This window comes from Dioscorea cayenensis, chromosome 10 (assembly GCF_009730915.1).
Source record: "Dioscorea cayenensis subsp. rotundata cultivar TDr96_F1 chromosome 10, TDr96_F1_v2_PseudoChromosome.rev07_lg8_w22 25.fasta, whole genome shotgun sequence".
Classification (NCBI taxonomy): domain Eukaryota; kingdom Viridiplantae; phylum Streptophyta; class Magnoliopsida; order Dioscoreales; family Dioscoreaceae; genus Dioscorea; species Dioscorea cayenensis.
The window spans coordinates 12,794,084-12,866,172 of NC_052480.1; the positions used below are offsets into that span (position 1 = coordinate 12,794,084).

General features: G+C 42.1%; 2 protein-coding genes and 3 non-coding genes across 5 annotated transcripts; 2 read left to right on the forward strand and 3 right to left on the reverse strand.

The window, feature by feature from the left end:
• Nucleotides 1-9,795: 9,795 nt before the first annotated feature.
• LOC120271214 lies at nucleotides 9,796-9,902 on the reverse strand. Its single transcript, XR_005539834.1, has one exon. It is a non-coding gene; the product is annotated as a small nucleolar RNA R71 (small nucleolar RNA).
• Nucleotides 9,903-29,130: 19,228 nt separating this feature from the next.
• Nucleotides 29,131-29,697, reverse strand: LOC120270302. Its single transcript, XM_039277317.1, has one exon. It carries the CDS (start codon nucleotides 29,695-29,697, stop codon nucleotides 29,131-29,133), a length of 567 nt encoding a protein of 188 aa, XP_039133251.1.
• A 45-nt stretch (nucleotides 29,698-29,742) lies between these two features.
• LOC120270303 (uncharacterized mitochondrial protein AtMg00860-like) lies at nucleotides 29,743-30,357 on the reverse strand. Its single transcript, XM_039277318.1, has one exon. The coding sequence runs from the start codon at nucleotides 30,355-30,357 to the stop codon at nucleotides 29,743-29,745; it is 615 nt and encodes a 204-aa protein (XP_039133252.1).
• A 28,871-nt stretch (nucleotides 30,358-59,228) lies between these two features.
• On the forward strand, nucleotides 59,229-59,335 carry LOC120271241. The gene has a single exon (XR_005539860.1). It is a non-coding gene; the product is annotated as a small nucleolar RNA R71 (small nucleolar RNA).
• Nucleotides 59,336-65,631: 6,296 nt separating this feature from the next.
• LOC120271275 lies at nucleotides 65,632-65,737 on the forward strand. Its single transcript, XR_005539893.1, has one exon. It is a non-coding gene; the product is annotated as a small nucleolar RNA R71 (small nucleolar RNA).
• Nucleotides 65,738-72,089: the final 6,352 nt, after the last annotated feature.

The following is a 72,089-nucleotide window of genomic DNA, read 5'->3' on the forward strand; positions in this document are numbered from 1 at the left end:
AATTTTTAACATTGAATGTTCTCATGCTCTAGTTCTTGCTTGAATTTCTAGGAATTTTTACCTGATTGACACTTGTTGCACTACTCGCTCATTAAACTATTATGGAAACTCAAGTTTGATGTTAAATGGACTAGTTATAGTTGTTTCTTTTGTTAATTGTGCAAAAAATTGGAAAAAGGAAAAGAAAGAACAAAATAGTTTTATTGTTTAGTTGTACTTGTTGGGTGGAAAAAGCTACCACCTATGAAGTATGAAGCTACTCTCATAAGTCGGATACTAGTTTTACCCTAATGAGAGAAAGAGCTATCTCATTGGATGAGTGAAAGCTACCACTACGGTATAAAGAGCTAACACCTCGAAAGTGCGGAAGCCACCTTAGTGGACGCTTTGGAAAGGGCTACCTTAGAGGATGTGTGAAGCAACTACCATGTTTTCAATTTTTGTTACTTTGTGTAGATAAATAAGTCCCTTTTAGTTAGAACTTTGGGGAGTATAGCTTGGGTTGACTTGAGTGAGTTTATACACACTTCCACAATTTCGAGATTGTTGTCCTTTTTTATTCAAGTTTTTAGCTACATCATTGATTTTTCATATTTAGAGTTGAAACTTCCCTTACTTATAGAATGCTCTCTTTCATGCTTTGGTGAACCTAAGGCCAAGCACTTCCAATATTTCTTTCGTCTATACTTCAATGTTTTAATTTTTGCTTGAGGACAAGCAAAAGCTTAAGTGTGGGGGAGTTTGATAAGTGCTTGTGTGATAAGAATGCGAAGTGTTCTTTCCTTATAATGAGCATTACTTTTACCAGGTTTTAGCTCTAATACTTGTGCATTTATGTTACTTTCATGCATATAGGCTTGTGAAGTCGAATGTTAAAGAAAGGAACCAATGTAGATCGTGAGCGCACTATTTGCAGGAAATCTTGAGAAGGATTAAATGCGAATACATAAGTCGGGTTCAAGATGCGAGAATGTGTGCCAACCTCCTTGTATTCAAGCTAGCACAATGATTTGGAGGGGCACAAAGGCAATCAAAAAAGTGAATTCAAGAGAATCCACACGGGCATGTGGAAATTATCCACGCTCGTGCAGAAAATCCACAGGGGCACCCATAGGGGCGTCTGGATACCCGATTCCAGCCCTTTTAAAGGCCGATTCAGCCCCGATTTTAGCATTCTTTTCTCCATCTTTTCCCCAACTTGAGAGAGGTCTACAACTAGGGTTTTGAGAGGTATTGGCAAAGGTTTTAGAGAGGTTCTATGGCTTCGACATCGCGCTCCACTTGAAAGAAGGTTATTGGGAGAGCTTTCATCGGTACCGATTCGGCGAGGTGTATCCTAGGCCGGACAAAGAGTCCTTTGGAAGAGTGGAGGCTTCTTCACAAGAGCATCATCATGACTGTTGAGGATGTTTTATATGGATTACTTGTTTTACATTAGATTTCATTGTTGATTGTAACTACATCCATGTAGAGCTAAACCCCCTAGTGGGTACTTGGATTTGTGAACCCTAGGATGTATTTGTTTCATTAAACCTTTTATTATGCTTTCATTAATTGATGTTTTAATTGAGTTCCAATCTTGAATGCTTAATTGAATGAAAACTCCCTTAGAGTGACATTGGGGTTGAGAGTTCTTATTGGTAACCCTTGTGAGTGAGTGACACACCATGAGGGTTAGACAAAGCCAGATTGGAAAGGGTTGAGAGGGTGAGTCGAGAGGTAGCCGAGCGTCCCCTTTCCCCTCCCGTGTGATTTATCCTACCGCCATTTTCTCGAGTTCTTTGCGGTCATAGTAGAGTGAACGGGCTAAGGGATGACCTTCCATTGGGGCTTAGTTGCAGAGGCAACAGAGTGAAGCATTGAAGTGATTTTAGCACCTAGGGCTTAATTGTGACTAGGGACCTTCCACTTGGACCAAAGGGTTAGGTCTACTTCTAGGAAAAGGATTTATCACTTGGAATCCCTAGAACTCATTGCAATTCTATACAAGTCCGAAATATTAAGATTGTTTGATTTCTCCTCCGGGATATCGTATAGAGTTAGGCATAGTTGACTTTAGATTTGGGACCATATATTGAAGGATCTCCATGACTCATTCATGCATTAGTTAGGAAGCATAATAGAGGGTTTTGCACTTGAAACGATTGTCCTAGGCAGAACAATATCAGAGTACCCCATTTATATCGATTGCCTTATCTGTCCTTTACTTATGCTTCTCTTTCTTGTCTCTTTTATTCTTGTTTACATTACATCTTGTCAACAAAATCACTATTTATCTTCAATCAGTTAAGAAACAATTTAAGTATTTTTATTCCCTACTCCCTGTGGATACGATACCCACTCACCTTTGGATTTTATTACTCAAAAAACCCGTGCACTTGCGGGACATACGCAAGGGGCGTTGTCACCTACTCACCAGGGTATTATTACTTCGACAAACCCGTGCACTTGCGGTCAACACAGAAAGTGGTGTTGTCATGTTTTTAGTGCCATTGGCAGGGAGTAAGTGTTTAGAGATACATTGCACTTTGCTATTTTAACTATTCATCATTCATTCTTTTTCACATTTTCTTATTCTTCCATCGTTTTGATTTGTTTTTCTTTCTTTGGTTGTAGCTCTAGGTTATGACCCGAGAAAACCCTTCGACATTGGTTGAAGAAGGTCTAGAACTTGAATCAACACTTCGTAGAAGGGGTAAAGAACCTGTGCAAGAGTAGAATCATCCAGCTGAAATAGAGGTTGAAGATTCTGAAAACATGGTTGAACAAGAGGGGCAATGAAGAACACTTTCAGATTTTGTTAGACCTACTATTTATGAGGCCACTGGTAGTAGCCCAGAATTTTGTGTTGAAGCCGGCCTTTATTCAAATGGTTCAACAATCTGCACAATTCAATAGGTTAGCCGATGAAGACCCAAACAATCATATTGGAACTTCCTTGAAGTGTGTGATATGTTGAAGATCAATGGGATTTCTGATGATGTAATTCACTTGAGGGCTTTCCTATTCTCTTTGAAAGGAAGAGCCAAACAGTGGCTCCATTCATTGCCAAGAGCTTCCATCATAACATGGAATGAAATGAGTTTGAATAGCTACCAATGGAATGTAAGGGAAAGGAAGAAAGTGGCTGGACTCCATGAAATTAATGCAGTTACATCCTTAGCAGCCCAAATAGAGGCATTGAGCAAGAAATTGGATACATTGACTTCACCAAGGGTAGCCACAATCATAAGTTGTGATGGTTGTGGGGGTTCGCATATGCCATCCCATTGTCCTATTTTGATTACTACTTCAGCCCCAACTGAACAAGTAGACTTTGTGGGCAATTCGAGAATAGGACAAAGCATAGCAACACCTACAACCAAGGGAGGAGAAACCACCCAAATCTTTCATGGGGAAATCAAGGGCAGCAAAAAGGCGCTGCCCCACCAGGATTTCAGCAAACACCTTCGATTCCAGAGAGAGTTTCAGAATTGGAAACGGTTTTGTTAAAGTGAATTCAATCAAATGACACAAGGTTCTATAACATAGAGGTTGCAGTCCGAAATCACACCACTTCGCTACATAATGTGGAAAATCAAGTGGGTCAAATAGCGAAGTCATTGGCGGAACGGCCTCTAGGAAGCTTGCCAAGTAACACCGAGACTAACACAAGAGAGCAAATCATGGAGATCACTTTGAGGAGTGGTTGAGAGCTCCAATAGAATCTCATTGCCAAGAAAAAATTTTGAAATTGTCCAAGAGAAAAACCCCACTGGGAAGACTACTTAAATTCCTCAAGAAAAGCCTAAAGATAAGGTGCAAAGCAAGGAAAAGGGGCCAGCTGTATCACCGCTTCATATGCTCTAAGAATTCCTTATCTGGTACGTTTGAAGAAGGATCAAATTGATAAGCAAAACAGGAAATTTCTGGATCTCTTTAAACAGTTACACATCAACATTCTGTTTGTAGATTCGTTGTCTCAAATGCCTCGTTATGTAAAGTTCTTGAAGTATCTCTTGACCAACATGAGGAAGATGGAGGAAAGTGTGGCTGTGGTATTGGAAGAAAACTGTTCGGTAATGCTATAGAAAAAGTTGGCAAACAAAATGAAAGATCCGGGAAGCTTCATCATACCTAGTGTAATTGAAGGTTTGGGAGCTAGTATAAATGTCATGTCATACCCATTGTTTCAGAAATTTGACTTGGGAGAACCAAGGCCAACCCGCATGACTTTACTGTTGGCTCATTATTCCGTTCATCATACTAGAGATATAATTGAAGATGTTTTAGTGAAGGTTGACAAGTATATTTTTCCTACAGATTTTGTTGTGCTAGATGTTGATGAGGATGCGGAGGTTCCATTGATCCCAGGAAGACTTTTCTTACGAACCACCAAGGCACTTATTGACATGGATGGAGGAGAGATGACATTGCGCATTGGAGAAGAAAAGATCACATATCATCTCACCGAAGCAATGAAGCACTCTCTTAACTTTGATGATACTTGTTATTCTTTAGATGTTACTGATGAGATTTTGGATGAGCATTTGCAGGAAATGATGTGTCCAGACGTGTCACGCCCCGACCTTTGGGCCCACGAAATACGACAATTTCCACATCAATCCCGAGGAGGGATACCCCGCCACTCAACCCTCAGGACGCCTCAAGGCTGATCAATACACCTAGAATTCAAAAATATCTATCGTAGATATAGAGTAGATAGGAACAATGTTACACAACAATAGTAACAACAACAACAACAACAACAATAACAGTAAAATACAAAAAATATAGAGGTGCACAAATACACAGGGAAACAACATTAATAACACTAATAAAAGTTTAAGAGTTATTTAGGTATTAAACCATGCAACAAGGTTTTCTACACACTAGTGGATCCATAGCTCATATAACATGTTCCATGACAACAGTAATATACATGAACAGAAGGAAATACAACAGAAAATAGAACAGTAGCAAATGGCCAGTACGCTGCCACACAGCCATACCTACTACTTGCAATAGACTGGGAGGAAGAAAGAGGGATGAGTAACTAAAGTTACTCAGTGAGGAGAGATTAGCATAACTTTAGCAGAAATACACCAACAGTAATAATAATAATAATAAAACATCAAAATAAATGCTTTACCAAAATAGTACTAGTTTAGAAACATTATCACATATAATAGAAGTCTTCAAAAGAATTAAAATAACATAATAATACCAAGAAAACCTTTTTTAGGGTTTACAACACAAAAATCACAATACATGATTTTAAATACAAGTAAAAACAACCAAATGTCATGGTTTTGAAATAAATAAGCACAATACCCAACACTCACCTAGCATAACGTGGTCTAGAAAACTCTCTAAACCTTCGCCATGGCCATGGTTAGGTTCAGAGCCGTCAAAGTACTCATGTCCTTAATGTTGACCCATCAGTTCACCGGTTGGTAACTCCGGCTACCCGATGAATATCCAGACAGGGCTCTACACTCCCAACAGAACTGGTCCTTGTAGTAATCAGCCGGTCAACATGACACCTCAACAAGCTGGCCGTGGAGACCTCCTACTGCAGTAGGATATCACCATACAATCACCACAATAAACACAACTCCACTCGGAGTATAAAAGTCATCCATATTCATCAATCAACAACACCTCGACCATTTGTATGAGGACAAGATAAAACACAAGTAAAGCTTAAGCTTTTAACACAAAACAAGGATTTTACAACTCATGGACATATATATCAATCACAAATCCAATGATAACAATTCAAATGCCAAATGAGACATCCAAGATCTTTCTCAATAATAATTATCATTCACCAAAATGCCAAACAAGTATAAATTAATAAAACTCACTTAAAACATGATATGCATATATATATATATAGCTATTGGCATTCTTCTAATAAAGCTATGCTCAACAATTCCACTCACCGAATTGGCGATTTGTCTTCCTCGCAAGCTACCCCTCAACTAAATCTTTGCCTTTAGCTAAGACTTCTTCTCCTTGCCAAAGCATAACAAAACACAACAATACTTAGCAAAAACAAATCAAACAAGAAAACCTTAAGTTTTCAAACAAACAACCCTAATTCGATCCTAGGGTTGGCTCAAAGCTAGGTCTAAAGGTTACCAATGAATTCCTGGGGGTTTTAGCTTCACTCTACTCCAAAGAAATCAAAGAAACATTTAAAGATTGTCAGTGCTGCAGAAACCTCGGAAATGCTACAGTAAAACCGGCCCTTATACTATGATTTTCTCCCACTTTACAACAATAAATCAAGAAATTTCTTCACAAACATTCTCATACTTGAACAACAAGTCATTGGCTTCAATTTGAGCCTATAAACAACTAAATCCATGGAGAAATCTAGGTTTTTAACAAATTCTAAAAACAAGGAAATACAAGAAAAAATAAGGTATAAAACATTTGATCCAAGCTTACCAAGCTCAAGAGTGAGGGAGGAAGGGAAGGATGCTTGGTTCGTAGGAAAAATATTTAAGAAGAGAGAAGGGTTCGGCTAAAACTAGGGAAGAAGAAGAAGAAAAGGTTTAAAGAGAAAAAAAAAATTTGTGCAATTACAGTAACAAGTTGCTAAAGTAGCATGCCGCTACAGGACCGGGCTACTATAGGACAAGGCTGCTACAAGTGGTTACTAGACCAAGAAGTGGAGCATAAAGACGTCTTGATGCTTGGTCTAGAGGAAAAGGTACAATCTACCCCGGGGATCGTTAAGAAGGTGCTTCAAAAGATGAAGCGAGCAAGGAGATGACACAAGAAACGCCCCAAGGCTAATGGGGATGTACAAGAACGGAATAAGGGTAATGAACCCTTGTGTGGTAACATGCTCGACAACTCTCTCTCTCGAACTCTAAAAGACTATGTTCATCATGCTTTCAAGTTATGGGTAAGAAGGAAACCTTCATCTATGAACCCCCGTGAGGTAAGAAGATGTATGCCAAGCTAAGTGACGTAAAACAAGCGTTTCTTGGGAGGCAACCCAAGTCTTTACTATTTTATAGGCTTTAGTTTAGTACTTGCATGAATAAGAGTATGAGTGCTGGTTTCTTGGTTTTTAGATGCTATTTCTTTTATTTTTCTCGTGGATTATTTGGTATTATCGTGTGCTTAAATGTGTGTGGCAAAGTTCTTGGTCATTTGAGCGTGTTTTTCATGTTTTCTCTGCTTAATATTGCATTGTAGAGGCAGGCTTTAGTGTGTTTACATGTTCATAAATTTTCTACAGAGCGGCAGACTTTTCTAAGTCATCCAGAGAAGACTCACGGCCGTGTGAAATTTCCACACAAGCGTGTATCTCTACTACGAGCCCTGATAAGTGCTTGTGCGATAAGAAGCGAAGCTTTCTTTCCTTGTGTTGAGCATTACTTTTCTCGGGTTTTAACGCTAATATGGCTATATTTATGTTACTTTCATGCATGTAGGGTTGTGAGGCCGAATATGAGAGAAAGAAGCCAATGTGGATCGTAATGCACTAATTTGAAGGAAATCATACTAAGGTCCAAACGCGACGATATAGGTCAGGTTCGAGATGCGGGAATGTGTGCCAACCTCGTCGTATTCGAGTTAGCACAACTATTTGGAGGGGCACAAGGGCAGTCACATTCAAGTATTCCGACTTGTGCATATAGAACAAGATCTCGACTAACATGTCCGTTATTTAAGAAGCAAAGTGATCCATGACATAAACGTGTGCCCGTTTGCGTTACCTCGATGAAAGCATGGATTTGGGAGTATTTTGGGCCGATATTGTAGTAGGGTACTATAGTAAGAATAATGTACCAACACTGTTTACAGCCGACAGAGAAAACAGGAAAACAGAGAATTCACACGACCGTGTGGAAATTCCACATGCCCGTGTGAAAAATCCACAGGGGCACTCACACGAGCATGTGAAATCCCGATTCCAGCCCTTTAAAAGACGATTTCAGCCTCGATTTCAGCATTCTTTTCTCCATCTTTTCCCCAACTTGAGAGAGGGCTGCGGCTAGGATTTTGAGAGGTATTGGCTAGGGCTTTGGAGAGGTTCTATGGCTCTGACATCACGCGTCGTTTGGAATAAGGTTAGTGGGAGAGCTTTCGTCGGCACCGATCCGGCGAAGTGTATCCTAGGCCGGACAAAGGGACCCTTGCGACGAGTAGAGGACTATCCACAAGACCATCGCCATGACTAACGAGGGGGTTTTCTATGGATGCTTTGTTTATACATTCGATTTCATTGATTGTATGTAGCTCCATGGAGAGCAAACCCCTAGTGGGTACTTGGGTATTTGTGAACACTAGGATGTATTGCTTTCAATGAATCTCTTTATTATGCTTTCAATTAATTGATGTTTATTGTGAGTTCCAATCTTGTATGCTTGAATGCTTGATTGTATGAATACTCCCCTAAAGTGACACTAGGGGTGAGAGTTCTTCTTGGTAACTCTTGTGAGTGAGTGACACATCATGAGAGTTACACAAAGATAGATTGTAGAGGGTTGAGAGGGTGAGTCGAGAGGTAGCGGAGCTTCCCTTTTCCCCTCCAGTGTGATCTATCCTACCTCCACATTCCAAGAGTTCTTTCCAAGCATAGTAGAGTGAATGGGCTAAGGGATGACCTTCCGCTGGGGCTTAGTTGCGAATGCAATGGAGTGAAGCGTTGATGTGATTTTAACATCTAGGGCTTAATTGTGGTTAGGGATCTTTCACCTAGACCAAAGGGTTAGGTCTATACATAGGAATAGGGTTTATCATTTGGAATCCCTAGAGCTCATTGCAATTCTATACGAGTGCGAGGTGTTGAGATTGTTAGATTTCTCCTCCGGGACATGTATAAAGTTAGCCATGGTTGACCTTAGATTTGAGACTATGCAATTAAGGATTTCCATGACTCACTATTGCATTAATTAGGAAGCATAATAGAGGTTTCTTGCACTTGAAACGATTGTCCTAGGTGGAACAATATCCGGGTACCCCATCTTTATCGATTGTCTTACCTTCTCCTTTACTTGTGTTCTCTTTCTTGTTGTTTTTACTTTTGAGAATTGAATCTTGTCACACATATCAATATTTATCTTCCACATTAGTTAAGAAACAACTTAAGTGTCTTTATTCCCTACTCTCTATGGATAGATACCCACTCATCTGGGATTATTACTTTGACACCCGTGCACTTGCGGTTTACACGCACATACGGACATGTCAAGTTTTTGGTGCCATTACCTGGGAGTAGGCATTTAGAGAAACTTTGCACTTTATCTTTCTTAGCTATTCATTTATTCATTCTATTTCATATTTTCTTATTCTATCATCGTTCTGATTTCTTTTTCTTCCTTTTTGGGTGCAGCTCCAGGTTATGACCCGAGGGAACCTCTCCATACTAATTGAAGAACAGTCTAATCTAGGTGATTTGGAAGTAGAAGAATCTGAAAGCAGTGGACATTACCCGATTATGCCAGACCTTTAGTATTAGGGACACAATCGAGCATTGTGCGTCCCCCGATTACAGCTCAGAACTTCGAGCTGAAGCCGACATTCATCCATATGTTGCAATAATCCGCACAGTTTAATGGTTTGGCCGATGAGGATCCAAACAGTCGTATAGAGAACTTTCTCGAGGTGTGTGATATGCTGAAGATAAACGGGGTGACGGATGATGCCATCAAGTTGAGAGCCTTCCCATTTTCCTTGAAAGGGGGAGCAAAGTAGTGGCTACACTCATTACCTAGAGCATCAATTACCACATGGGAGGAGATGGTAGAAGCTTTTCTTGGCCGTTATTTCCCTCCCAGAAAAACTGGAAAGCTTAGGAATGAGATCTCATCCTTTGTACAGTTGGAATTTGAGTCTCTATTTGAGATGTGGGAAAGGTTCAAGGAGCTTCTGTGATAGTGCCCGCAACACGGATTCCCAAAGTGGATGATTGTTCAGACCTTTTACAATGGTCTGAATCTGAGTACAAAGCATCTCTTGGATGCAGCAACAGGAGGTACCTTAGGTAGTAAGACACCTAGTGAGGCTCGTCAATTAATTGAATAAATGGGGTTAAACAGCTACCAATGGAACGCCAGTGAGAAGAAAAATGTGGCCGGTCTCCATGAGATAGATGCACTGACTTCGTTGGCGGCTCAAGTGGATTACTTGCAATAGATCTTCTATCTTCAAACATAATAGCGGCCGTGATTACTTGCATCGGGTGTGGTGGAGGACATGCTCCCTCCGATTGCCCGATATCTATTGGTGATGCATCTTCGGTTGAGAACATCGATTTTGTTGGTAATAGCATGAGGACTCAAGGTAACCCATACAGCAACACCTACAATCCGGGTTGGAAGAATCATCCCAATTTTTCGTGGAGCAACCAAGGTCCACAAAAGGCCATGGGGACACTGGGTTTCCAACAACAAGGCCCAAATGTGGAAAACAGAGTTTCAGGTTTGGAGACTCGAATGACCGATTTGGACAAGGCCTTGACTAGGTTTGTGCAATTGTTAAATACAAGATTTGAATCAATTAAGGCTACACTTCGCAACCATACCGCCTCCTTACATAATCTTGAAAATCAAGTGGGGTAGATTACGAAGTCCTTATCGGAAAGGCCACATGGAAGTTTGCCGAGCAATACCGAGACCAACCCTAGAGAGCATGTCATGATGATCACTTTGAGAAGTGGTCGTGAGGTTCACGGTAGGCTTCCGAGTGAGAAGCCAAATGAACACGCACCCAAGGTTATAGAGGTTGAAGAGGGAACAAGAAAAGAGAAGGAGGTGGAACCCCCACCTTTCAAGCCAAGGATCCCTTATCCCTCTAGATTGAAGAATGACCAAGGGGATAAACAATACAAGAAGTTCCTAAGTTTGTTCAAGCAACTCCACATCAATATTCCTTTTGTTGAGGCATTGGCCCAAATGCCTACGTTTGCAAAATTCTTAAAAGACTTGTTAACCAACAAGAGGAAGTTGGAGGAGAGTGCTTCAGTGATCTTAGATGCATCTTGCTTGGCGGTCTTGCAAAAGAACATGCCGAACAAGAAGAAAGACCCGGGAAGCTTCATCATTCTGTGTAATATTGGCAATCTAGGTGAAGAAATCGTATTGGCGAACTCAGGGGCTAGCATCAACGTCATTCCATACACCTTCTTTCAAAATCTAGGCTTAGCGAGACTAGACCTACTTGGATGACTTTGCAACCAGCAGATCGAACGGTGAGACATCCGAGAGGCATCAAGGAGGACGTGCTTGTCAAGGTGGACACTTACATTTTTTCGGTTGACTTTGTAGTGCTAGACGTCGATAAGGATGCTGATGTACCCTTGATACTTGGGACGCCATTTTTTGCGGACTTCCAAGGCATTGATTGATATGGACGGCGGAGAACTAACTTTGAGAGTTGGAGATGACAAGCTCACATACCGCCTTGCTGAAGCCATGCGGCATTCTCTTGATTTCAATGATACTTTGTATTTTCTAGATGTTACTGATGAGATTATTGATGAATACATACAGGAAATGTTCAATCCAGACCCATACGAAAGCTTGTTTGACCAAGAGAAGGATAATGAAGAAGTAATGATGCTTGGTTTGACAGAAGAAGTACCATCTACCCCGGGGATCTTGAAGAAGGTGCTCCGAAAATTGAAGAGGGCTAGGAGACGCCACCGGAAATGCTTCAAGGATGTTGGAGACGTGCATGAACTGAACAAACTGGGTGAATCATTGCTAGACAGTCCCAAGCCCGATAATTCACCCTCTACCCTCAAGAGATTTTTCTCATCATGTTTCCAAGCCATGGGTAAGAGGAAAACTTTCATCTATGAGCCCCGTGAGGTGAGACAAGGTACATCAAGCTAAGTGACATTAAACAAGTGCTTCTTGGGAGACAACCCAAGTGTTTACTGTTTTCTTAATTTCGTAGTTTAGTGTTGCTTGAATAAATTATTGAGTGTTCGTATCTTGATGTTTATATTTCTACTGTGATTTAATCGTGGGTTTTCGAGTTCATCGTGTGTTTTCATGTGAGTTTGGCAAAGTTTTGGTTGTTTGAGCTATTTATCATGTTTTTCACTGGTAAAACTTGCATAATAGGGCAGGCTCTGAGTGTGTAAACATGTTCAGAAATTTTCTACAGAGCCTGCAGAATTTTCTAAGGCATCCAGAGAAAACGCATGGGCATGTGTAATTAACACATGCCCATCGTTTTGTATTACGAGCTCATCCAGAGAAGGCACAGGGTCATGGACTCACCCCTGTGAATGACCATGCAATCCTCGCACACCCGTGGGTAATTTCCCCATGGGCATGTGAATTCCTGTAGAGATTGGCAGATTTTCCCAAAAGCATACAAGATCGTGGACTCACCCCTATGCGAGACCTTGTGAAAATCGCACGGCCGTGGGTAATTTCCACACGCCCGTGCGAATCTATATAGAGAAGCTCTCTTCATCCCAAGAAGTCATAGGGGCGTCCGCTTGCCCCTGTGAGTTGGGCTTGTGAATGCCCATGCCTGTGTGAAATTTCCACACGGGCGTGCGGAACACTTAACAATTTTTCTCGGATATCCATAGTAGCCAAAGGGGCGTGTGGCTGCCCCTGTCGGTCGCGCGGACGGTCGTGGGTATTTTTTACAAGCTCGTGTATTTGTGTTCAGAGACAGTGAGTGTTTTCCCGATAGCACACAGGGGCGTGTACCTGCCCCTGTGAAGCTTTCCTGTGGAGGTACATGGGCGTGTGTAATTTCCACACTCCCATGCGGATGTACAGAACTCCAAGAGGCGCGAGTCCTTTTAAAAGGATTATCGTTCCTCTTCACCCTAATATCCTCCAGTTGTTTGAGAGCATTTCTACATTGTTTCCCGACCTCATATCGCCAATTTGGAAGGATTTTTCTTGGTTTTCCGGCCATTTTCAAAGCTTTCTCATCTCAACTCGACGGTTGCCCTATCTTTGATTTCCTTCGCAAATTCATGATTTTCATCGATGAAACTAGTCAATAATGCTTCGTTTATTTAATTAGAATAATTATTTATATTTAGAATGAAGTAAAAGAATTGTGATGGTGCATTTGTGGAGTTTGAAGTGTGGCCTTGCGTTTGTTCACGGCCGGTGGATCCACACGGTCGTGCGGAAATTCCTCACGACAGTGTGGATTTCTGCAGCTATGTTTAATTAACTAGTCTGATCAATTCTCTTTCAATTTTTGAAGACTATGGCACCCAGGTCAAAGAAGTAAGCTGATAAGCGTCTGTGAGAGTCGTCTCCTGAGTCCGACAGAATAAGATTCACTATCCCCGAGCATCAGGCTCGTTTTGAGCGTCTCTCGAGACTTCAGTTCGGACAGACTCAGTTTTTGGACACTAGTATATTGAGAGATTTACAGCAGGGGGATAAGTTCGCTGATGAGGTCAAGGATTTCATTTCAGTGGGTGGTTGGAGGCAGTAATTGTTTATTAGAGAGCCAGCCATCCGGGAGCTTACACTGGAGGTTCGGTCGATATTCGAGTTCGACAGATCCTATGCGAGATTCGACGACCTCGACGTAGTTCAGTTCAGAGCACTTGGACATCACTATAGTCTGAGTATCACTCAATTTTTAGTTCGGCTTGGCTTCTATAAGGAGGCATTTACAAACACTTAGGAGTACTCTCAGTTACCGATAAATTATCCTGGAGCTCTGATCCCACAAAGAGCTTACATTCCTTTCCTAACCTGCGTACCGATATCTACATACCATCATGAGCAGGTCGGTGAATGGCCGTGGTGCTAGCACTTGCGTTCTGAGTCGGCAGGAGCTTCTGTACTTGAATTCGATGATGCAGTGCACACCGATCCGTCTAGGGCACATCATCACTGAGTACATTCGACATCAGGGCCAGTATGCCAGATTAGGAGTGATTTTCTCAGGTCTATACATTACTAGATTAGCTCTGGGTGTGGGTCACTTGGGCGTGATTCGTCGGGCCGAGAAGACGAGTATACTTGCACCCCTAAGCCTGGAGATGATGAGATTGATGGGCATGGTCTGTAGGGTTTAGACAGGGGTTTATGCTCATGTTCTACCGGTCCCAGAGATAGCCGAGGGGGAGGGTGATGATGCCGAGGCTTCCCAACCTGCTCCGAGCCTCAGTCAGCACCTATGGAGATCGAGGTACCTCCAGTGACAGAGGACCCACCCCTCGTGCATATGTTTTCACCATCTCAAGCCCAGGATCACGTTGAGAGGCTCAAGAGCGTTGTGGGGTGATACGGATAGAGGTAGCAGAGGCCCGATGATAAGTTCTTGTGTGATATTAATGCGAAGCATTCTTTCCTTATGTTGAGCATTACTCTTCTCGGGTTTTTACACTAATATGTGTGTTTTTATGTTACTTTTGTGCAGGTAGGGTTGTGAGGCCGAGTATGAAGGAAAGAAGCCAATGTGGATCATAATGCACCGATTTTGGAGGAAATCTTGCTAAGGTTCAAACGCGAAGACATAGATCGGGTGTGAGATGCTAGAGTGTGTGCCAACCTCCTCGTATTTGAGTTAGCACAACCATTTGGAGGGGCACAAGGGCAGTCACACTCAAGAATTCTGACTTATGCACATAGAACAAGATCTCCACCAATTTGTCCGTCATTATAGAAGCAAGTGATCCACGATGTGAACGTGTGCCCGTTTGCGTTACCCCGATGAAAGCATGGATTCGGGAAGCTATTCAGGGTGGATATTGTAGCAAAATACTGTAGCAGCACTGTTCACAGCCGGCCGAGAAAATAGGAATTCAGAGAATCCACACGGGCGTGTGGAAATTATACACGGCCGTGTGAAACTTCCACATGGGCGTGTGAAAAATCCACAGGCCCATGTGGTCGCCCGATTCCAGCCCTATTGAAAGCCGATTCAGCCCTGATTTCAGCATTCTTTTCTCCATCTTTTCTCCAACTTGAGAGAGGGCTTCGGCTAGGGTTTTGAGAGGTATTGGCTAAGGTTTTGGAGAGGTTCTACGGCTCCAATATCGTCATTCCTTAGGAAGAAGGTTGGTAGGGGAGCTTCCGTTGAGGCGTATCCTATACCGGACGAGGGAATCCTTGGACGACGAGTAGAGGACTTTCCACAAGACCATCGACACTACCATCGAGGGGTTTCTCTATGGATTCATTGCTTTTACATTCTATTTCTTTGATTGTACTTAGCTCCATGGAGAGCTAAACCCCTAGTGGGTACTTGGATATTTGTGAACCCTAGGATGTATTCATTTCATTGAATCTCTTTATTATGCTTTCAATTAATTGATGTTTATTGTGAGTTCCAACCTTGAATGCTTGATTGTATAAACATTTCCCCTAGAGTGACACTAGGGTTGAGAGTTCTTGTTGGTAACCTTGTGAGTGAGTGACACACCATGAGTGTTAGACAAAGCTAGGTTGGAGAGGGTTGAGAGGGTGAGTCGAGAGGTACAGGAACGTCCCCTTTCCCCTCTGACGTGATAGATTCTACCTCCATTCCTCGAGTTCTTTGCGGCCATAATAGAGTGAATGGTCTAAGGGATGACCCTCCGCAGGGGCTTAGTTGTGCGTGCAACGGAGTGAAGCGTTGAGGTGATCTTAGTATCTATGGCTAAATCGTGGTTAGGGATCTTCCACCTAGACCAAAGGGTTAGGTCTATATTTAGGAAGAGATTTATCACTTGGAATCAGTAGAGCTCTTTGCAACTCTATTCGAGTGCGAGGTTGAGAGGTTATCTAATCTCTCTTCCGGGACATGTATAGAGTTAGGCATAGTTGACCTTAGATTTGGGACTATGTAATAAAGGATTTCCACGACTCACCATTGCATCGATTAGGAAGCATAGTAGAGGGTTCTTGTACTTGAAACAATTATCCTACGAGGAGCATTATCAGAGTACCCCATCTTTATCGATTGCCTTACCTCCTCCTTTACTCGTGCTCTCTCACTTCTTGCTTTTACTTTTGAGAATTGAATCATTGTCACATTTATCACTATTGATCTTTCACATAGCTAAGAAGCGGATTAAGTGTATTTATTCCCTACTCCCTGTGGATTCGATACCCACTCATCCAGGATTATTACTTCGACAAACCCGTGCACTTGCGGGATATACGCAAGGGGACCTTGTCACCCGAGCAGAGATTGCCGATATTAGGTCTGCACAGGCCACATAGTATACGGAGTTCATGGCACATTTCGACACATTACAACAGATCTTAGAGCGAGACATCGGCTGGTCATTTGTCCTGTGGCCGAGGACTCCTCAGGCGCCCTTAGTTTCTCCGGTACCTCAATCCCCTATTCCGGTACCAAATGACCCACCATGTACTTCATCACCAGCAGCATCAGCAGCAGATCCAGAGTGCGGCATCAACACTTGATTTTATTTTCCTCGTCTTTTATTTCCGCATTTTATTTTGGACTTGTATACTCAGAAAAGACATTCCTTCTGAGTTTATTTTGTATCTTGAGTTGTATTCATTGTCTTATCTTTTATATAGTCGAGATATTTTTGTTTTTATTAAGCTTCACTAAACCCCCTTGTGTATGCGTGCAGATGGTCTTGTCATCATTGGAATTGAGACTTTGTCATAGGCATGGCCAAGGTATTTCGGCACTTGGCCGTGTGAGCTTCACAACCCATGGAACAACCCTCCCAAGGACTTAGCTCCATCAAATGTAACACTAGGAGTCAGGGGAGTATTGTTTTGATTGCTTCTCCCACATCTGAATCCAATTGATTTACATTATGAATGAGCTTGCATGTGTACATTAGGTACAATATACAACTTAAGTGTGGGGGGGAGTTTCATAGTGCACGCATCTCTTTTATACTAGTTTTGATTGATATACATGCTCACAGAGTTAATGGCGGTTCACCTTAGTTGCATTGATTGTATTTTTGAGTTTAGGAGAATTTTTAACATTGAATGTTTTTATGCTCTAGTTTTTGCTTTAATTTCTAGGATTTTTTGCCCGATTGACACTTGTTGCACTACTCACTCTTTGAACTCTTTTGGAAACTCATGTTTGATGTATAAGGGACTAGTTTTAGTTGTTTTTTGTGTTAATTCTGAAAAAATTTGAAAAATGAAAAGAAAGAAGAAAATAGTTTTGTTGTTTAGTTGTTCTTGCTGGGTGGAAAGAGCTACCAACTATGATTTATGAAGCTACTCTCTTAAGTCGGATACTAGTTATGCCCTAATGAGAGAAAGAGCTATCTCATGGGATGTGTGAAAGCTACCACCCCGGTAAAAAGAGCTACCACCTCGAAATTGTGAAAGCTACCTTAGCGGCCGCTTTGGAAAGGGCTACCTTCGAGGATGTGTGAAGCTTCTACCCTTTTTGAATTTTTATTACCTTTTGTAGTTAAATAAGTCCCTTATACGTAGAACTTTGAGGAGTATACTTTGGCTTGACTTGAGTTAGTTCACACACTTATACGATTTCGGATTTGGTGTCCTTTTTTATTCATGTTTTTAGCTAGAACATTGATTTTTTGTATTTAGTGTTGAAATTTTCCGTACTTTTAGAATGCACTCTTTGTATGCTTTAGTGAGCCTAAGGCCAAGAACTTGCAATATTTCCTTCGTCTATGCTTTAATGTTTTAATTTTTGCTTGAGGACAATCAAAAGCACTTTTCACAGCCGGCCGAGAAAAAAAGAAAACAGAGAATCCATACGGGCGTATGGAAATTCCATATGCCCATGTGAAAAATCTACAGGGGCACTCACACGGGCGTGTGAAATCCCGATTGCAGCCCTTTAAAAGACGATTTCAGCCCCGATTTCAGCATTTTTTTCTCCATCTTATCCCCAACTTGAGAGAGGACTGCGGCTAGGGTTTTGAGAGGTATTGCCTAGGGCTTTGGAGAGGTTCTATGGCTCTGACATCGCGCGCCATTAGGAAGAAGGTTAGTGGGAGAGCTTTCGTCGGCACCGATCCGGCGAAGTGTATCCTAGGCCGGACAAAGGGACCCTTGCGACGAGTAGAGGACTATCCACAAGACCATCACCATGAGTAACGAGGGGGTTTTCTATGGATGCTTTGTTTTTACATTCGATTTCATTGATTGTATCTAGCTCCATGTAGAGCAAAACCCCTAGTGGGTACTTGGGTATTTGTGAACCCTAGGATGTATTGGTTTCATTGAATCTCTTTATTATGCTTTCAATTAATTGATGTTTATTGTGAGTTCCAATCTTGTATACTTGATTATATGAATACTCCCCTAGAGTGACACTAGGGTTGAGAGTTCTTCTTGGTAACTCTTGTGAGTGAGTGACACACCATGAGAGTTAGACAAAGCTAGATTGGAGAGGGTTGAGAGGGTGAGTTGAGAGGTAGCGGAGCGTCCCTGATAAGTGCTTGAGTAGACATATTTTTATATGTGTTTTACGTGCATTGAGCATCATTTTTACCATGGTTTATGTCTCATATTGTGTATTTGGTGTTCTTTTCTGCATATAGGTTGTGAATGCCTTAAAGAGTAAAAAGGAAGCAAATATAGGCTATAAAGACACAATGTTGGGTGTTCTTGTTCAATTCAAGGACCAAGATACGAGAGGAGTTCATAAACGTGGAGATTTGTGCCAAGTTCCAAGAAGATTCATGTCAATTCACTAGTTGGAAGGGCACAAAGGCAGCCACATCTTCGTGTTCCTTCTCTTTGTGAAGATTGCAAGACCTTTCAATTAAATGTAGCAGTACTATAGTAAAATTACTGTTCATGCACCCGCGTGGAAATTCTTGCAGCCCACATGGGCGCGTAGAAAATCCACATGGGCGCATGGGGGCACGTGACAGGCGCGATTTTGGGCTTTAAATAGGCCGTTTGCCCTATTCTTTGGGGACTTTTGGCGAGGGTTTTCGCAAGCACTTTGAAGGCAAGGTGGCTAGGGTTTTGGAGGAGGTCTTTAGCAATATTGGGGGGCGTCCGTCACCACCTTTCGTCGATCTTCTCTTCGTCATAGCATAGAGGGAGCCTTCGGCGACCTAGCTTCGGAGAAGGATTCTTGAAGACGTTAGGCGACCCATCAAGGCCATCATCACGAATTTAAGGGGGTTTTACTTCATGGTTTTCATTGCTTTTCATTGTATTCATCATTGTTTTGTAACTTGCTCCATGGAGGGATAAACCCTAGTGGGTATTTGGGCATGTGAACCCTAGGATCTATGTTTTTGTAATAATTTGCTTTATGTTTCTCTTAAATCTGAGTTGATTTGAGTTTTAATCTTGTATTATCATTCCTTGCTTGTTTAATTAATCCTTGTGGTTGATTGGATTTGCATGATTTGTTACTTTGATGAGATAGAGGTCTCCATTAGAGTTAGAACATCAAGGTTAAAAAGGGTTGAGAGGGTGAGTCATGAGATAGTGGAGTATCCCATTTCCCTTCCGATTGAGTGTTTCCTATCTCCGTATTCCCTAAACTCTATGCAACCATATTTGGTGTGAGGCGTGAGATTGAGAGATTTCTCTGCCATGACCTTGTAGGGGGGTTAGGGATCCTTCGCCGGGAAATAGGGTTGGATCTATCTTTAGGAATCGGTTTCACTCTTAGGTGTCCCTAGAGCGTATTGCGGTCATATGGGGTGTGGGTGTTGAGATTGAGTGATTTCTCCGTCGGGACCTTGTAGGGGACTAGTACCGGTGGCTTGGAGGCAAGGGCCGGTTGTTCTTGGATTACCTCGACTAATTAGACTCAGTTTAGAAGCATTTAGTGAATCATGAGCTTCATGTTAGATCCTAGGGGGAGCATTGTCCGGATACCTCATCTTTATTGATTGAGATCTCCTTTACTTGTTTTCTTGCTCGTTTGCTTGCTTATTAATTCTCTTGCAATTAGTTCAGTTCATCACATCTATTGATTTTGACTAGATAACTAAGAAGTGGTTAATACTAATACTTCCATTCCCTGTGGATTCGACTACCCACTCACCGGGGTAATTATTACTTCGACACCCGTGCACTTGCGGTTTACACGCATATTGGGACGTGTCAATCCCCTTTCCCCTCCGGTGTAATCTATCCGCTGGGGCTTAGTCGCGAGTGCAACGGAGTGAAGCGTTGAAGTGATTTTAGCATCTAGGGCTTAATTGTGGCTAGGGATCTTTCACCTGGATCAAAGGGTTAGGTCTATACATAGGAATAGGGTTTATCATTTGGAATCCCTAGAGCTCATTGCAATTCTATACGAGTGCGAGGTGTTGAGATTGTTCGATTTCTCCTCCGGGACATGTATAGAGTTAGGCATGGTTGACCTTAGATTTGGGACTATGCAATTAAGGATTTCCACAACTTACTATTGCATTAATTAGGAAGCATAATATAGGTTTCGTGCACTTGAAACGATTGTCCTAGGCAGAACAATATCCGGGTACCCCATCTTTATCGATTGCCTTACTTTCTGCTTTACTTGTGCTCTCTTTCTTGTTGTTTTTACTTTTGAGAATTGAATCTTGTCACACATATCACTATTCATCTTCCACATTAGTTAAGAAACAACTTAAGTGTCTTTATTCCCTACTCTCTATAGATACGATACCCACTCATCTGGTATTATTACTTCGACACCCATGCAGTTGCGGTTTACAAGCATATACAGACATGTCAAGCTCATCCCGAGAAGACACAGAGGCATGTGTCTGCCCCTGTGAATAACCTGGTGACGGTCACACGCCCGTGTGTTAATTCCATACAGCCGTGTGTTTCTTTGCAGAGACTTAGAGATTTATCCAGAGGAGACACAGGGGCGTGCATCTACCATTATGGATAACCCTGTGATAAACAGACGGGCGTGGGTAATTTCCACACGCCCTTGTGGATCTCTACAGAGAGTTCTCCTCTATCCCAAGAAAACACAAGGGCGTGTGGGTGCCCCTGTGAGTGGCCTTGTGAAGATTCACGCTAGTGTGGAATTTCCACACGGGCGTATGAAACACTTAGAAATTTTTCTCGGTTGGACAAAGAAGCCACAGGGGCGTACGTCTGCCCATGTGGGTCGGGCACATGGGTGTGGGGGATTTTCACACGCCCGTGTGGATGCATTCAAAGCAAAGAGTGTGCTATCCCGAGAGGACACAGGGGCGTGCGTCTATCCCTGTGAAGCTCCCCTGTGGAGTCACACGGGCGTGGGTAATTTCCACACGTGTGTGGGGATGTACATAACTCAAAAGGATGTGATTTCCTTTATAAATCTATCAAGCCTTTCTCATTTTTACACTCCCAAACACTCAGAGAACACTCTCTCGTACTCTCCCGACTTTCCACCGCCATTTTAGGGAGATTTTACTCGAGTTTCCTGGCCGCTTTCAAAGTCTTCATCTTCATCTTGTCGGTAAACAATGTTTCTCTCTTTTCTTCGCCAACTGATAGCTGCTAGCTGCTAGCTGTCACCCCAATTGCTAGCTGCAGCCATGATTATAGTGGATAATGAATAACCTGGAAATGTTAAACAAAGAGAAATATTTAAAGCATGAAAATAATTTCAAATGAATGGAAATGTATATACAAAAAAGAAATAAAAAGAAACAAATGTGCAAAATAAAAGAAACAATGGCTAAATCAATAAGCTCTAAGTTTTCCTAGTATTCCTTGTCGGTCCCCGGCAACGGCGCCAAAAACTTGATGCATGATCCGCAAGCGCACGGAGTCGTCAAGTAATACCTCTCGTGCAAGCACGAGAGGGTCGTATTCCTTGGGCCCAAGGATCGAAGGGGTAATCTATTAATTAAAATGAAAGAACTACAAGTGGAGTCTAAAATGAGGCAAGGGTAAAGGATGCTAAAATGAAATGGTCACGGATGCGGATTCCCTAGGGGCTACTGAAGTGTATAGGATGCTAAGAATGTCATGCAATTGAAGGTTTGGACCTAGAGATTTCCTAAATTAGATCAACCCGATGGTCATGATAATTGACCCCTAATACGGTATAAGTGTTGATACAGAATTTCTTCTGATTAAATCCTCATACGATTGTATTAATGATAAGTGCTTGTGCGATAAGATTGCGAAGCGTTCTTTTCTTATGATGAGCATTACTTCTGTCAGGTTTTAGCACTAATACGTGTGTATTTATGTACTTTTATGCAGGTTGGGTTGTGAGGCCGATTATTTGTGAAAGAAGCCATTGTAGATCGTTTTACGCATTATTTGGAGGAGATCATGAGAAGGCTCAAACGCGGAGACATGAGTCGGGTTTAGAATGATAGAATGTATGCCAACCTCCTTGTATTCAAGCTAACGCAATAATTAAGAGGGACACGAAGGCAGTTACATCCTAGTATTCTGACTTGTGCATATTTAGCAAGATCTCCACCAATGTGACCGTTTATTGAAGAACCAAGACGATCTACGATGTGAACGTGTGCCCGTTTATGTTACCTCAATGAAAGCATGGATTCGGGAGTATTTCTGGACGCACTGCAGCAGGGTACTGTAGAAATCACTGTAGCAAATCAATGTAGCAGATACTGTTCATAGCCGGCCGAAGAAGGAGCAAAACAGAGGAGCCACACGGGCGTGTGGAAATTCCACACGCCCATGCGTTAATTCCACAGGCCCGTGTGGAATATCCATAGGGGCGTGTGGAATCCTGATTTCAGCCATATTTAAGGCCGATTTCAGCCCCGATTTCATTATTATTTTCTCTATCTTTTCCCTCACTTGAGAGAGGCCTGCGGCTAGGGTTTTGAGAGGTATTGGCTAGGGATTTGGAGAGGTTCTAATGCTCCAACATCGTCATCTCTTTGGAAGAAGGCTGGTAAGGGAGCCTCCGTCTGATTGATTCGGTGAGGCGTATCTTATTCCGGACAAGGGGATCTTGCGACAAGTAGAGGACTCTCCACAAAACCATCGCCACGACTATCAATGGGGTTTTCCTATGGATTGCTTTCTTTTACATTTGATTTCATTATCGTTTATATTGTGCTCCATGGAGAGCTAAACCCCTAGTGAGTACTTGGGTATTTGCGAACCCTAGGATGTATTAGTTTCATTGAATCTTTTTATTATGCTTTCAATTAATTGATGTTATTGTGAGTTCCAATCTTGAATGTTTGATTGTTTGAACACTCCCTTAGAGTGACACTAGGGTTGAGAGTTCATGTGGTAACCCTTGTGAGTGAGTGACACGTCACGAGAGTTAGACAAGGCTTTATTGGAGAGGGTTGAGAGTGTGACTCGAGAGGTATAGGAGCGTCCCCTTTCCCCTCTAGTGTGATAGATTCTACCTCTGTTGCTCGAGTTCTTTGCGGCTATAATAGAGTGAATGAGCTAAGGGATGACCCTCCATTGGGGCTTAGTTGCGAGTGCAACGGAGTGAAGCATTGAGGTGATTTTAAAATCTAGGGCTTAATTGTGGTTAGGGACCTTTCTTCTGGACCAAGGGTAAGGTCTACAATTAGGAAGAGATTTATCACATGGAATCCCTAGAGCTTAATGCAATCCTTCTTACGAGTGCGAGGTTGAGAGGTTATTCAACCTCTCCTCCGGGACATGTAGAGGATTAGGCTTGGTTAACCCTAGATTCGGGGCCATGCATTAAAGGATGTCCCTGACTCACCATTGCATTAGTTAGGAAGCATAATAGAGAGTTCTTGCACTTGAAACGATTTCCTAGGCGGATCAATACCCGGGTAGCCCATCTTTATCGATTGCCTTACCTTCTACTTTACTTTTGCTCTCTTTCCGGTTGTTTTACTTTAGAGAATTGAATCTTATCACACATATCACTATTCATCTTTCATATAGTTAAGAAGCAAATTAAGTATTTTTATTCCCTTTTCCCTGTGGATACGATACCCCACTCACTTGGGATTTATTACTTCGACAACTCTGTGCACTTGCGGGGAGTCTTGTCAATTAACAAGGGAGAAATCTTTAATTTGAGCCGGAACACAACTTGCTCTAGCCCTAATGTTGGAGAGGTACAAAATACCCGATGGTCATGGTGTATTCGTACATGAATCCCTTCCAAACTTGGTGTGTCTAGTACAAGGGCGATGATCACAGTACTAAGAACAACCTAGGAGTTGGTTTAGAGAGTTCTCATGTAAGCAACACATCAAATGCACCAAGAATGAATCACAAACACACAATAATTGCAATAGACAAAATTAGAACATCCAAATACACAAGTTCACCCCAAGATTCACCAGCATCCGGTGACCTTGGGGCCTTCTCGTCCATGCAAACAAATAAAAACAATAGGTCCATGAAAACAACTACAAATGGCATAAGAAAACTCCCTCAACAATAGAAGTGAGATGACAAGCCAAGTTAGGTGGAAAGCTTCAACGGACGCCGTGATCGGGGAGGCTTCCCTTGTAGTCTACATGCTCCTAAAGAAGAGATCGATGAAGATCTAGCCAAACCAAGCTTCTCCCTTTGATTCCCCTTCTCCAAAACGTGTGATTTTTCTTCCCCTGAACTGGTGGAAGTCGGCTCCAAGAACTCCCCAAAAAACTTTCTCCAAAAACATCCTCCCTTCTGCCCTAGAAATTCAGTCCAATATATACCCCGTCAGGTCCATATGGGCTCCATGCGGGCACATGGAGCCCGTGAAGCTCACTACCATTTTACCCAGAAAAGGTATCGAGTAGCTACAATGATTTTTGCTCCATCGCTTTCACATGATTTTTCCCGATGAGAGTTGCGAATTTCCAACAAACCTCACGAGCACTCATGCGGGCGCATGAACCCCGTGAAGCTCACAGCTGAATGCCCCGCAGCATTAATAGTGACTCCGCTATAGTGTCTGCTACAGTGCCGAAACCCCCAAAAAATGTTATTTTTGGTGTTGAATTTGTCCAATTTACATTTTTGAGCTTCGTTCGGCTCTTTTAGGATCTACAACACTGAAATAACTAATTTAGACTTAAATGGGCATCAATTCATTAAAATATACACAAATTATACAAGATTAATACATATAAAATATGTACGTTTAGGTGTTTATCAAACATCCCCACACCTAGGCGTTTGTTTTTCTCCAAGCAAACACACATGAAAGAATAGGGGCAAGAAGATAAATGGCTAAATGTACGACCTCAAGCTCAAACAGTGAAGAACCCCACAGGCATAGATGAGATGAAATCAAGAAAATGAGTTGCACAATAACAAACTCAGTAGAGATAGTCATTATTCCTCTAGAGTGCTTTCCTCGTGAGTGTGTGTATACTTCATCCCTCGGTCTCCCTATTCACGCCACATTTAATGACTACCGGTGTTAGAAATGTTGAAGATAACCTCAATGGCAAGTCAAGAGTCCTTTGGTTCATAGTCAATACTTTAGATTCTAAGTGGATGCATGACAGAGTCCAGAGCACTTTTTTTTCTTTCGAGTCCGCCTAACGTAGATTGCACAAAATATCTTATAATCTTTCAGAGGGATGCACATGCTGATTAGACACAAGAGCCACCCCACTTACTCGATTACAATCTACATAGACACATTCATGCTAAATTAGTAGAGGAATACTGACATAGCCTCATTTTTTTTAATTTTCCATTTTTTTTAAGATAACAAATATATACATGTCTCCTGAGCACCTTCATTCAAAACTTCACTTAGGGATAAAGCAAAATGAACAAAAGAACCAAAAGCTCTTAAAATACCATTGAGGGATAAATTTACCACTCTAGCACTTTAAATCAAAGCAGTGAGTTAGCTGGGGCAAACAAGGTAGAAGTTCTGTGTCAAAGTTGTGAAGAAAGAAATAGAGAGAAAACATGACTTCCTTAAAGCACAAATAACACTACAACTCATTACTATCATTCATTCATGCCAGGAGGTTCTTAACAATAAATCATAGCTATCACAGGTGAAATAAGCAGGCAAATAACCCATCCCCACCCCTAGAATCGTACATTGTGTCACGCCCCGAACCTAACCGGCCATGTGGCAACCGCCACGACGACAAGAAGTGGGTCCCATAATGGCCCATCTTTAGGTCACCGTAAGGCTCAATATAAACCTATTATCACAATTATATAGCTAGATGAAAAAATAATAATATGATCACAATAGGGTTCCCTGATACTAGGGACCCTAAACACAAGTAGCATCAACAACAGTACAACCCAAGGTTTCAGATACAACCAGAAAAGACAAATACATGAACAACATATAAAGGTCAAGTCTAGTGGATCCATAAATTTTACATGCATACTATAACAAACCTAAACAAGAAGTACAGATAAATCACTCTACTGATGCACAACACAACTCTGTCCAACGTCGCAGTCTGAAAAGATAAAAGAATGGGAGTGGTGAGTAATAGATGTTACCCAGTGAGTGGTGTCAGCATTGATATAATAGAGTGATAAAGTATTTCAAATAGTAATTCCACATGAATAGTAACATATAAAATCAATTCCAAGTATTCAACATATTAACAAATAACACAAGGTTCATCAAACGCAAATAACATTTTAAAACACAATGAACATAGCTCCAAAATACAGGCTGGCCTAAAACAATTCCCACGCTAACCGTGGCCGCAACTAGCTATGAGAACACCAAGGAGTTTTTAAAACTTTTTAAAAATTTAAAAAGTTTGCCTTTTCTTGGTGTTGGCCACTGAGATCCCCGTGTGGTGACCCTGGATTTCTCACATAAAAGAACCCCCTGTCAATGGCTCTACGCACCTCTTGACCAGGGTAAACCAGGGTTAACCACGCCGCCTCCCATCAAGCCGGACCGTGGAACCCCACACTGCAGTGTCGGACTAAAGTCCACCGTCACCATCAAAACTGAATGCCACAATATAATTCTTTCCAATTTCAAATTCAGAGAATCTATCATACAATGTTTAAACTAGGAAATGTACATCAAACCATGTTCCATTTGCATATAAATACGGAAATATACATCAAACCATATTCCATTTGCATATAAATATGGGAATGCAAGTAAACATGTTTCTTTCAAAATAAATAGGTATAAGCATTCTAGGTTTGACCATTTCAAGTAAATTTGCACTCAAAATATATATCAAGGAAACCAATTTATCATCAAATATATGTGATAAAACACATGAAGAAATACTTTAGTACTCTTATTAAATCTATACAATTATAAATTTAACCACTCACAGAACCAGTCGTCTCATCCTAAGACGCGCTCACTATTCGGAGAGTTCCTTCCCCTTAGAGGATGCTTCACCACCTAAATACAAGCAAGGAATCCAAATTCTAATGAACATAAGAATGATGGCCAAAAGAAAATGCATGAAAATACAATTATACATGTCTAATAAGAAACCTTTGGGTTTTAGGGCAAGACAACGTCATTTTGGATCCAAACGACATCTGAATGGAGTAAACCTAGTTCCAATGAGTTCAGGGCAAGGAGAGCTTCAATGTGGACCAAAGAAATACTGTAAAAGACTCAAAATTTTCGGTGCTACAATAAGTTCGAGGTTGCTACAGTAAAACCGACCCTTATACTATGGTTTTCTTCCAATTTACAACACTAAATCAAAATATTTCTTCAACAACATTCCCATACATGAATCATATATCATTGGCTTCAATTTGAGCCTATAAATCACTAATTCCATGGAGAATTCAAAGTTTTTATACATTTCTAAAAACAAGAAAATACGGGAAAAATACAAAATAAAAACATTGGATCTAAGGCTTACAAGATTTAGGAGTGAGGGAGGAAGGAGTTTGGTATTTGAGTTCGCCGGAAATTCTCACCGGAAAAAAAAATTCTTCTAAGGTTGTGGTCGGCCAAAGAAGAAGTGAAGAAGGAAAACAAAGGAAGAAGAAGGAGACAGGTTTCTCTCTTTCTTTTCCTTTTTTTTTAAAAAAAATATATATAGGAAATGACCTAATTTCCCTCTTAATAGAAAAATCATAGAAAATGGATCCAAATGACGGAATTGCCCCCGATTTTTCACACAAAAGCTACTATGCAAACATGCATAATGCCACTACTACTAAATGACCATTTTACCCCTAATACAAACATAAAAATCTAAATAGGCCCGAGGTCTAAATCAGGACAGGGTACAACACTCTACCCTCAAAAAAATTTTGTCCTCAAAATTTCAGCTTACCAAACTCACTGAATAAATGTGGATGCTTCTTTCTCATGAACCGTTCAGGTTCCCAAGTCAACTCCTCAAACTGATCATTTTTCCAAAAAACTTTTACAACTAGCACCACCTTTCCTCGAAGCACTTTTTCTAGACGATCAAGGATACAAACAGGCCTTACTTCAAAAGTCAAAACTTCTCGAAGTTCTACTGGAGGTGTTTCAAGTGCATACGACGGATCTGGTACATACTTCTTCAACAACGAAACATGGAAAACATTATGGATCTTCTCTAACTCTGGTGGTAACTGTAATCTATAAGCTACTGGCCCAATTCTTTCAAGTATCAATAATGGCCCAATATAGCGAGGATTTAACTTTTCCCTGCTATAGAACCGAATTACTCCCTTCCAAGATGATATCTTCAAGAAAACTTTGTCACCAACTTGGAACTCTAAATCTCTTCTCCTGTTATCAGCATAGCTCTTTTGCCGGTCTTCGGCTGCCTTTAACCTATCTGGAATTACCTTCACTTTTTCTATTGTTACCTCAATTAGTTCCACACTTTGCAACTTTCTTTCACCAACTTCATTCCAACAGAGGGGTGTTCGACACTTACACCCATATAAAGCTCCATAAGGAGCCATACCAATACTTGCGTGGAAGCTATTATTATAAGTAAACTCCACTAGAGGTAAGTGCTTGTCCCAACTTCCTAGGAAATCAAGAACACAAGCCCTCAGCATATCCTCAAGTGTCTGGATCGTATGCTCTGATTGGCCATCTGTCTGAGGATGGTATGCAGTACTGAATCTCAAAGTTGTCCCGAGAGCCTGATAAAACTTAGGCCAAAACTGAGATGTAAATCTCAGGGCACGATCAGACACAATTGAAATAGGTACTCCGTGGAGTTTAACAATTTTGTTTATAAATAGCTTCGCTAACCTCCCTAAAGAGTATTTGGTATGAATGGGCAGAAAATGGGCTGATTTTGTCAAACGGTCCACAATAACCCACACAGCATCATGCCCCTGAAGAGTACGCGGTAGCCCAACCACAAAATCCATATTAATACTTCCACTCTAGAACAGACAAAGGTTGTCATAGTCCCGCTGGCTGTTGATGTTCTGCTTTTACTTGCTGACAAACTAAGCATCTTCCTACAAATTCTGCAATTTCACGCATCATTCCAGACCACCAATAATTTTCCCTGATCGTACGATACATCTTAGTGTTGTCTGGGTGTATAGCATAGGCTGAGGAGTGAGGTTCTTCTAGAATAGCACTTATGAGTCCTACATCTCTTGGAATACATACTCTTCCCTGAAATACCAAAATACCATCACTGCAAAGCCCAAAACCTCTAGGTTCACCTTTTTCTAGTCTCTGTATTTCCTTCATTAACTCCTTATCTGTTCTCTGAGATTTCTGAATATGCTCCAGTAATGATGGTCTCACCACAAAAGTTGCCAACAAAACTCCCTTTGGCTCGATCTTAAATTTCACATCCATATCTCGAAGAGCTACAAGTTGAAACCGATAAGATGATGTAGCAGAAACTAAAAAAGTGGAAGTTTTCCTACTTAGAGCATCTGCTACCACATTGGCCTTCCCTGGATGGTACTCTATCGCCAAATCATAGTCCTTGATCAACTTTAGCATCTTCATTGCCTCAAGTTCAGCTCCTTCTGAGTAAATAAATTCTTTAAACCCTTATGATCGGTGTAAATCAAGCATTTCAATCCATAAAGATAATATCGCCAAATCTTTAGGGCAAAAACCACTACTGCTAAGACCCTGTCGTGAAGCAACACTGAACACTACAAACTCTTTACCACTAGTAGGTAGAGTAAGTAATGGCGCTGAAGTCAGGCGGCTCTTCAATTCTTGGAAGCTGCTCTCACACTTCTCATCCCAAACAAACTTTACCTCCTTTCTAGTCAACCATGATAAAGGTGCAGCAATATGAGAAAACCCCTCCACAAAAAGCCGATAATAACCCGCCAAACCAAGGAAACTTTGAACTTCAGACACACTCTTTGGTTGTTCCCAATCAATGATTGCTTCAACTTTCTTTCTATCCACTCTGATTCCTTCTCCAGATACCACATGTCCAAGGAAGACCACTTCATGTAACCAAAACTCACACTTTGAGAATTTAGCATAAACCTTCTCTTCTGGAAGGATTTGCAATACTGTACGTAAATATTGTGCATGCTCTTCTTTAGTTGCTGAGTAGATCAAAATGTCATCAATAAAGATAATTACAAACTTGTCTAGATAAGGTCTGAAGACTGTGTTCATTAGATCCATAAAAGCACTGGGCATTAGTCAGACCGAAAGGCTTGACCAAAAATTCATAATGCCCATATCACATGCGAAATGTTGTCTTCGGCACATCACTTTCCTTAATCTTCAACTGATGATAGCCAGACCGAAGATCAATCTTCGAAAACACTCTTGCCCCACACAACTAATCAAATAAATCATCAATTCTAGGTAAAGGGTACTTATTCTTTATAGTCACCTTGTTCAACTGCCGATAGTCTATAAACAATCTGAAGGAACCATCCTTCTTCTTCACGAAGAGAACTGGCGCACTGACAAGGATCCTCTTGCGTATATCCCGCAAGTGCACGACTTTGTCAAAGTAATAATCCCGGATGAGCGGGTATCGTATCCACAGGGAGTAGGAAATAAAAACACTTAATTCGCTTCTTAGCTATGTGAAAGATAAATAGTGATATGTGTGACAATGATTCAATTCTCAAAGTAAAAACAACAAGTAAGAGAGCACAAGTAAAGGTGAAGGTAAGGCAATCGATAAAGATGGGGTACCCGGATATTGCTCCGCCTAGGACAATCATTTCAAGTGCAAGAACCCTGTATGATGCTTCCTAATCAATGCAAGTGAGTCATGGAAATCCTTAATTACATAATCCCAAATCTAAGGTCAACTATGTGTAACTCTATACATCTCCCGGAGGAGTGATTGAATAACCTCTCAACTTCACACTCGCATAGAATTGCAATAAGATCTAGGGATTCCAAGTGATAAATCTCTTCCTAAATATAGACCTAACCATTTGGTCCAGGCAGGAGGTCCCTAACCATGATTAAGCCCTAGATACTAAGATCACCTCAACGCTTCACTCCATTGCACGCGTAACTAAGCCCCAGCGGAGGGTCATCCCTTAGACCATTCACTCTATTATGGCCATAAAGAACTCGAGGAACGGAGGTAGAATCTATCACGTCAGAGGGGAAAGGGGACGCTCATGTACCTCTCGACTCACCCTCTCAACCCTCTCCAACCTAGCTTTATCTAACACTCGTGGTGTGTCACTCATTCACAAGGTTACCAACAAGAACTCTCAACTCTAGTGTCACTCTAGGGGAGTATTCACACAATCAAGCATTCAAGGTTGGAACTCACAATAAACATCAATTAATTGAAAGCATAATAAAGAGATTCAATGAAATGAATACATCCTAGGGTTCACAAATACTCAAGTACCGACTAGGGGTTTAGCTCTCCATGGAGCTAAGTACAATCAAATAAATAGAATGTAAAAGCAATGAATCCATAGAAAACCCCCTCGATAGTCGTGTCGATGGTCTTGTGGAATGTCCTCCACTCATCGTCCAAAGATCTCCTTGTCCGGTATAGGATACGCCTCGACAGAAGCTCCCCTACCAACCTTCTTCCAAAGAGATGACGATGTCAGAGTTGTAGAACCTCTCCAAAACCCTAGCCAATACCTCTCAAAACCCTAGCCGAAACCCTCTCTCAAGTTGGGGAAAAGATGGAGAAAAGAATCCTGAAATCGGCGCTCAATCGGCTTTAAATAGGGCTGGAATCGGGGATCCACATGCCCCTGTGGATTTTCACACGGACGTGTGGAATTTCCAAACGCCCGTGTGGATTCTCTGTTCTGCAGTTTTCTAGGCCGGCTATGAACAGTGCTACTATAGTACTTTGCTGAAGTGTTCTGCTACATTATCCGGCCTGAAATACTTCCCGAATCCATACTTTCATCGAGGTAACGCAAACGGGCACACGTTCACGTCGTAGATCGCTTTGCTTCTTCAATGATGGAAAAGTTGGTGGAGATCTTGTTCTATATGCATAAGTCGGAATGCTTGAGTATAGTGCCCTTGTGCCCCTCCAAATGGTTATGCTAACTCAAATACGAGGAGGTTAGCACACACTCTAGCATCTCACACCCGACCTATGTCTTCGCGTTTGAACCTTAGCAAGATTTCCTCCAAAATCAGTGCATTATGATCCACATTGGCTTCATTCCTTCATAATTGGCCTCACAACCCTACCTGCATAAAAGTAACATAAAAACACACATATTAGTGTAAAAACCCGAGAAAGGTAATGCTTAACATAAAGAACGAATGCTTCACATTCATATCGCACAAGCACTTATCACGCACCCCAGGGTGACACACTCGGGCATATAAACCCCTTATCAACCAAATCCTGCAACTGTACTTTCAGCTCCTTAAGTTCTATTGGTACCATACGATACGGAGGAATAGATATTGGAGCAATACCCGGTAGCAAATCAATAACAAACTCAAACTCTCGATCTAGAGGCAATCTAGGCAATTCCTCAGGAAATACATCCTTGAACACCTGAATAATAGGAACATCATTGAGGTTTGGTGCAACAATTCTTGTATCTACTATGTGAGCCAAGTATCCCTCACATCCCTTGTACACAAGTTTCCATGCTTCAATAGAAGATATCACACAATTCGAAAGAACCTTCCTTTCACTCTCAAACACAATACTCGGTCCATGAGAGGTTTGTAAAGTTACTTCCTTCCTGAAGCAGTTAATGGAAGCCTTATGCCTGTTTAACCAGTCCATACCAAGTATGGCATCAAAATCTCGCATCTCCAAAGGAATCAGATCTGCCTCAAAATCTACACCCTTCACTTTGATAGGACATCCCTGAAAAACTACCTCCCAGATAATCTCTTCACCCAGAGGTGTTTGGATCAAAAGTTCACAGTCTAATGGGGAGGCTATCCTATCGGCATGACATGAGAATGCAGTGCTAAGAAAAGATCTCTCTGATCTTGAGTCTATCTTGAGGCTATCCTATCGGCATGACATGAGAATGCAGTGCTAAGAAAAGATCTCTCTGATCTCTCTAATAGAGGGTTCTTGCACTTGAAACAATTATCCTAGGTGGAGCATTATCCGGGTACCACATCTTTATCGATTATCTTACCCCCTTCTTTACTTTTGCTCTCTTACTTGTTGTTTTTACTATTGAGAATTGAATCATTATCACACTCATCATCATTGATCTTTTACATAGCTAAGAATCGAATTAAGTATTATTATTCCCTACTCCCTGTGGATTCGATACCCGCTCACTCGGGATTATTACTTCGACAAACCCGTGCACTTGCGGGATATACGCAAGGGGACCTTGTCAACGGCTACCTGAAGATGGGGCCATTGTAGGACCCACTTCTTGTCATCATGGCGGTTGCCATGTGCCTGGTTAGGTTCGGGCACACGTTCACATCGTGGATCACTTGCTTCTTCAATGATAGGCATGTTGGTGGAGCTCTTGTTCTATGTGCATAAGTCGGAATGCTCGAGTGTGACTTCCTTTATGCCCCTCCAATTGGATGTGCCAAACTCAAATACGAGGAGGTTGGCACACACTCTAGCATCTCACACCCGACCTATGTCTTCGCGTTTGAACCGTAGTAAGATTTCCTCCAAAATCAGTGCATTGTGCTCCACATTGGCTTTTTTTCTTCATACTCGCCCTCACAACCCTTACTGCACGAAAGTAACCTAAAAACACACGTATTAGTGTAAAAACCCGAGAAAATTAATGCTCAGCATAAGGAATGAACGGTTCGCATTCATATTGCACAAGCACTTATCAAACTCCCCCACACTTAAGCTTTTGCTTGTTCTTAAGCAAAAATTAAAACGTTATGTGCATCAATGAAGAAAATATTGAAAGTGCTTCACCATAGGTTCACCAAAGTATACAAAGAGAGCATTCTACAAGTGAGGGAAATTTCAACACTAAATATGAAAGATCAAAGCTCTAGCTAAAAACTTGAATCAAAAAGGACAACAAACCCGAAATCATGTACGTGTGTGAACTCACTCAAAACTACCCAAGGTATACTCCTCAAAGTTCTAAGTACAAGGGACTTATTTATCTACAAAAGTGACAACAATTTCAAAGATTGTAGTAGCTTCACACATCCTCTAAGGTAGCCCTCTCCAAAGCGGCCGCTAAGGTGGCTTTCACACTTTCGAGGTGGTAGCTCTTTCTACCAGAGTGGTAGCTTTCACTCATCCTATGAGATAGCTCTTTCTCTCATTAGGGCATAGCTAGTATCCGACTTATGAGAGTAGCTTCATACTTCATAGGTGGTAGCTCTTTCCACCCAACAAGCACAAATAAACAATAAAACTATTTTGTTTTTTCTTTTCATTTTCCATATTTTTTTTTAGAATTTAACACAAGAAACAACTACAAGTAGTCCCTTTAACATCGAACATGAGTTTCCACTAGAGTTTAAAGAGTGAGTAGTGCACTAAGTGTAAATCGGGCAAAAATTCCTAGAAATTCAAGCAAGAACTAGAGCATGAAAACATTCAATGTTAAAAATTTTCCAAAACTCAAGAATATAATCATTGCATGTGTGCACTATGAAACTCCCCCCCACACTTAAGTTGTACATTCTCCCCAATGTACACATGAAAGCTCACTCAAAATGTATATTATTCAAAAGCAAATGTGGGAGAAGCAATCAAAATAATACTCCCCTGACTCCTAGTGTTGCGTTTGATGAAGCAAATTCCATGGGAGTAGTGTTCCGACTGGTTGTGAAGCTAACAAGGCCAAGTGCTTCAGCACCTTGGTCGTGCCCATGACTAAGTTTTAATTCCCAAGATGACAAGACCATCTGCACGCATACACGAGGGGGTTGAGTGAAGCTCAATAAAACAAAATATCTCAAGTATATATAAAAGATAGACAATGAATACAACTCAAGATGAAAAATGAAAATAAATTCAGAAGGAGTATCCTTCTGAATGAACAAGTCTAAAATAAAATGCATAAAAGAAAAAGAACTAAAAGTCAAATGCCGGTGTCACCCTCGAGCTCTGGTGCTGCTGCTGCTTCTGGTGAAGACGCACATGGTGGGTCCACCGGTGCCGGGGTAAGGGATGAGGATGCCGGAGGAACTGATGGTCTGGATCTCAATAGATCTCGTAGAAAGTTGAACCGGGCCATAAGATCTGTATACTGAGCTGACTGTATAGCGCAGAGCTCCGCCATCTCGGTCTGAATCTCTCTCACAACGCTCTCAAGCCTCTTAATACGGTCATAAGCTCGAGGACCCTGTGCTGGGGGAGGTCTGGGAATCTGCGGGGAACCCTCCGCAGTAAGTACTTCGCTCCTGGCGGTCTCTAAGGTAGCTGTAGTAAGAATATAGACCCCTGGCCCACATCTCCGTACCAACCCCATCATCCTGATCGTATCAAACGCAAGAGGGGTATTCTCTCAGCACCACGTAATGTAGGGGCCAGCAAATAATAAACCCACTCTCACAGACTGACCCTGGTACCTCAGAATATCTGCTAATATGCACCATAAGTGAATCGGCACATTGCGGGCCATGGAGTATAAAAAGAGAAGATCCTGCTTGGTCAGAGCAGATGTGTTATGGACTCGACCTGACACAGACCTCCTGATAAATGCGTGTAAATACCTGTAGCTCGACCGGGATAGGCTAGTGGACTTCGACAACCCCGGTTCATACTCCCCATGTCCACACAGAATCCTATACGCATGATGTGGAGTCACTGATACCGGAAAATCCGCCGGTAATCGTCCATACTCCCCTGTACCTGTATAAGCGATATCGTACAGGCCCGTCCGAATCAAAAACTCAGTGACACTCATGGAAAATGGATGTCCGAATGCCCGAAACTGTATAGCATCCATAGTGTCAAAACTCCCATGCATCAACTGAAACTCATAAGACGCTAAAACCTCAAGCATCAATGCGCGGTAAGCTGGCTCACTAATCGTCAGTAGCCTCCTCCAGCTTCCTACTGCTAGCATCTCATCAATTTCATTAGTCAGCTCGTCACCCCACTGAATATCTCTCAGCACTTGCAAATCCGCGAAACAAGTCTGACCAAAACCAAGTGCTGAAAGTCTCTCAAATCGAGCCTGATGCTCGGGATTTGAGAAATCCAAGTGTAGTGGCTCGAGTGGGGTGACTCTGAGATGCTTTACTTCATTCTTCTTCATGCGAGGTGCCATATCTGTCGTACAAAAGAAGAAAACGATCAAAGAAGCTCAAAAGCAGTATACTATAGAATTCCACACAGGCTTGTGGAAATTACCCACGCCCGTGTGGATCTGCAGGACGTGAAAGTCCCGCATGGGTGAACAACAACTCTCAAAAATTCAACTTAGAACCGCATCCAGATGCTTTCTAAATATACACCATGCATTGTAAAAATGAAAATTCACAATTAAAGATATTTAATCTGTGAAAAACAAGAGTTTGCAAAGAAAAGAGGATAAGAAGGTTACCGAAGAAATAAATGTGAAAACTTTGAAAATCAGTACGATATGTGAAGCAAAATCCTCCAAAACGACGATGATCGGTCGAAAAGATGATCAGAAGTAGTTTTCAGGCGACTAGAGATGAAGAATGAGATGGATCACAAGGTTTTAAGGAAAAAATCGCGTCTCTTGGAATTTTGTGCATCCACACGGGCATGTGGAAATTCCCCACGCCCGTGCGCTTCATTACAAGAGAGCCACATGAGTGCACGCACACCCCTGTGCGCTCTTGGGAAAACACTCCTTCGACTCTGACTACTCTCGCATGGGCGTGTGGAAAATATCCACGCCCGTGCGTCCGACCCACAAGGGCAGCCACACGCCCCTGTGTCTTCTCTGGACATCCGAGAAAAATACCAAGTGTTCCACACGCCCGTGCGGAAATTCCGCACGGGCGTGGACATTCACATGGCCATCTCGTAGGGGCAGCCACATGCCCCTATGTTTTCTCGGGATGGAGAGAACTCCTCTGCAGAGTTTCGCACGGGTGTGTGGAAATTATCCACGCATAGGCTGTGTGCTATCGGGATAATCTGCCCAACTCTGCAGGAATTCACATGCCCGTGAGGAAATTACCCACGGGCGTGTGACAATCGCATGGTCGTTCACAGGGGCAGCCGCACGCCCCTGTGCCTTTTCTAGATGAGCTCGCAGTGCAACTCCACGGGCGTGTGGAAATTCCACACGCCCGTGTGTTTTCTCTGGATGACTTAGAAAAATCTGCAGGCTCTGCAGAAGATTTCTGAACATGTTTACACACTCAGAGCCTGCTCTATTATGCAATTTTTACCAGTGAAAAACATGAAATAGAGCTCAAACGGCCAAACTTCGCCAATTCCACATGAAAATACACGATGAATACTCAAAGCCCACAAGAAAATCGCAGCACAAGCATCTAAAAATCAAGACACAAACACTTAACAAATTATTCATGCAAACAACCTAACTAAAAGATAAGAAAACAGTAAACACTTGGGTTTCCTCCCAAGAAGGGCTTGTTTAACGTCACTTAGCTTGACGTACCTTGTCTTACCTCACGGAGGCTTGAAAAGAGTATGCTTCTCCCGACTAGACATTGCATAGCTACTTAAACCAAAAATTTGCTTGCCGGGGTGGAATATTTGTTGGAGAGTCCAACCATCTTACCTTTGGCCTCCAAGGAAACAATTTGGGTTGGGAATTGTCCAAGCTTAGTATAGGTGTGTCATTAGATGGTTTCAATTTCCTACCCACATCTTCTCCCAAACCCAAAATCTTTTTCTTGCAATTTATGAATTGATTAATCCCAAAGAGTGGTGCTTGTTCCATTACCTTAGGATTTACTTCTTCTTGTGTATTTTCAGCTTGAAAGGAACATGACACTAGCAAATCCCCTTGAAAATTTTCTCGCTCACAAGCACAATCTTCATTCACACTGTCCAAAATCTCAAAATGGTATTAAGCTTCTCCCTTTTCATTTTCTACACCAATGTACTCAATTTGCCCAACGTCTTCATTGTCGTTCACTACCACATCATCACTACAAGGAACTTGAATTGCTTGCTCAAATGCTTGTTGTTCCTTGGAGAGTGTGTCCAGTATCCCTCCTAATTGAGGCTCAAGGTTTTTATAGGAGGCTTCATGACATCTTAGTGTGGTCTCCATATTTTGGACGCGGGCATCGGATGCTTCAATGAAGTTAGCTAATACTCTTTGCAACTGAAGTGCATCCTCTCCGAGTATCTCACCCTTTTGACTTTCCTCTTGAGGTGCCTCCCAATGTTATTCACCATTATCCCATAATACGTTTGGGTAGCCCACTTCAATTGGATGATATGCGTTATAATAAGGAATGTTTTGCTGTCGTGAAGTAACAATTCTATCAAATTTTTTACTGAGAGCTTCGACCTGTAAATATAGAGCAACGACTGGGTCAATCATCATTTAAAATCCTTGCAAGAAAAAGTAAGACATGACAAAAGAAAACAAATGAGAATGATGGAAGAATAAGAAAGTGTGAAATAATTTATTTTTTTTTTAGAACAAATCAGAACGGTGATAGAGAAGAAATGTGAAATAGAATGTATGGTAAAATAGCTAAGAAAACAAAGTGCAAAGTATCTCTAAGCGCCTATTACCCGGCAACGGTGCCAAACACTTGACAAGGTCCCCTTGCGTATATCCCGCAAGTACACGGGTTTGTCGAAGTAATAATCCTGGATGAGCGGGTATCGAATCCAGAGGGAATAGGGAATAAACATACTTAATTCGATTCTCAGCTATGTGAAAGATCAATGATGATAAGTGTGACAATGATTCAATTCTCAACAATAAAAACAACAAGTAAGAGAGCAAAAGTAAAGAAGGGGGTAAGGCAATAGATAAAGATGGGGTACCCGGATAATGCTCCGCCTAGGATAATTGTTTCAAGTGCAAGAACCCTCTATTATGCTTCCTAATCAATGCAATGGTGAGTCATGGAAAACCTTAATTACATAGTCCCAAATCTAAGGTCAACTATGCCTAACTCTATACATGTCCCGGAGGAGAGATTAGATAACCTCTCAACCTCGCACTCGCATAGAGTTACAATGAGCTCTAGGGATTCCAAGTGATAAATCTCTTCTTAAATATAGACCTAACCCTTTGGTCCAGGCGGAAGGTCCCTAACCACGATTAAGCCCTAGATACTAAGATCACCTCAACGCTTCACTCCATTGCACGCGCAACTAAGCCCCAGCGGAGGGTCATCCCTTAGACAATTCACTCAATTATGGCCGCAAAGAACTCAAGGAACGGAGGTAGAATCTATCATGTCGGAGGGGAAAGGGGGCACTCCTGTACCTCTCGACTCACCCTCTCAACCCTCTTCAGCCTAGCTTTGTCTAACGCTCGTGGTGTGTCACTCACTCACAAGGTTACCAACAAGAACTCTCAACCCTAGTGTCACTCTAGGGGAAATGTTCATACAATCAAGCATTCAAGGTTGGAACTCACAATAAACATCAATTTATTGAAAGCATAATAAACAGATTCAAAGAAACGAATACATCCTAGGGTTCACAAATACCCAAATACCCAATAGGGGTTTAGCTCTCCATGGAGCTAAGTACAATCAAAGAAATAGAATATAAAAGCAATGAATCCATAAAGAAACCCCCTCGACGGTCGTGTCGATGGTCTTGTGGAGAGTCCTCTACTCGTCGTCCAAGGATTCCCTCATCCGGTATAGGATATGCCTCAATGGAAGCTCCCCTACCAACCTTCTTCCTAAGGAATGACGATGTCGGAGCCGTAGAACCTTTCCAAAACCCTAGCCAATACCCCTCAAAATCCTATCCGAAGCCCTCTCTCAAGTTGGGGAAAAAGATGGAGAAAAGAATACTAAAATCGGGGTTGAATCGGTTTTTTATAGGGCTGGAATCGGGTGACTACACGGGCGTCGATGCTTCACCAGCCCGTGCGGAATTTCCACACGGGCGTGGATAATTTCTACACGCCCGTGTGGATTCTCTGAACTCTTGTTTTCTCAGCCGGCTATGAACAGTGCTGGTACAGTACTTGCTACCTTGTTGTTGCGGTGCTCTGCTACAGTGTCTTGCCTGAATAGCTTCCCGAATCCATACTTTCATCGGAGTAACGCAAACGGGCACACGTTCACGTCGTGAATCACTTGCTTCTTCAATGATAGGCAAGTTGGTGGAGCTCTTGTTCTATGTGCATAAGTCGGAATGCTCGAGTGTGACTGCCTTTGTGCCCCTCCAATTGGATGTGCCAAACTCGAATACGAGGAAGTTGGCACACACTCTAGCATCTCACACCCGACCTATGTCTTCGCGTTTGAACCTTAGCAAGATTTCCTCCAAAATCAGTGCATTGTGCTCCACATTTGCTTCTTTCCTTCATACTCCGCCTCACAACCCTGCTTGTACGAAAGTAACATAAAAACACACGTATTAGTGTAAAAACCCGAGAAAAGTAATGCTCAACATAAGGAATGAACGCTTCGCATTCATATCGAACAAGCACTTATCAGCCGTAAGGCTCAATATAAACCTGTTATCACAATTACATAAGTAGATGACAAAATAATAATAAGATCACAATAGGGTTCCCTGATACTAGGGACCCTAAACACATGTAGCATCACCAACAGTACAACCCAAGGTTTCATATACAACCAGAAAATACAAATACATGAACAACATATAAAGGTCAAGTCTAATGGATCCATAAATTTTACATGCATACTATAACAAACCTAAAGAAGAAGTACAGATAAATCACTCTACTACTGAACAACACAACTCTGTCCAACATCACAGTCTAAAAAGATAAAAGAAAGGGAGTGTTGAGTAACAGATTTTACACTGTGAGTGGTGTCAGCATAGATGTAATAGAGTGATAAAGTATTTCAAATAGTAATTCCACACAAATAGTAACATATAAAATCAATTCCAAGTATTCAACATATTAACAAATAACACAAGGTTCAACAAAAGCAAATAACATTTTAAAACACAATGAACATAGCTCCAAAATACAAGATGGCCTAAAACAATTCCCACGCTAATCGTGGCTGCGACTAGCTATGAGACCACCAAGGAGTTTTTAAAACTTTTTAAAAATTTAAAAAGGTTGTCTTTCCTTGGTGTTGGCCACTGAGATTCCAGTGTGGTGACCCCTGGTTTCTCACATAAAAGAACCCCCAGTCAATGGCTCCGCGCATCTCTTGACCAGGGTAAACCATGGTTAACCACGCCACCTCCCATCAGGTCGGACCGTGGAACCCCACACTGTAGTGTCGGACTAAAGTCCGCCGTCACTATAAAAATTGAATGCCACAATATAATTCTTTCCAATTTCCAATTCAGAGAATCTATCATACAATGTTTAAACTAGGAAATGTACATTAAAACATGTTCCATTTGCATATAAATATGGAAATATACATCAAACCATATTCCATTTCCATATAAATATGAAAATATGCATCAAACCATATTCCATTTGCATATAAATACGGGAATGCAAGTAAACATGTTTCTTTCAAAATAAATAGGTATAAGCATTCTAGGTTTAACGATTTCAAGTAAATTCGTACTCAAAATATATATCAAGGAAACCAATTAGGGCAAGACAACGTCATTTTGAATCTAAACGACATCAGAATGGAGTAAACCTAGTTCGAATGAGTTCAGGGCAAGGAGAGCTTCAATGTGTACCAAAGAAATACCATAAAAAACTCAAAATTTTTGGTGCTACAGTAAATTCGGTTACTACAGTAAAACCGACCCTTATACTATGGTTTTCTCCCAATTTACAACACTAAATCAAAAACTTTCTTCAACAACATTCTCATACATTAATCATAAATCATTGGCTTCAATTTAAGCTTATAAATTACTAAATCCATGGAGAATTCAAAGTTTTTATACATTTCTAAAAACAAGGAAATACGGGCGAAATACAAAATAAAAACATTGGATTCAAGGCTTACCAGATTCAGGAGTGAGGGAGGAAGGAGTTTGGTATTTGAGTTCGCCGGAAATTCTCACCGGAAAAAAAAATTTCTTCTAAGGTTGTGGTCGGGCGAACAAGAAGTGAAGAAGGAAAAGAAAGGAAGAAGAAGGAGACTGGTTTCACTCTTTCTTTTCCTTTTTTTTTAATATATATAGGAAATGACCTAATTGCCTTCTTAATAGAAAAATCACAGAAAATGGAACCAAATGACAGAATTGCTCCCGATTTTTCACATAAAAGCTACTATGCAAACATGCAAAATGTCACTACTACTAAATGACCATTTTACCCCTAATGCAAGCATAAAAATCTAAATAGGCCCGAGGTCTAAATCAGGACATGGTACAACACATTGCCCTCAATGTACACTAATCAGCAGAACATGGTGTAGAATTCATAATAATAAATTGAAGCATGAAAGGGAAGGGTAAAGAGACTGCCCCATTTGGTTGAGGAAGATTGTGTAGTGAAAGCGCAGTCAGTGGGCAACAAGACCAGCTAAGAGTAAAGAAGGTGGGGCACAATCCTTGAAAGGTCCTACAAAAATAAGCAAGGTGATCATGACACTTAAGGAAATCAAAGGGGAAGGAAAACATACATATTAGTCAAAATAAAAGTAACACAAGCCTAGCAGGGAATGAATCCTTGCTAACAAATGAAGCTCAACTAGCAAGCCACAAACTAATACGAAATACAAAACATAAACTCAAGTTCATGAAAGTCTTGCTCCTAGGCTGGGTGGTGGTTGTCAGTAGGTACAGCAGGTGCCAAGGATGTCGTAATTCCTGAGGTGCTGCCGGAGGATGAAGAAGACCCACGAACGAAAGAGAGAACTTCGCTCATATCCCTTACCAACTGTTTAAGTGTCTTAGTATTCTCTTGATGTCCTTGACAAAGGGAATGAATCTACGCCTGAGATCTACTAAAGGCGAAGCTCAACATGAGGTGGTGCGTCGTCTGGCTGAGAATCGGACTGTGGTAGAGAAGCAGTGATGCGCTCACCTGTGACTGAGTACCGGATAACGGCATATGTGTTACCACGTTGCTCCACCATCCCCATGGAAAATATAGTATCCATCCCCAAGAGTGAAAATCCACCAACAATGTGTATGTCCCAGGTGTGCTCGATCAAACCCATACCTCGAATCATACATGTAATATACGGTCCAGCGAAAATAGATCCAAGGCGTGTGTAAGTACCCTGATGAACAAACAACTCGGCAAAGAGGTGACCAAGGTGGATCGGGTAACGCTCAATGATACTGTATAGCATAAGTAAGTCGGTGCGTGTGATTACCGCAGTGCTATCACCCCGGCCGCCAATACTTCTACTTAAGAGTGCATGAACATATCAATCCGCGGGATTGTGAAGACGAGATGCTTTCATTGACTCATTCGTGCACCGGCCAGAGATTATATTCCAAAACCGTGTGCGTGTCATGGTGGCCAGAAAATCTATTGGAAGTTGATGAAATGTGGGTGTGTTCACGAATCCCTCATCATACAAGCCCAAGAAACAACCCAATTGTGTGTCACTAATGGTGAGCATTATCCCAAAGACTTGGAAACTTATCCCAGATGGTCTTACTAATTCGATTGTGCTTAGGATCTCCAAGGTGAGCTCATGATAAGCTAGATCATTAATTGAGAAAATGTTATCCCAACCATCATGATTCATTAATTTGGACACGGTCTCAGCCAATTCTAGAACTTCGAGAATATTGCATTCAATTGTGCAGATAATACCAAAAGGCTTCGACTTCACGAGATTGTAGCGTTCCCTATGTTGTGGTAAGGGTAAGGATGGCACTCCACAAGGTGCCGCATCGTGTCTTGGCCGCTTTGATAAAACTCGCTTGACCGGCATTCCTATACCACAAAAACACAAGATCAAACCAAGATTTTCTTGAGTACAATCATAGGAGATATCCATATCATCGTAGATTTAAGAAAAAATTGAATGCACAACATTTTCAATGTGAAGATTGAAAAATTCAGCATTTTCTACAGTACCTCGTGAAAAAATTTTGCAAGAGTTTCTCCTAGACATGGAGCTTCCCAGAATTTACAAATGAAGGAAAAACTCAAGGAATTAAGCACACACCACATCAAAACAATCAATCATGTCATTCACACTTCAAGGATAAAATAAAAAACACAACAAAACCCAAGTTTTTAGCAAACCTTGAATTAGGGCTTGAAAGCTTAGAGTGAGAGATCCGCAAAAAGATGGTAAAACTTCAATTAAATCCCAAGATTGAGTTTGCAAGATGGAGGAGAAGAGATTAGAACAGGAAAAGCCAAGAAAAATGGTGGAGAAATGAGGTAGAGTGAAAGAGAAATGAGAGAAAACAATGAGGAAGAAGATGGAGGTTGGAGTAGAGAGAGAAATGGGGAAGAAACGCCCTTTAATGGGCTGCTCAGCCCATGCGGGTGCCATGAAGGTGCATGGTGCCCGTATGGGCTGGAAAATCCAGCCTGAAAGCCTCACGGGCTCCATGCGGGCGCATGGCACCCGTGAGGGTTTCTGGCCCTGCGCGCCGCGTGAGGCCGGGAGGCTCACGGGTGGTCTCGCGGGCGTATGGCGCCCATGAGACCCTCAGCCCACTCACGCAATGGTCCTTGTGAGGGGTCTCTTGCGGTCGCAATGACACTAGCAGGCTCTAGAACATGCCACAAGTGTCCATACGGGCCGTAGCCATCCTGTATGGACCCTGGAAAAATCGAAAAATTGGCATGGTTCCTCTTGCAAACTCAATTAAAATATGAATTACAACCTCTTAAATGCTGAAATAACAATGAAACTCAACTAAACAATACTAATTCAAGACCAAAGATAAGCGAGCAAGCCTAAGCATGAGTTGAGCACAAAACAAAAATACGAGAAACTCACAAACATAGGCATTCAACCACAACAAAGAAACTAAGCAACTAAAAGAAATACAAAAATTTAAAAACACCGAATTTAAAAACTTGGGTTGCCTCCCAAGAAGCGCTTGTTTAACGTCATAAGCTCGACGTACCTTTATTCTTACCTCATGGTGGATCAAATGGTGGGAACTTACCTCCAAGTCCAAGAGAAGTGCTCCAAGATAGGTATGGCTTCAATCGGTGGCGTTAACCTTAAATGTACCTTTCTCCGGATGAGTTATCTCGATCGCGCCATGAGGGAAAAAAACTTGTGAAAGCTGTGAAGGGTCCATGCCACCTTGATTTTTAACTTCCCGGGAAGAGTCGTAACCTCGAATTAAATAGAAGAACCTGGACCTCTTCCTTGAAGTGCTTACGTTGTTTAATGTGTCGGTCATGATACTTCTTAATCCTTTTTTTGTAAAGCAAGGAATTTTAATACGCCATAGTGCGCCATTCATCTAACTCACTTAGTTGGAACTTCCTCTTATGGCCGATTAGATGAGGATCAAAATTCAATTGCTTGATAGCCCGATGCTTTATGTTCTAATTCAGCGGGTAAATGGCAAGCTTTCCGTGACCACCTATAAGGAGTTGCTCAGAGTGTCTTATACAGCATTCGATATGCCCAAAGGGCATCATCCGAATGATCTTCCCAATCTTTCATGTGCTGACTCATGGATTTCTCCAAAAATTCGTTTCAATTAGGTGGTTAGAGACTTTTAACTTGCCCACTAGTTTGAGGGATGATACGGAGTTCAACCAGTGGGATACTCCATATCGCTTCAGGGTGTTTGCAAACTGAGAGTTACAAAAGTGAGTCCCTCTATCGCTGATGATTGTCCTTGGTGTACCAAACCTAGATAATAGCTTTTTTAAAAATTTCACTACCACTCGTGCATCACTCGTGGGGGATGCCTGTGTTTCCACCCATTTAGAAACATAATCCTGACTACCAAAAATAAAGCTGATTACCACGGGAACTAGCAAAAGGCCCCATGAAATCAATCCCCCACACATCAAACACCTCACAAGCTTGGGTCCAGGTTTGTGGCATCTCATCTCTTTTTGAAATGTTTCCAGTCCTTTGGCACCTATCGCAACATTGGACAAACTTCTGTGCGTCTTGAAAAATGGAAGGCCAATAGACACCTGCATCTAGAATTTTCCTGGTTGTCCGGTTAGTATTGTAATGCCTGCCAGCGGGACCGGCATGACAGTGCTCCAAGATAGAATACCCTTCCAAATGAGATACACACCTCCTAACCACCTGATCAACGCAAGTTCTAAACAAATAGGGATCCTCCCAGTAGTAATATTTCAGATCAGAGTAGAACTTCTTCCTTTGTTGATAAGTTAGCTCATCACGATGTGTCCCTGTAGCAAGATAGTTTGCAAAATCAGCGGACCACGGAGTTTCTTCTTCTCTCAGTATTCGAATGCTAAACAACTGCTCATCAGGAAAGCCATCATTTATCTCCTTTCTCTCCTTGGTGCTCTCTAGTGCGATCACAAGGCGTGATAGGTGGTCAGCGGCCATGTTTTCGCCCCCCGCTTATCTTTTATCTCCAAGTGAAACTCCTGAAGCAAAAGTACCCACCGGTTTAGACGAGGTTTTTCATCCTGCTTGCTCAAAAGATATTTTAGAGCGGAATGGTCGGTGAACACGATCACCTTTGATAACACTAAATATGAACGGAACTTGTCAAATGCAAAAACCACAGCTAGCATCTCTTTCTCGGTGGTAGTATAATTCTCCTAAGCACCTTTCAATGTCTTGTGTGCATAGTATATAGGGTGGAAATGACCCCCTCGATGTTGCCCAAGAACTGCCCCCACTGCAAAGTTGCTAGCATCACACATGAGTTCAAAGGGTAAATTCTAATCAGGGGACACGATAATCGGAGCTTCAACAAGTTTTTTCTTGAGGGTGAGGAAAGCAGTCATACACTCATCACTAAACTCGAATGCAATGTCCTTCTCTAGGAGTTTTGTAAGTGGTCGGGCGATTAATGAAAAATCCTTGATGAACCTTACGTAAAAACACCGCATATCCCAAAAAAACTCCCTATTGGCCTTCATTGGCGTTGGGGAGGCAGTTTGTTCAATAATGGAAACCTTGGCCTTATCCACCTTAATTCCCTGTTGTGATATCTTATGGCCAAGCACAATACCTTCCTTGACCATAAAATGACACTTTTCCCAACTGAGAACCAAGTTGGTTTCCACACATCTGGCTAAGACCCGCTCTAGATTTTTAGGCGAGATTGAAAGAATAACCGAAAATTGAGAAATCATCCATGAAAACCTCCATGATATCTTCCACTAGATCATCAAATATGGCCATCATACATCGCTAGAAGATGGCTGGCGCATTACATAGTTCGAAAGGCATACGACGGTAAGCAAAAATACCATAAGGGCATGTGAAAATTGTCTTCTCCTGGTCTTCTGGAGAGATGGGGATTTGAAAGTACCGAGAGAGACCATCCAAGAAAAAGTAATATGAGTGCCCCGCTAGTCGTTCAAGCATTTGGTCAATGAAAGGTAGAGGAAAATGATCTTTTCTAGTACCATCATTGTGTTTTCTATAGTCTATGCACACCCGCCATCTGTGACCGTTCTAGTGGGGACTAATTCATTCTTTTCATTAGTGACCAACGTTATTCCTACCTTTTTCGGCACTACTTGCACTGGGCTCATCCACTCACTGTCAGAGATAGGGAAGATGATGCTGCATCAAGAAGTTTGATCACCTCGCTGCGCACTACTTCTTTCATATTAGGGTTGAGCCATCTCTGGGGTATAGCTGTCGGCCTATGATTATCTTCCATGAAAATCTTTTGTATACAGAAGGAAGGGCTAATTCCTTTAATTTCTCAAATTTTTTCTTAGGGGTCGATCTGAGGCAATGATGATAGGAAGTTTTGATCCCTCTGCCAGAAATGCATACTCCAGGTGTTCTGGAAGCGGCTTAGTTCTAATTCCAGCGGTTCCTCAATTGATGATTTTAATCACCGAAACTTCCAGAGATCAATATCCTCAGACCCTCTACACTGATCTTCCGTGAAGCTACTACTATCCATGCACTCTTCCATAACGTGAATCTCACATCCGGATGACCCTGAGTCACTTCCCACCATAAGATCTATTTCCTCTTCATTTTTCTTTGAACTAGTACGACAGAGTAATTGGACTTGTTCCTTTCTTCCTGATGGGTGGGGATGGAGGGGATGTCAGGTGGAGTAAGCTCAACTACTAGCAACACACTGTCGGACTTCATATAATGCGTGAATAAGTCCTGTATGTCATGTTCTCCCAGGGGTATGATTCTAGCCGCATTGTAACGCTCAGACCATCTCCAACTATCAAGAATCTGTGTACTCATCATTCCCTCCAGTTCAAATGCCGCTAGAGATTCAAGTGGGAAATTCGAGTATGGGATGCGTGAGGCGAGAGCGTCACCCCTAATCTGCATTTGCAACCATGATTATAGTGGATAATGAATAACTAAGAAATGTTAAACAAAGAGAAATATTTAAAGCAAAAAATAATTTCAAATGAATGGAAATGTATATACAAAAAAGAAATAAAAAAAGAAACAAATGTGCAAAAATAAAAAGAAACAATGGCTAAATCAATAAGCTCTAAGTTTTTCCTAGTATTCCTTGTGGGTCCCCGACAACGGGCGCCAAAAAAACATGATGCACGATCCATAGCGCGCGGAGTGAGTCAAGTAATACCTCTCGTGCAAGCACGAGGAGGGTCGTATTCCACAGGCCCCAAGGATCTACCCTTACTTCCTCTTCGCGTATTGTCAAGCCGAAAGATTTGAAGGGTAATCTATTAATTAAAATCAAAGAACTACAAGTGGTGTCTAAAACAAGGCAAGGGTATAAAATCAGGGGAATGAAATGGTCACGGATGTGGATTCCCTAGGGGCTACTGAAGTGTAAAGGATGCTAAGAATGTCAAGCAATTGAAGGTTTGGACCTAGAGATTTCCTAAATTAGATCAACCCGATGGTCACGGCAATTGACCCCTAGTACGCTATAAGTATTGATATAGAATTTCTTCCGATCAAATCCTCATACGATTACATTAACAAGGGAGAAATCTCTAATTAGATCCGGAACACAACTTGGTGTAGCCCTAATTTTGGAGAGGTACAAAATACCCGATGGTCACGGTGTATTCGTGCATGAATCCATTCCAAACTTGGTGTGTCTAGTATAAGGGCGATGGTCACGCTACCAAGTACAACCTAGGAGTTGGTTTACAAAGTTCTCATGTAAGCAACACATCAAATGCACCAAGAATGAATCACAAACACACAATAATTGCAATAGACAAAATTAGAACATCTAAATACACAAGTTCACTCAAAAGATTCACGGCATCACGTGGTGACAAGTTCCCCTTGCGTATATCCCACAAAGCGCGCGGGTTTGTCGAAGTAATAATCCCGGGTGGCGGGTATCGAATCCACGGGGAGTAAGGAATAAAAATACTTAATTCAATTCTTAGCTATGTGAAAGATCAATGATAAGGAGTGTGATAATGATTCAATTCTCAACAATAAAAAGCAACAAGAAGAGAGCAAAAAGTAAAGAAGGGGGTAAGGCAATCGATAAAGATGGGGTACCGGATAATGCTCCACCTAGGATAATTGTTTTCAAGTGCAAGAACCCTCTATTATGCTTCATAATCAATGCTATGGTGAGTCATGGAAATCCTTAATTACATAGTCCCAAATCTAAGGTCAACTATGCCTAACTGTATACATGTCCCGGAGGAGAAATCGAACAATCTCAACACCTCGCACTCGAATAGAGTTGCAATGAGCTCTAGGGATTCCAAGTGATAAATCTCTTCCTAATTATAGACCTAATTGAAGAGAGTTGTGAATTTCCAACAAACCTCACGGGCACTCATGCGGGGGCATGGGGTGAAGCTCATAGTTGAATGCCCCGTACCACAAATAGTGACTCTGCTACAGTACCGCTACAATGCCGAAACCCCAAAAATGTCATTTTTGGTGTCGAATTTGTCCAATTTGCATTTTTGAGCATTGTTCGGCTCTTTTAGGATCTGCAACACTGAAATAACCAATTTATACTTAAACGGGCATCAATTCATTAACATATACACAAATAATACAAGATTAATACATATAAAATATGTAAATTTAGGTGTTTATTAGCACTCCATGGTGCAGAGTCAGCCGATCTATCTGGGCACATTGTAGCTGAATACTTGAGGCACCAGGGGCAGTACCCTAGGACTGGAGTTATTTTCTCAGGCCCTTACATTACTAGACTCATCATGGGGATGGGTCTATTGGACGTGATTGAAGTGGCTGAGAAGACAATAGTTCCAGCATCCCTCGGCTTGGAGACCATGCATATGATGGGCATGATCAGGAGATATAGAGATGGGGTGTATGTCTTGAACATGCCCCCACCAGAGCCATTTAAGGCCGAGGAAGTTATAGCAGAGGGTTCTCGGCCAGTGCTCGAGCCACAGCAGCAGCCAGAGCAGACAAATGTACCTCCCACAGCATAGGAGCCACCTCTAGTGCGCATTTTTTCTCCACCCCGAGCCCATGATTGCTTTGAAAGGCTCAAGAGTGCGGTGGGAGTATTACAGGCAGATCTGGCCGATATTCGTGCGACACAGGTCATGAACCACACAGAGGTCATGGTGCGTATCGATATCCTACATGAGCTACTAGAGTGAGACGCGACATCACCCTTTGAAATGAGACCGAGGACCCCTTAAACATCTCCAGCACCACCATCACCGATTCCAGTGCCAGCCGATCCACCTATTTCTCCACCGCTAGCAGCAACAACAAAGGCGATCGAGCATGATACCGACACTTGATGCGTCTTTCTTTTAATTGCTCTATATTTTCGTATTTTTTTTATCTTTATATACTCGAGTTGTTTTGCTTTTGTTGAGCTTCACTGAACCCCCTTGCGTATATGTACAGATGGTCTTGTGAGTATATAAATTGAGCATTAGTCATAGACACGGTCAATGTGTTTTACACATGGTCGTGTGTGCTTCATAACCCATTGGAACTCAACTCCCATGGAATCTAGTTTCATCAAACACACCATTAGGAGTTCAGGGGAGTATTGTTTCAATTGCCCATCTCCACATTCATTTTTTATTGTTATACCTTTTATTGTGCTTGCATGCGTACATTGAGGGCAATGTACATCTTAAGTGTTGGGGGAGTTCACATTACACATGTTCTTTACATAAGTTTTGATTGAACATACATGCACACATAGCCAATGGCAGTTCACTGACAAGGTCCCTTGCGTATATCCCGCAAGTGCACGGGTTTGTCGAAGTAATAATCCCGGGTGAGCGGGGTCAAATCCACAGGGAGTAGGGAGTAAAGACACTTAATTCGATTCTTAGCTATGTGGAGTATCAACAATGATAAGTGTGGTAATCATTCTATTCTCAGAAATTAACAGCAACAAGTAAGAGAGCAAAAGTAAGGAGAAGGAAAGGCAATCGATAAAGATGGGGTACTCGGATGATGCTTCACCTAGGATAATCGCTTCAAGTACAAGAACTCTCTATTATGCTTCCTAATCAATGCAATGGTGAGTCATAGAAATCCTTACATACATAGTCCAAAATCTAAGGTCAACTATGCCTAACTCTATACATGTCCCGGAGGACAAATCGAACAATCTCAATACCTCGCACTCGCATAGAGTTGCAATGAGCTCTAGGGATTCCAAGTGATAAATCTCTTCCTAAATTTAGACCTAACCCTTTGGTCCAGGCGGAAGGTCCTAGCCACAATTAAGCCCTAGATACTAAGATCATCTCAACGTTTCACTCCATTGCACGCGCAATTAGGCCCCAGCGGAGGTTCATCCCTTAGATCATTCACTCTATTATGGCCGCAAAGAACTCGAGGAACGGAGGTAGAATCTATCACATCGGAGGGGAAAGGGGACACTCCTGTACCTCTCGACTCACCCTCTCAACCCTCTCCAACCTAGCTTTGTCTAACGCTCGTGGTGTGTCACTCACTCACAAAGTTACCAACAAGAACTCTCAACCCTAGTGTCACTCTAGGGGAAATGTTCATACAATCAAGAATTCAAGGTTGGAACTCACAATAAACATCAATTTATTGAAAGCATAATAAAGAAGTTCAATGAAACAAGTACATCCTAGGGTTCACAATCACCCAAGTACCCACTAGGGGTTTAGCTCTCCATGGAGCTAAGTACAATCAAAGAAATTGAATGTAAAAGTAATGAATCCATAAAGAAACCCCCTCTATGGTTGTGTCGATGGTCTTGTGGAAAGTCCTCTACTCGTCGTCCAAGGATTCCTTTATCCGGTATAGGATACGCCTCGATCGAAGCTCTCCTACCAACCTTCTTCCTAATGGAATCACGATGTCGGAGCTGTAGAACCTCTCAAAAACCTTGGCCAATACCCCTCAAAACCCTAGCCGAAGCCCTCTTGCATGTTGGGGAAAAGATGGAGAAAATAATACCAAAATCGGGGCTGAATCGGCTTTAGATAGGGCTGGAATCGGGCAACTCCATGGGTGTGGACGATACACGCTCCCGTGCGGAATTTCCACATGGGCGTGGATAATTTCCACACGCCCGTGTGGATTCTCTGTTTCTCTGGTTTCTCAGCCGGCTGTGAACAGTGCTGCTACAGTACTTGCTACCGTGTTGCTGCGGTGCTCTGCTACAGTCTTCGACCTAAATAACTTCCCAATTCCATACTTTCATCGGGGTAACACAAACGGGCACACGTTCACATCATGAATCACTTGCTTCTTCAATGATATATATGTTGGTGGAGCTCCTGTTCTTGTATGCATAAGACGGAATGCTCGAGTGTGACTACCTTTGTGGCCCTCCAAATGGATGTACTCACTCGAATGCGAGGAGGTTGGCACACGCTCTAGCATCTCACACCTGTCCTATGTCTTCGCGTTTGAACCTTAGCAAGATCTCCTCCAAAATGGGTGCATTATGATCCACATTGGACTATTTCCTTCATACTTAGCTTCTCAACCATACCTGCATAAAAGTAACATAAAAACACACATATTAATGTAAAAACCTGAGAAAAGTAATGCTCAACATAAGGAATGAACGCTTCACATTCATATCGCACAAGCACTTATCAAACCCCCCCACACTTAAGCTTTTGCTTGTCCTCAAGCAAAAATTAAACATTTTGTGCATCAATGAAGAAAATATTGAAAGTGCTTGGCCTTAGGTTCACCAAAGTATACAAAGATAGCATTCTACAAGTAAGGAAAATTTCAACACTAAATACCAAAAATCAATGCTCTAGCTAAAAACTTAATTCAAAAAGGACAACAAACCCGAATTTCGTGTATGTGTGTGAACTCACTCAGAACAACCCAAGGTATACTCCTCAAAGTTCTAAGTACAAGGGACTTATTTATCTACAAAAGTGACAAAAATTTAAAAGATGGTAGTAGTTTCACACATCCTCTAAGGTAGCCCTTTCCAAAGCGGCCGCTAAGGTGGCTTTCACACTTTCGAGGTGGTAGCTCTTTCTACCCGAGTGGTAGCTTTTACTCATCCTATGAGATAGCTCTTTCTCTCATTAGGGCATAACTAGTATCCGACTTGTGAGAGTAGCTTCATACTTCATAGGTGGTAGCTCTTTCCACCCAACAAACACAAATAAACAATAAAACTATTTTGTTCCTTCTTTTCATTTTCAAAATTTTTTTTTTTTCAATTTAGCAAAGGAAGTAAACCTAACTAGTCCCTTTAACATCAAACATGAGTTTCCAATAGAGTTCAAAGAGTGAGTAGTGCACTAAGTGTAAATCGGGCAAAAATTCCTAAAAATTCAAGCAAGAACTAGAGCATGAAAACATTCAATGTTAACAATTCTCCTAGACTTAAGAATACAAACATTGCAACTAAGGTGAACCGCCATTGGCTATGTGAGCATATATCAATCAAGAACAATAGAAAAGATGTGTGCATTATGAAACTCCCCCCCACACTTAAGTTGTATATTGTCCACAATGTACCCAGGCAAGCTCACTCAAAATATATCATTCAGAAATAGATGTGGGAGAAGCAATCAAAACAATACTCCCCTGACTCCTAGTGTTGCGTTTGATGAAGCTAATTCATTGGGAGTAATGTTCCAACGGGTTGTGAGCTCATGACGGCCAAGTGCCAAAAGCACCTTGGCCGTGCCCATGACTAAGTCTCAATTTCCAAGAAGACAAGACCATCTGCGCAGCATACGAGGGGGTTCGGTGAAGCTCAAGAAAAAAACAAAAAAATAACTCGAGTGTATAAAAGATGAAGCAATGAATACAACTCGATAATGCGAGAATAACATAAGCTCGGAAGGAAAATCGCTACTGAGTGAACAAGTCTAAGAACAAGAAAATAAGATAAAGTAAAATGCATGAAAGTAAAAGAAAGGTCAAGTGTTGGAGTCGCTCTCGGGCTCATGTCTGCCATCTGCGAAGTGGAAGCATATCTTTGGGTCCTCCCAGTGCTTTGGGGTCGAGGAGGGAGGTGTTGGAGAAACTGAGGAGGCCTGAAGAGTCCTCGGCTACAGGACAAATGATGAGGCAACGTCTCGCTCTAGGATCTATTGTAATATGTCAAAACGTGCCATAAACTCTGTGTATTGAGTAGCCTGCGTAGCCCTAATCTCGACAACCTCTGCTCGGACCACTCCTATAGCATTCTCGAGCCTCTCAAAGCGATTATTGGCTCGAGAAGGTGAAAACATACGCACTAGGGGTGGTTCCTCAGCTGTTGGAGGTGCCTCGGTCTCCATTGATACTGGCTGAGGCTCAGGGGTGGGCTGAGATGCTCTGGCTTCATCACCTTCATCCTCAGCTATCTCTGGGGCTGGTAGGACTAAAGCAAAAACCCCTGTCTGAACCCTGCGGACCATGCCCATCAACCGCATCATCTCTAGACCCAGGGAAGCGAGTACACTCATCTTCTCGGCCCCGCGAATCAAATCCAAGAGACCCATACCCAGCACTAATCTCGTAATGTAAGGGCCTGAGAAGATCGCTCCCAGTCTAGCATATTGTCCCTGATGTCTGATGTAATCAGCCATGATGTGCCCTAAGTGGATCGGTACGCACTCTACCATCGAGTACAAGTACAACATCTCCTGACGGCTCAAGACACCAGTACTGTCACCACGACCATTCACCGACCTACTCATGATGGCGTGCAAATATCTGTATGTAGGTCGGGAAAGGCACGTGGCCTTGGACACCCCCGGCTAGTACTTACCTTGACCACATAACACTCTGTAAGCTCTCTGCGGGGTCAAGGTTCCCGGATAATCAGTAGGCAACTGTGCATACTTCTCTGTAGCTGTGAATGCCTCCTCATATAGGCCAAGTAGTACGGAAAACTGTGTAATGCTCAAGCTATGGTGGCGTCCAAATACTCTGAACTGAATGGTGCCCAAACTGTCGAAGCTCGTATATGCTCTATCAAGCTCGAATGAGGAGAGCACCTCCAGTGTAAACTCTCCGATTGCTGGCTCTCTAATAGTCAGCAACTGCCACTAACCGCCTTCTGAAACTAGATCCTCGATCTCATCGGCGAACTCATCACCCTGCTGAAGCTCCCGCAGTATAGTAGCGTCCAGGAATCGAGTCTGTCCGAAACGGAGTCTCGACAATCGCTCATAACGGACCTGATGTTCGGGAATCGCAAATCGCATACCCTCGGGCTCAGAGGATGACTCACGTGGCCTCTTATCAGCTTGCTTCTTTGACCTAGGTGCCATGATCTGCCAAATTTAAACAAAATTAGTCAAACAAGTTGATAAAACAATACTGCAAAAATCCACACGGTCATGTGGAATTTCCGCACGCCCGTGTGGATTCACGGGGCATGAGAACCGCACGGCCAGGCATCAACAATCCAAAAATACAACTCAATAATATCTCTAACTTCGCTCTAAACATAAAATCATAGTTCCAATTGAAGAAACGAAGCATTATTAACCAGATTAATCAATAGAAATCATGATTTGACGAAGAAGATGATGAAAAAGGATTTACCGACGAGGAGGAGTAAGAAAATGAAGAGCCGGCCGGAAAACTTCGCTATAATCCCACTAAACTAACGCAATGGACTCAGAGAGTAGTGTGAGAGTGTTTTCAAGTGAAAAGGAGTTGTGAGGAGGGTGAGAAATCATCCTATTTTAAACAGAACTCGCGACTTTTGACGTTCTGTGCATCCACACGGGCGTGTGGAAATTCCCCACGCCCGTGCGCCTCACTTCAAAAGCTCCACAGGGGCGTATGCACGCCCCTATGCGCTCTCGGGAAAAACTCTCACTGACTTAGAATAATCTCCCACGGGCGTGCAGAAAATATCCACGCCCGTGCGCCAGACCCACAGGGGCAGACGCACGCCCCTGTGGCTTCCCTGGACATCCAAGAAAGATATCAAGTCTTCCACATGCCCGTGCGGAAATCCCCCACGGGCGTGGACCTTCACAAGCCCAATTCACAGGGACAGCCACACGCCCCTGTGTTTTCTCGGGATGGAGGGAGCAACCTGCAGAGTTTCGCACGGGCATGTAGAAATTACCCACGCCCGTGTGTGGTTCAAAAGGTCACCCACAGGGGCGAGTCCACGCCCCTGTGTGTTCTCGAGAAAATCTGCCCAACTCTGCAAGAAGGCACACGCCCGTGCGAAAATTACCCACGGGCGTGCGCCAGTCGGATGGTCGTCCACAGGGACAGCCGCACGCCCCTGTGCCCTTTCTAGATGAGTTCACAGTACACATCCACGGGCGTGCGGAAATTCCACACGCCCGTGTGTTTTCTCTGGATGACTTAGAAAAACCTGCAGGCTCTGCAAAACTAGTCTGAACATGTCTACACACTCAGAGCCTGCCCTATTATGCAAAATTTACCAGATAAAAACACGAAATAGAACTCAAACGACCAAACTTCGCCAATTCGTAACAAAACACACAATGAATTCTTTTAAAAACCCACAATAAAATCACAGCACAAGCACTCAACAATTGAAACACCAACACTTAACAATTTATTCATGCAAACAAACTAAACTAAAAGTACAAAAACAGTAAACACTTGGGTTGCCTCCCAAGAAGCGCTTGTTTAACGTCACTAAGCTTGACGTATCTTTCTTTCCTCACGGAGGTTCATGAATGAAGGTTACCCTCTTACCCATAACTTGAAAGCATGATGAGCAAAGCCTCTTGAGGGTAGAGGGTGTACTATCGGGCTTCAAACCACCTAGAAATCATTCGTCCAACTTCCTTGGCTCATGTATGTCTCCAACAGTCTTGGGGCGTTTTCGGTGGCGTCTCCTAGCCCTCTTCATTTTCAGGAGCACCTTCTTCAAGATCCCCGGGGTAAATGTTTCCTCTCCATTCGAACCAAGCATCATTACTTCTTCATTGCTCTCCTCTTGGTCGAACAAACCTTCATATGGATCCGAGTTGAACATTTCCTGTATATATTCATCAACAATCTCATCAGTAGTGTCTAGAAAATACAAAGTGTCATCAAAATCGAGAGAATGCCGCATGGCTTCAGCAAGGCGGTAAGTGAGCTTATCGTCTCCCACTCTCAATGTGAGCTCTCCGCCGTCCATGTCAATCAATGCTTTGGAAGTCCGCAAGAATGGTCTCCCAAGTATCAAGCGTACATCTGCATCCTCATCGACATCTAGCACTACAAAGTCAACCGAAAAAATGTACTTGTTCACCTTGACAAGCACGTCTTCAATGATGCCTCTCGGATGTCGTACCGTTCGGTCCGCCAATTGTAAAGTCATCCGAGTAGGCCTAGGCTCACCCAAGACTAGCTTTTGGAAGAAAGTATATGGCATGACGTTGATACTTGCCCCTGAATCAGCCAATGCAATTTCCTCACCTAAGTTGCCGATGTTTCACAGAATAATGAAGCTTCCTGGGACCTTCTTCTTGTTCGGCATGTTCTTTTGCAACACCGCTGAGCATGAAGCATCAAGCACCACTGATGCACTCTCCTCCAATTTCCTCTTGTTGGTCAAGAGGTCTTTCAGGAACTTCGCATACTTAGGCATTTGAGCCAAAGCCTCAACAAAAGGAATGTTGATGTGGAGTTGCTTAAACAAATTCAGGAACTTTTTATGCTGTTCATCCCCTTGGTCATTCTTCAATCTAGAGGGATAAGGGATTCTTGGCTTGAAAGGTTGGGGTGCCACCTCTTTCTCTTTGTTTGCTCCCTCCTCAACCTCTATAACCTCGGGTGCGTGTTCTTTCGGTATCTCACTCGGAAGCCTCCCTTCAACCTCACGACCACTTCTCAAAGTGATCGCCTTCACATGTTCTCTAGGGTTTGTTTCCGTGTTGCTTGGTAAACTTCCATGTGGCCTTTCGGAAAGAGATTTCGCAATTTGCCCCACTTGATTTTCAAGGTTGTGCAAGGAGGCGGTGTGATTGCAAAGTGTAGCCTCGACTGATTCAAACCCTGTATTTGCTGATTGAACAAATCTAGCCAAGTGCTTCTCCAAATCCGTCATTCGGGTTTCCAAGCCTGAAATTCTGTTTTCCACTTGAGGGTCTTGTTGTTGTTGTTGGAACCCCGATGGCCCCATGGTCTTTTGTGGTCCTTGATTACTCCATGAAAAGTTGGGATGATTCTTCCAACCTGAATTGTAGGTGTTGCTATATGGATTCCCTTGAGGTCTCATGCCATTACCTACAAAATTAACATTCTCAACTGAAGAAACATTACCTATGACGATTGGGCAATCAGAGGGAGCATGTCCTCCACCACAACCGGTGCAATTGGTCACGGCCGCAACTCTATTCGAAGCTATAAGATCTAGCTTCTTACTCAAACTCTCCACTTGGGTCGCCAATGAAGTTACCGCATCAATTTCATGGAGACCGGCCACCTTTTTCTTCTCCCTAGTGTTCCACTGGTAGCTATTTAACCCCATTTCCTTAATTAATTGACGAGCCTCGTCGGGGGTCTTGCTACCTAAGGTACCTCCTGCCGCCGCATCCAAGAGTTGCCTTGTACTCGGGTTCAAACCATTGTAGAAGGTTTGAACAATCATCCACTCTGGGAATCCGTGTTGCGGACACTTTCGCAGGAGTTCCTTGAACCTTTCCCATGTCTCAAATAGAGACTCCAATTCTAACTACATAAAGGATGAGATCTCATTCCTAAGCTTTGCTGATTTTCCAAGAGGGAAATAACGGGCTAGAAAAGCTTCTACCATCTCCTCCCATGTACTGATTGATGCTCTAGGTAATGAGTGTAGCCACTGCTTCGCTTTCCCCTTTAAGGAAAATGGGAAGGCTCTCAACTTGATGGCATCATCCGTCACACCATTTATCTTCAAGATGTCACACACCTCGAGGAAGCTCTCGTGTGACTCGTTTGGATCCTCATCGGCCAAACCGTTGAATTGTGCGGACTCGCTGCAGACATATGGATGAATGCCGGCTTTAGTTCAAGTTTTTGAGTCTGTAATTGGGGGACGCATAATACTCGATTGTGTCCCCAACACTCGAAGGTCCGCATAATCGGATAGTGTTCATTGTTGCTCATTTTGTTCTGCCATGTTTTTCGGATCCTTCTACTTCCAAATCAGCTCGGATTAGAGTCTGTTCTTGTACTGAGTTCTTTCCCTTTCCTTCGAAGTGTACGCTCAAGCTCGTGGGTCTCCTTCAATCAGTATTGATGGATTCCCTCGGGTCATAACATGGAGCTGCACCAAAAATAAAGAAAAAGAAAATCAGAACGATGATAGAATAAGAAGATATGAATTAGACTGTGTGGTGAAATAGCTAAGAAAACAAAGTGCAAAGTATCTCTAAACGCCTAGCTCCCCGGCAACGGCGCCAAAAAACTTGACAAGGTCCCCTTGCGTATATCCCGCAAGTGCATGGGTTTGTTGAAGTAATAATCCCGGGTGAGCGGGGTCGAATCCACAGGGAGTAGGGAGTAAAGACACTTAATTCGATTCTTAGCTATGTGGAGTATCAACAATGATAAGTGTGGTAATGATTCAATTCTCAGAAATTAAAAGCAACAAGTAAGAGAGCAAAAGTAAGGAGGAGGCAAGGCAATCGATAAAGATGGGGTACTCGGATGATGCTTTACCTAGGATAATCTCTTCAAGTGCAAGAACTCTCTATTATGCTTCCTAATCAATGCAATGGTGAGTCGTGGAAATCCTTACATACATAGTCCCAAATCTAAGGTCAACTATGCCTAACTCTATACATGTCCCGGAGGACAAATCGAACAATCTCAACACCTCGCACTCGCATAAACTTGCAATGAGCTCTAGGGATTCCAAGTGATAAATCTCTTCCTAGATTTAGACCTAACCCTTTGGTCCAGGCGGAAGGTCCCTAGCCACAATTAAGCCCTACATACTAAGATCCCCTCAACGCTTCACTCCATTGCACGCGCAACTAGGCCCCAGCGGAGGTTCATCCCTTAGACCATTCACTCTATTATAGCCGTAAAGAACTCAAGAAACGGAGGTAGAATCTATCACGTCGGAGGGGAAAGGGGACGCTCCTATACCTCTCAACTCACCCTCTCAACCCTCTCCAACCTAGCTTTGTCTAACGCTCGTGGTGTGTCACTCACTCACAAGGTTACCAACAAGAACTCTCAACCCTAGTGTCACTCTAGGGGAAATGTTCATACAATCAAGCATTCAAGGTTGGAACTCACAATAAACATCAATTTATTGAAAGCATAATAAAGAAGTTCAATGAAGCGAATACATCCTAGGGTTCACAATCACCCAAGTACCCACTAGGGGTTTAGCTCTCCATGGAGCTAAGTACAATCAAGGAAATCGAATGTAAAAGCAATAAATCCATAAAGAAACCCCCTCGATGGTCATGTCGATGGTCTTGTTGAAAGTCCTCTACTCATCGTCCAAGGATTCCTTCGTCTGGTATAGAATACGCCTCGATCGAAGCTCCCCTACCAACCTTCTTCCTAATGGAATCATGATGTCAGAGCCATAGAACCTCTCCAAAACCTTAGCCAATATTCCTTGAAACCCTAGCCGAAGCCCTCTTGCAAGTTGGGGAAAAGAAGGAGAAAAGAATACCAAAATCAGGGCTGAATCGGGCAACTCCATGGGCGTGGATGATACATGCACCCGTGCGTAATTTCCACACTGGCGTGGATAATTTCCACACGCCCGTGTGGATTCTCTGTTTCTCTGGTTTCTCGACTGACTGTGAACAATGCTGCTACAGTACTTGCCAATTCCATGCTTTCATCGGGGTAACGCAAACGGGCACACGTTAACGTCGTGAATCACTTGCTTTTCAATGAAATATATGTTGGTGGAGCTCCTATTCTTGTATGTATAAGACAGAATGCTCGAGTGTGACTACCTTTGTGCCCCTGTAAATGGATGTACTCACTCGAATGCGAGGAGGTTGGCACACGCTCTAGCATCTCACACCTGTCCTATGTCTTCACGTTTGAACCTTAGCAAGATCTCCTCCAAAATGGGTGCATTATGATCCACATTGGCCTATTTCCTTCATACTCAGTCTCTCAACCATACCTGCATAAAAGTAACATAAAAACACACATATTAATGTAAAAACCTAAGAAAAGTAATGCTCAACATAAGGAATGAACGTTTCACATTCATATCGCACAAGCACTTATCATTCACCTTAGTTGCAATGGTTATATTCTTAAGTTTAGGAGAATTTTTAACATTGAATGTTCTCATTAAACTCTTTTGAGAACTCAAGTTTGATGTTTAAGGGACTAATTAGTTTTGTTTATTGTGTTACTTTTTATCGAAAAAAAGGAAAAAGAAAAAAATTATTTACTTTTTGGTAATACATTGGGGGTGGAAAGAGCTACCGCTTATGAAGTATGAAGCTACTCTCATAAGTCGGATACTAGTTATGACCTAATGAGAGAAAGAGCTATCTCATAGGATGAGTGAAAGCTACTACTCCGGTAGAAAGATCTACCACCTCGAAAGTGTGAAAGCCACCTTAGCGGCCGCTTTGGAAAGGACTACCTTAGAGGATGTGTGAAGCTACTACAATCACTTCGTTTTGTGGTGTTTTGTAGATAAATGAGTCCCTTATACTTAGAACTTTGAGGAGTATAAGTTGGGTCGACTTGAATGAGTTTACACACAAATGATTTTGGGTTTGTTGCCGTTTTTTATTCGAGTTTTCAGCTAGAGCAATGATTTTTCGTATTTGGTGTTGAAATTCCCCTTACTTGTAGAATGCTCTCCTTGCATTCTTTGGTGAACCTAAGTCTAAGAACTTTCAATATTTCCTTCTTCTAGGCTTTAATGTTTTATTTTTGCTTGAGGACAAGCAAAAGCTTAAGTGTGGGGCAGTTTGATAAGTACTTGTGTATTAGTAATACGAAGTATTCTTTTCTTACAATGAACATTACTTTTATCAGATTGTAGCGCTAATATATGTGTATATGTTTTACTTTTGTGCATGTAGGGCTATGGAGACAAATATAGAGGAAGGAAGCCAAAGTAGATTGCGATTGCACTTTGTTGATGAGATCTTGGAGTAAATAAACATGAAAATACAAGTTGTGCTCGAAGATACATGAATGTGTGCCAATCTCCATGTGCTCAAGAAATTACATGGTTTGGAGTGGCACAAAGGCAGTCACATTTGCATATTTTGACTTGTGCAATGCTAGCAAGACCTTCATCAATGTTATCCCTGTTTGAAAAAGCAACGCGATCTATGGCATAGATGTGTGCCCGTTTATGTTGCCTCGATGAAAAGTGTGGATACGGGAGTGTTTTTGGTGGAGTACTATAGCAGGTTAATGTAGCAAATCATGGTAGCAATTTACTTTAGCAGTTATTATTCACAGACCACAGAAAATTAGATTCCTATAGATTCACAAGGGCGTGTGGAAATTCCACACACCCGTGTGGATTCCCGATTCCAGCTCTATATAAAGCCGTGACTTATACCGATTGGGGGATCCTTCTTTCCATCCTTTCTCCATATTTTCACCATCTTTGGAGGCACCCACGGCTAGGGTTTGGAGAGGCTTTGGCTAGCTCTTTGGAGAGATTTGACAGCCTTCGAGATAGCGTTCCTTTATAAGAGAGTTATTGGGGGAGTTTTCATCAGCACCGATTTAGAGAGGCGTGCCCTAGGCTTGACAAAGGAACCTTTAGAGAAGACACGACCACTCCACAAGACCATCAGCATGAACACTGAGGGGGTTTTATTCATGGATTGCATATCTTTACTTTTGATTTCATTATTGATTGTATTGTGCTCCATGGAGAGTTAAACCCTAGAGGGTACTTGGACTTGTAAACCCTAGGATACTATTGTTTCATTGACCTTTCATTATGCTTTCTTTAATTGATGTCTTTAATTGAGTTCCAATCTTGAATGCTTATTGAGTTGATTTTCCCTTAGAGTGACACTAGGGTTGAGAATTCATCTTGGTATCCTTTGTGGATGAGTGACACACCATGAGGATTAGACAATACTATATTGGAGAGGGTTGAGAGGGTGAGTCGAGATGTAGCAGAGTGTCCCCTTTTGATAAGTGCTTTAGTGAACATGTTCTTATACGTGTTTTACATGCATTGAGCATCATTTTATATATGGTTTATGTCTCATATCGTGTATTGGGTGTTCTTTTATGCATATAGGTTGTAGATACCATAAATGAGTAAAAGGGAGCAAAGATAGGATATAAAGACACAAGGTTTGGAGTTCTTGTGCAATTCAATGAGCAAGACATAAGAGGAATTCATGAACGTGAGGATGTGTGCCAACTTCCAAGCAAAGTCAAGTTAATTCACTATTTAGAAAGGCACGAAGGCAGTCACATTCTCAAATTCCTTCTCCTTGTGAAGATTTCAAGACCTCTCAAAGACGCGTCGATGAAGAAAAGTCTTATAGCCTACCACAAGATAATGTACCCGATTATGTACCCAGTTACTATAGCATACTGTAGCAAAGTTACTGTTCACATGACCGCGTGAAAATTCCTGCAACCCACGCGGGCGTGTGGAAAATCCACATGGGCATGTAGGGGCACGTGACAGATGCGATTTGGAGCTTATAAATAGCAGTTTTGCCCCCAATCTTTCTCATCTTTTGTGCGGTCCTTGAGGGGTGAGATGGCTATGGTTTGGAGAGGAGGTCTTTGCGTCTTTGGAGACGCTTTGTCACCAACTTTGATCAATTCCTCCTCTGTCATAGCATCAAGGAAGCCACCAGTGAACCTAGCTTTGGAGTGGGTCCTTCAAGACATCGAAGCTCTCCATCAAGGCCATCACCTTTCCTCTCCGGTATGATTTATCCTACCTCCATGTTCCAAAAGTTCCTTGAGGTCACTATAGAGTGAAGTGCTAAAAGACGAACTCTACTGGGGCTTAGTTGTACAAGAAGCAGAGTGACGCATTGAAGTAATCCTTAGTATCTTGGGCTTAATTGTGACTAGGGGTCTTTCGCCTAGACCAAAGGGTTAGATCTACATATAGGAATAGGGTTTATCACTTGGAGTCCTTAGAGCTTTATGCAACCTTGCATAGTGTGAGGCATTGAGACTGAGCGATTTCTTCACCGGGCTATACTGTAGGGTTAGTCACGATTGACCTTAGGTTTGGGCCCGTGTGATTTAGGATTTCCATGACTCATTATGCATCAATTAATAGACATAATTATTGGTTTTGCACTTGAAGCACTAGTCCCAGGGTGAGCAATGTCCGGGTACCTCATTTTCTGTTGATTATCTCTCCTATCATTTACTTGCGCTCTCCTTTCCTTTTCTTATTTCTATTTTCATTGATTCTTGTTCACACCACTATTGATTCATCTTCACTTTAGTTAGATATTAATCTTTGTGTTTCTGATCACTTTTCCATGTGGATAAGATAATCCACTCACCTGGGTATTATTACATCGACAAACCCGTACACTTGTGGTCAACACGCAAAGGGATTGTTGTTGTTGTTGGAAACCCGGTGGTGCCATAGCCTTCTGTTGCCCTTGATTACTCCAAGAAAGGTTAGGATAATTCCTCCACCCCGGATTGTAGGTATTGCTATACGGATTTCCTTGACCCCTCATTGTATTTCCTACAAAATCTACCTGTTCCACTGAAGTTGTACCACCAATAGCAATCGAGCAATTAGATGAAGCATGTCTTTCCCCACATCCAGTGTAACTCATCACTGCCACCAATCTAGGAGAAGTTAGAGTGTCTAACTTCTTGCTCAAAGACTCAACCTTGGCCGCCAATGATGTGATGGTATCTATCTAATGAAGTCCAGCTACCTTCTTCTTGTCTCGTGTGTTCCACTGATAACTGTTGATAGCCATCTCTTCAATGAGCTGTTAGCCTTCTTCGGGGGTCTTACTACCTAAGGTACCTCCTGCTGCAGCATCAAATAATTGCTTCATGCTTGGGTTCAAACCATTGTAAAAAGTATGGATAATCATCCAATCGGGGAACCCATGCTAAGGACATTTCCGCAAGATATCCTTGAACCTATCCCACATCTCAAAAAGAGACTCCAATTTTGATTGTACAAAAGAGGATATTTCATTCCTAGGCTTCATAGATTTTCCAAGAGTGAAATATCAGGCAAGGAAAACTTCTACCATCTCCTCCCAAGTAGTGATCGATACTCTAGGTAATGAATGTAGCCATTGCTTTCCTCTTCCCTTCAAGGAAAATGGGAAGGCCCTCAACTTGATAGCATCATCCATAACTCCATTAATCTTGATCATTTCGCACACATCTACAAAATTCTCGATGTGGTTATTCGGATCCTCATCGGCCAAACCATTAAATTGTGTTAACTGTTGTAACATCTGGATGAAGCTTGGTTTGAGCTCAAAACTCTGAGCTATAATCGGTGGCCGTTTAATACTAGACTGCATGCCAAGCACTATGGGTCTTGCATAATCTGAGAGTGTCCTCTGCCGCTCATACTGTTCTGCCATATTATTAGACCCTTCAATTTCTATCTCAACTTGATTTATCTATTCTTGTACAGGTTCTTTTCCCTATTTATGAGTTCTCCTTCCAATATCTGGATCATCTTCAACCAATGTCAAAGAGTTGCCTCAGGTCATAACCAGGAGTTACAATCAAAGAAAGAAAGAAAAACAAATCAAAAAGATGGAAGAAAAAGAAAGTGTGAAATAGAACAAGTAATGAATAGCTAAAATAGCAAAGTGCAAATGCTTCCAAAATGCCTACTCCCCGGCAGCAATACCAAAAACTTGATACACCCCTTATGTGTGTGTACCGCAAGTACATGAGTCATTGAAGTAATAAAATACCCCGGTGAGTGGGTAGTTGAATGCACAGGGAATAGTTTCTTGGAAACACAAGTATTGCCACTTAACTATGGTGAAACCCAAGTTGTAATGTTGATTCTAAGTGTCAACCTAAATAAAAGTAAAGAGAAAAGAGAACAGGTAAGAATAGGAAAGAGAGATAATCGATGATAAAATTTGATACTACGATAATGCTCACCCTAGTACTATGGTTTCAAGTGTAAGACTAACATTATGCCTCCTAGTTGAAGTTTAATGAGTCATGGCAATTGATAAGTGCTTGTGCGATATGAATGTGAAGCGTTCATTCCTTATGTTGAGCATTACTTTTCTCGGGGTTTTTTACATTAATATGTGTGTTTTTATGTTACTTTTATGCAGGTAGGGTTGTGAGGCCGAGTATGAATGAAATAGGCCAATGTGGATCATAATGCATCGATTTTGGAGGAGATCTTGCTAAGGTTCAAACGCGAAAACATAGGTCAGGTGTGAGATGCTAGAGTGTGTGCCAACCTTCTCATATTCGAGTGAGCACATTCATTTGGAGGGGCACAAAGGCAGTCACACTCGAGCATTTCGACTTATGCATATAATAACAAGAGATCCACCAACATGTACATCATTGAAGAAGCAAGTGATTCACGACGTAAACGTGTTCCCGTTTGCGTTACCCCAATGAAAGTATGGAATTCGAGAGTATTTCCGGCAGAGACTGTAGCAGGGTTCACAGCCGGCCGAGAAATCAGAGAACCAGAAAATCCACACGGGCGTGTGGAAATTATCCACGCCCGTGTGGAAATTTCACAGGGGCATGTGACATCATACACGCCCGTGTAGTCGCCCGATTCCAGCCATATTTAAAGTCGATTTCAGCCCTGATTTCATTATTCTTTTCTCCATCTTTTCCCCAACTTGCAAGAGAGTTTCAACTAGGGTTTCGAGGGGTATTGGCCAAGGTTTTGGAGAGGTTCTACGGCTCCGACATCGTTATTCCATTAGGAAGAAGGTTGGTAGAGGAGCTTCGATCGAGGCGTATCCTATACCGGACGAAGGAATCCTTGGACGACGAGTAGAGGACTTTCCACAAGACCATCGACACGACCATCGAGGGGGTTTCTTTATGGATTCATTACTTTTACATTCAATTTCTTTGATTGTACTTAGCTCCATGGAGAGCTAAACGCCTAGTGGGTACTTGGGTGATTGTGAACCCTAGGATGTACTCATTTCATTGAACTTCTTTATTATGCTTTCAATAAATTGATGTTTATTGTGAGTTCCAATCTTGAATGCTTGATTGTATGAACATTTCCCCTAGAGTGACACTAGGGTTGAGAGTTCTTGTTGGTAACCTTGTGAGTGTGTGACACACCACGAGCGTTAGACAAAGCTAGGTTGGAGAGGGTTGAGAGGGTGAGTCGAGAGGTACAGGAGCGTCCCCTTTCCTCTCCGACGTGATAGATTCTACCTCCGTTCCTTGAGTTCTTTGTGGCTATAATAGAGTGAATGGTCTAAGGGATGAACCTCCGCTGGGGCCTAGTTGCGCGTGCAATGGAGTGAAGCATTGAGGGGATCTTAGTATCTAGGGCTTAATTGTGGCTAGGGACCTTCCGCCTGGACCAAAGGGTTAGGTCTATAATTAGGAAGCGTTTGATCACTTGGAATCCCTAGAGCTCATTGCAACTTTATTCGAGTGTGAGGTTGAGAGGTTATTTAATCTCTCCTCCGGTTCATGAATAGAGTTAGGCATAGTTGACCTTAGATTTGGGACTATGTATGTAAGGATTTCCATGACTCACCATTGCATTGATTAGGAAGCATAATAGAGACTTCTTGCACTTGAAATGATTTTCCTAGGTGAAGCATCATCCGAGTACCCCATCTTTATCGATTGCCTTTCCCTTTTCTTTATTCTTGCTCTCTCACTTGTTTCTTTTATTATTGAGAATTGAATCAATTTCACACTAATCACTATTGATTTTCCACATAGCTAAGAACCAAATTAAGTATTTTCATTCCTTACTCCCTGTGGATTCAACCCCGCTCACCCGGGATTATTACTTCGATAAACCCGTGCACTTGCGGGATATACGCAAGGGGACCTTGTAAGTTTTTGGCGCCGTTGCCAGGGAGCTAGGCATTTAGAGATACTTTGCACTTTGTTTTCTTAGCTATTTCACTACACATTCTATTTCATATCTTCTTATTCCATCATTGCTCTAACCTTTCCTTATTTCTTTTTGCTGTAGAAAATGATTAACATGTTTGAATCATTTGACACTATCATGAGAATGGTTGAACACGTAGAGCAGAAAGTTCAAACAGTAGCATGGAATGATACATCGTGTTATTCCTATCATGGACAATGTACAACTCAACATCCCTTGGAAGAGTCGGTTGAAGAGTACATCACCAGGATTCAAGGGCAAAGCTGTGAGTTAGATAGTGTGATAAAGCAGTTTGAGGAATCCACGTCAGTGTCAATGAATGACCAATTTGATGACAGTATAGAAAGAATCCTTGCTAGGTTTGAGTCTTCCTATCAAGATCAGAGGTAAGAACTCTTTTCAGTTGGTGTTACTATCTCAAATTTGGAATTCTGTTGAATGGACAAGTTGACATCCATTGCAGACTGTAAAGAAATAGATCTCTAGGTGGATAAGGAAGAAAGTAAGTGTGAACATGAGGTGAATGATTTCGAGGAGATTGATAAATTGAAGGAGGGTAGCTTGTGGCCATCAATTGTCGAACCACCGGAACTTGAGCTTAAAACTCTTCCAGCACATTTGGAATATGCATTTCTAAAGGAAGACTCTAAACTCCCCGTAATCGTGGCGTCGAACTTATCTGCGGCGCAAAAGGATAAGCTTGTTAGCATGTTGAAAAAGCACAAATCGGCTATCGCATGGAAGATTTCCGACATTAAGGGTATAAACCCATCATTCTGCACTCATAAGATCCTAATGGAGGATGATTATAAATCTGTAATCCAACCTCAGCAAAGATTGAACCCGAATATCAAGGAGGTTGTTAAGGCGGAGGTAATAATACTTTTGCATGCAGGAATCATCTACCCCATATCCGACAGCAAGTGGGTGAGTCCGACCCAAGTTGTCCCGAAGAAAGGAGGAATAGCAGTAGTGAGGAATGAAAAGAATGAGTTAATCCCCATGAGGACAGTGACTGATTGGCGAGTCTGCATTGATTATAGAAGACTAAATGATGTCACTCGGAAAGATCACTTCCCTTTGCCCTTCATTGACCAAATGTTGGAGAGATTAGCAGGACATCATTTCTATTGTTTCCTTGATGGCATGTCTGGATACTTTCAAATTACGATAGCCCCAGAAGATCAGGAGAAAACCATATTTACTTGCCCTTATGGTACCTTTGCTTATAGAAGAATGCCTTTCGGGTTGTGTAATGCCCCTACAACATTTCAGCGTTGCATGACGGCCATTTTTGATGATTTTCTCGAAGATATTATGGAAGTTTTCATGGATGACTTTTCAGTGTTCAGGGACTCTTTTGATGCTTGCTTAAACAATTTGGAAAGAGTACTAGTGAGATGTGAAGAGACAAATCTCATCCTTAACTGGGAGAAGTGTCACTTTATGGTGCAAGAAGGCATCGTTCTTGGACATAAGATTTCTCAGGCAGGTATGGAGGCGGATAAGGTGAAGATTGAGATAATTGACAAACTTCCACCGCCTACGAATGTAAAAGGGATCCGCAGTTTCTTGGGTCATGCAGGTTTTTACAGAAGGTTTATTAAGGATTTTTCGAAAATCTCTCAACCGTTGACTAAACTTCTGGAAAAGGATACCCCTTTTGACTTCGGGAATGACTGTTTGAATGCATTCAATGTATTGAAAGAGAAGTTAGTGCAAGCACCAATCCTGACAACACCGAAGTGGGATGAGCCATTCGAAGTAATGTGTGATGCGAGTGATTATGCAGTGGGAGCGGTTTTAGGGCAGAGAAGAAATAAGCAATTTCAACCAATTTATTATGCTAGTAAGACCCTCACAAGTGCACAAGAGAATTACACCACTACTGAAAAGGAATTATTAGTAGTAGTGTATGCTTGTGATAAATTCAGACCATATCTCATCCTATCTAATGTCACCGTGTTCACAGATCATTCTGCACTCCGTTATCTCATGAACAAGGCAGATGCGAAGCCAAGATTGATTCGATGGATATTGTTATTGCAAGAATTTGATATGGAAATCAAAGATAAAAAGGGACGAGAGAATGTGGTTGTCGATCATTTATCGAGATTAGAAGGTTGTGAGGGGCAAGAACGAGCAAGCAAGGAAGTTAATGATTTCTTCCTCGAAGAACACTCGTATGCGATACGAGAATCGAATCGGAAAATACCCCCTGGTTTTGCGGATTTTTGCAAATTATCCGTCGAGAAAGGTATTGAAGCGTGGGCTTAAGCTTTTCAATGGAAGAAAAATTCTTCGATGATCTAAAAGAATTTCTTCCGGGAAGATCCGATACATGTTCCGTATTTGCATAGATCAGGTGGTGCGAAGGTGTGTTTCTAGGGGGGAAGGGAGGAACATCATTGCGCATTGTCACTCAGGCCCAGTGGGGAGGCACTATGCATCAAGTCAAACTGCAGAGAAGGTTCTAGGCTGCTGGGTTCTCTCGACCGACTTTTATTACAAAATGTTCATCAATTCGTTTTACGATGTGATAGTTGTCAAAGGGTCGGAAACTTATCACGAAGGGATGAGATGCCCTCAAAAATCCTATGCAATTTTTGCGAGGTATTTGATGTATGGGGAATTGATTTCATGGGACCATTTCCAAAATCCAATGGCAATCAATACATTTTGGTAGCAGTTGACTATGTTTCCAAGTGGGTGGAAGCCCAGGCTCTTCCAACTAATGATTCAAGAAGCTGTGGTAAAAATTTCTTAGAAGTTATTCAGCTCGATTCGAACTCCAAGAATTATCATTAGGGATCGGGGAACACACTTTTGTAACAGACAATTAGAGAGAGTGTTAAAGCGTTATGGAGTTCATCATCATCTTGCAACACCTTACCATCCACAAACGAGTGGGCAAGTGGAGGTTACAAACAGAGAGCTCAAGAGAATCTTGACCAAAACAGTGGATCAAGGTAAACGAGATTGGTCTGAAAGGTTGGACGACACGCTTTGGGGTCATAGAATAGCATACAAAACACCAATAGGGACCACTCCTTATAATTTGGTGTATGGAAAATCTTGCCATTTACCGGTGGAGTTAGAGCACAAAGCATATTGGGCAATTAAATTAATGAATTTCGACTTGTCCAAATCTGGAGAGCAACGAATATTACATCTCAATGAGCTAGATGAATGGAGGATGAAGGCATATGAGAATGCAAGGATATATAAGGAAATAATTCGGAAGTGGCATGACAAGCATATTAAAATCCCAAAAGACTTCAAAGTCGGCGATCAGGTGCTACTATTCAATTCCCGTCTACATTTATTCTCGGGGAAACTTAAATCAAGATGGACTGGTCCGTATACCATAACCAAAGTTTCACCTCATGGAGCCATTGGGATTAATCATTCAGAGAAGGGCACATTCAAGGTGAATGGACATAGGCTGAAACCA

Coding starts and splice junctions, on each gene's coding strand:
- LOC120270303 (XM_039277318.1), bottom strand. CDS start 30,357: ATGCCCAGTGCTTTTATGGATCTAATGAACACAGTCTTCAGACCTTAT.
- LOC120270302 (XM_039277317.1), bottom strand. CDS start 29,697: ATGAAGATGCTAAAGTTGATCAAGGACTATGATTTGGCGATAGAGTAC.